Here is a 72,089-nt window from a genome sequence, read left to right on the forward strand (position 1 = left end):
CAGGCTGCAGTGGAGAAACATCTTGACTACTTTAGAAGGGGCCATGTATGTATTATAAGTTCTGAAATTCTCTGCACTTTTCAAGTGGCAAACTCATTTGTAGCCTAGTCAGAAAGGGACACTTGATCAGTTCACCAAAATAACCTCTAAAAAGTTATAGACAGAATCTGGGGACTCAAATAGCAAAAGGACTGTTTTCATTCCTCCAGCTCTTATTTCCAATTTAGTCCTGTATTTGTCAAATGGCCCTTCACATGACAGAAATATGGCTGATTAGAGTTCTTGAGATACAGACTTAATGTTTGCAATCCAAAGGGAAAAAGGAGCCATCCCTCGACCTCCAGTTTGACTCTGATTGGCCCAATCTAGATTAAATGTACAACCTTGTTTTTCAAAAAAGGCCAGGATGGGGGAGTTATAATGGGAAGGAGCTGTTACAGGGTGTGGAGGAATACTGAACGTATACAGCCAGCACATATATTCATGTTTCTTCCCACATATACCATTCTAATATTGCCCTGGCTTATAATTATAACTATCCCCTATAATTTCTTTCTCTAAGCGAGAGATGTTATAAGCCGAGCCCCTGACCCTGCACCTCAAAAACAGTAGAAGACTTGAACGGTTACTATGTTAGAACATTCGTGTCTTAAGATGAACTAGAATACCACTTCCGTTGTTATTCTTTTGTAGTTAAAGTGATAAGATCCATGGTTAGTAGTAATGATGATAGCTACTATTATTTAATGCTTTTTGTGTGCTAAACACTATATACATTATCTCATGTTACCCTGGGACATTTTACAGACCAAGGAAAGTTAAGTGATTTATTGAATCAAGACCACTAGTTTGTGTGGAGCTGGAGGTTAGACCCTTCTTAACGTGTTGAGTGTTTGGTGGCAAAATAGTAGGTACCAAAACCCATCAAAAGAACACTTTACCAGATGGGTACATGACCAGAATCAGTAACTTGGACTGCATTATTTTGTTTACTACAGATTAAAAATCCTGGAGATGGACTGATTGTGTCTTTGCCAACATATTCGTACTGTAAGCAGATCAGTGCACAAGAGTTTGAGGAACAGAAAGTTTCTACCTCTCAAGATGCAATTGCTGAACTTTTAGAGAATATTATTAAAAACAAGAGTTTGCCTCTAAAGGAGAAAAGGAAAAAACTAAAACAGGTAAGAGAAGGAGCAAGTTCTCATTGTGTAAATATTTTCTAATATGTTGTTGCTGAATATTATTTCATAACACTTAGAATTTAATTTCTCATTTTAATATTTTGGATTTTAAATATTGGATATGTAAGCTACCTGTGACTACCTGCCTGATTTTACCCTTTACCCTTAAATTTTAACAATAGTAACAGGTACACTCCTTTACTTCTGGTGTTCTGTATGATTACAGTTTGGATTAGAATGATAAAACAGTCACAAAATTTGAATTATATCACATACCTCTTAGTGACTCATCAGTACCATTTAGAAATTTTAGCTCTACCTCAAAAATCAATAGCCACGTCATTCTAGTGAGTCTAATTTCAGGTCTGAGACACTCAAAGAAATATAAAATATATACACTTGATCTCTTTGACCTCTATAGGCTTTACCAGTGGGAAAGAAGATCTGGGATTTTGGGGGAGATTTAGCAGGAGAGAATCCTAGAAAGTTAGTGCTGAGATCTAAGAAACGTTACAGGATATGTTTTATAGATGAGAAAGCAGAGGGAGTGACAAGGATGGACTGAAAGGGTGCCCATCTCTGTAATGCGTCTTTGAGAAAGGCACTGAGTTCTTTCCAAATATTCTACACTTGCTTCAGCTAGGAGAATAATGTTCAGTACCCTCTAAGTCCTCATCTTACTTTTAAGTTTCAGAAGGAATATCCACTGATATATCAGAAAAGATTTCCAACCACGGAGAGTGAAGCAGCACTTTTTGGTGACAGACCTACAATCAAGCAACCAATGTTAATTTTAAGAAAACCAAAGTAGTATAAGATGCTAACTGAATTACAAATTATATTTACAGTACATTAGTAAATAAAAACATATCTAGGAATTCCACAACTTTTTTAAAAAGAAGTCTATTTATTAATTAGTTTTTTCTAAATAAAACACATTATATAAGGAGGTGCCAAATTAGTTTTTATTGATGTGAGACTGCTAAGAAATTAGTGGATCCCAATGGAGAGAAAATAACAATAGGCGTTACCAGATATTTTCATCAGAAACAATCATGTGTTTGTTATACAACTATCTAGAAAAGTTATCATGTGTGTACTAAAATTGTATTTACTTGAATTTTGAAAACTGACACGTATTCAGCAAGATTAAGCTATAATTCTGTTTTTGAAAGAAAACATCAGCATGTGTACTTATGTATATTAGCTTAAAGAATTAGTTGTTTAGGGTTACTTTTGTTTCTAAGGATAAAAATGTGAAGAATATTTGAAAACAGTGAATTTTCAACAGCTAAATATTGCACTCTTTTGTATATTGTTTGTACTTTTCATCTGTTTATATATGTTTGTGTTTTTTTAAGTATGTATATATACTACTTTGGTTTACTTTAAGAATTTAACCTGCTTCAGTCATTCTTTTTTTTTTTTTCAATGAATATCTAAGTATAAGGCAATCATGTGTTCATTCAAAAGATATTTATTTATTTGGCAACTACCTTTCATTATTTTAGTTATGGAGAGACAGTGATTGATAACACAAAATCTCTTCCCTAAAAGTATTTATTTTCTATCATGGGAGATACACCCAACAGATACAGATACTTAATAACAATACACACACACCCCCATATCAGATGATGGGGAGGCCTTCAGCTGAACACTGACCACTGTGACTATGGAACAATTGTCCAGGCTGTGCTTTTCAAAGTGTTGTTTTATTAGAATCACCTGAAGAGTTTTTACATGCATGCCAAGGCCCTACCTTATACCAATTAAATCCAAATTTTGAGATGGTATATAGCAGTATTTTCAACCTTTTTCATCTCATGGCACACATAACTAATTACTACAGTAAAATTCTGCAGCACACCCAAAAAATATATACGTTGCTGATCTGACAGAAAAAAAAGGTATAATTTTGATTCATTCACACCTGACGGCTATTGTTGTGTTGGCTGTTGTCATTTTTTTATTTGGTAATCTAAAGGAAGAGAGATCAGTTTCCCTAACTAAATAATCAGGTGTTTCATGTTTGGAAAATTCTTGCAGCACACCAGTTGAAAATCACTGGTATGTAGGCATCAATATTTTTCAAACTTTCTCCGTGATTCCAATATTCAGCCAACTTAGAGAAACAGTGCCCAGAACATTTTTTATAAAATAAATGTCAAGCTGGTGGCACACTGGCTTTTTTATTAGAAGAAAATACCAGTATAAATGCCTCTTACCCTAATACAAGGTTCTTCTAATTTAGGTTTGATCAATTTGGCACAAAATTGAAGTCTTTTTTCTTCTCTCTTTACTCCAAGATTGTTTAATATTTATTTCTTAAATATAAAGATACACATGATGCCTAGGAGGTAGTAAACACTTACGTCCAGTGACAGCTCTGATTTTTCAGTGTACTGTCACACTATAAAATGATAATGTTCCATTTGAAATTACTATGTTTATTAAAAATTTGACATAAAACGATAACTATATTTTGCCCAGAAACCTTAGCTATCAAATTATTGAACCATATTAGAATTCTTTCCAAGGTGTTTGTGTGTTAAAACTTCTGTTTAAAGGTGTTTAATAATGTGAATTATGTTGCATGTTGAGAAAAAATTATTATGGGTTTTGTAACAACTTAATTTTGTTTTTATATTTATTGATATTAAATATAAATATTATAAAGACATAGTAAATTTTCATCTGCATTAGTGTTGAGATTATAAATATGGTATAACACTTTAATAATGTGAACTCTGAGGTCAGTTTTAAATCCTACTGTGCAATTTACTATGTAACCTGAGACAAATTATTTTCTTTCTAAGTCCTAGTTTTCTTATCTGTAAAACAGATGATAATAGTATCTCTCCTTTTAGGATTGCTGTGAGAATTAACTAGAATAATGCATGTGAAGTGTTTAGCAGTGTCTAGTATAGATTGAGTACTCTATAAATATTAACAGTTATTAAAATTAGCTAAAATTAAAGTACTATATGAGATCCAGAAAAATACATAGTACTTTCAATTTCTTTGGGTAGACATGAACCAAAATATAATTGTAAGTTGTTGGTTCATTCACAGATATACAACAAACATTTCATAAATTTATATGGAACCATAAATGACCCCAAATAGCTTCAGCAATTTTGAGAAAGAAGAACAAAACAGGAAGGATCACAATACCTGATATCAAACTGTATTACAAGGCAACTGTGATCAAAACAGCCTGGTACTGGCATAAAAACAGACATATAGACCAATGGAACAGAACAGAAAGACCAGAAATAAACCCAAGTCTCTATGGTCAATTAAATTTGACAAAGGGGGAAGAAGCATAAAATGGAGTAAAAATGGCCTCTTCAACAAATGGTGTTGGGAGATCTGGACAAGTACATGCAAGAAAATGAAACTCAACCACTAACTTATATCATACACAAAACTAAATTGTGTATGGTATACACTCTTTATTCAGGGTGGATAGAACACTTAAATACAAATAGTGACACCATTAGAATCCTAGAAGAAAACCTTGGCAGGAAAATCTCAGACATTCCATGCAACAACATCTTCACTTATAAGTCACCTAAAACAAGGGATATAAAGGAAAGAATAAACAAATGGGACTTCATCAAATTAAAAAGATTTTGCATGGTTAAAGAAAACAGCATTAAAATGAAAAGAGAACCAACTATATGGGAAAACATATTTGCCAATGATACCTTGGACAAGGGTTTGATCTCCAAAATATATAAAGAATTCACACAACTCCACTCCAGGCAGACAACCCAGTTAAGAAATGGGCAAAAGTCTTAAACAGACACTTCTCCAAGGAGAGCATAAGGGCCCAGAGACATATGAAAAGATGCTCAGTATCACTGGCCATCAGAGAGATACAAATTAAAACCACAATGAGATACCACTTGACACCAGTCAGAATGAACATTAAAAGCAAAGCAATAAACAAGTGTTGGAGAGGATTCAGAGAAAAGGGAACCCTAGTACACTGTTGGTGGGGATGAAAACTGGTGCAGTCACTGTAGAAAGTATGGAATTTTCTCAGAAAACTAAAAATGGATCTGCCTTTTGACCCACCAATTCCACTGCTAGGATTATACCCTAAGAATCCTGAAACACCAATCCAAAAGAACCTATGCACCCCAATGTCCATAGCAGCACAATTTACAATAGCCACGTGCTGGAAGCAACCTAGGTGTCCATCAGTAATTGAGTGGATCAAAAAACTATGGTACATTTACACAATGGAATTCTACACAGCAGAGAGAAAGAAAGAGCTCCTACCCTTTGCAAGAACATGCATGAAACTGGAAAGCATTATGCTAAGTGAAATGAGCCAGGTAGATAATGAAGGACAAACACCGTATGATCTCACCTTTAATTGGAACATAATCAACAAAAGAAAAAAAGCAAACAAAATATAACGAGAAACATTGAAATTAAGGGCAATCTAACAAAAGCCAGAGGGGAGGAGGGAGGGGGACAATGGAGGGAAGGGTTTTCAGGAACTACTATAAAGAACAAGGGGACAAAACCAAGGGGGAGAGTGGAAGCGAGGGAGGGAGATATGATTGACTGAGGTGGAGTGGGGAGTGTTGAGGGGAAAATGCAGACAATTATAATTGAACAANATAATGAAGGACAAACACCGTATGATCTCACCTTTAATTGGAACATAATCAACAAAAGAAAAAAAGCAAACAAAATATAACGAGAAACATTGAAATTAAGGGCAATCTAACAATAGCCAGAGGGGAGGAGGGAGGGGGACAATGGAGGGAAGGGTTTTCAGGAACTACTATAAAGAACAAGGGGACAAAACCAAGGGGGAGAGTGGAAGCGAGGAAGGGAGGTATGATTGACTGAGGTGGAGTGGGGAGTGGTGAGGGGAAAATGCAGACAATTATAATTGAACAACAATAAGGTAATTAAATAAATTTACATATGTGGCTCACAAAAGTTAGTTCAGAGGTTTCTTATTAAACCATTTTTTTAGTTTAATATGGTCTGATTGTACACTCTGGTTGAAAATTTGGTTGAAAAATTGGTGAGTCAGGAAAGTGTGTCTCTTTGGAATCAATATCCTTGAGTATGTGAAAACATGGGATGCAGCACAGAAATAGAAGTCCTAGCCTTCAACTGGAGATGGCCAGATTCCATTCTGTCAGAAAAAGACGCAGAGCCTTTAAGCTCAATGATAGGGGGGTTGATTGGTGGATTTGATGTTTAGTGTTTATAGAAATTCTCTTCTACTTGTTTTTACTTTCTCAGGATATAAAGTCAAAGTCAACTGCTGAGAGTAAAGTGGGATGAGGAGGATATTGCATGTTTGAAGAAAAAAGGTGTGAAATAGTCTAGCAGACTTCTGGGAATAAGTCTGGTTAGACCAGATCAGATGATATGTTATTGTAACACTTGTGTTTCTGATATCAGAATAAGTTACCATCAAGGATCCCCAATAGCTTCTGCTAATTGTTGTCGTATAATGAGCCACCCTTCCTACATATGCAGCGCCTCTGACATACGCAGTTGTGTGGCGTTTGGTACTGGAGAGTATGTGGAATTTTCTATTGACTATCATTCTGTCCTTGGGAAACTTGAACTCTGAGTTTCCTCATCTATGAAATATGAGTAATAATATCTAATAACCAAGTTGTTGCGGTAATCTACAGGCAATATATTTAAATTTAGAATTTAGCAAGCTCATGCTTAATTTCTACGTTCTTTCCTCTTTTGTTATATTGAGCTTAACAAGATCTCTGCTGATTAAAATCCCTTTCCTACCAAATTTCTGTTCTCATATCTCACAATATATTTTCTATTATATATTGTGAGATATATAGAAGTGAGATATTTTTCACTTCATGTTTGGTAGAATTAGTGATAGTTCTGCATTTTATATCCTGATAATTTGTGTATCTCTCTACCAAATATATCACCCTTTGATTTTGAAGGTAACGTGTGTGTGTAGATGTGTGTGCGTGTGATGTTATTGTTAAAATGAAGCATTCCTAGGGAAGAAATTAAGGATTGCCAGATTTGATATTACACTTAAAATTGACAGAAATAAAATGTCATTTCACCAAAAAAAAATTAACAGTTCTGAATGTGATAAGGTACAGCAACTAAAAATCTTATTAACTGTTAAATTTTATATTAACTGTTAGCTTTTATTTTATTTTTTTAATTTAATTTATTTATCTTTAGAGGGGAAGGGAAGGAGAGAGGGAGAGAAATACCAATGTATGGTTGCCTCTCATGTGTCCCCTGCTGGGAACTGGCCTGCAACCCAGGCATGTGCCCTGACTGGGAATCAAACCACGATCCTTTGGTTTGCAGGCCTGCACTCAGTCCACTGAGCTACACCAGCCAGGGCAATATTAACTGTTAGCTTTTACATTAACTAAGAATTTCATTTTCTTAGAACTGAAAAAAAAATACAAAATAGCTATTTTTCGCCAAAAAACTCTCAGAATGCATACTGAAGAAACACTGAATATGTAAGGGAAGTGTAAGAAGTGTTGACTCTTCCCTGAACAATTTTTGTATCAAAGCCTAGCCTCATATACATCAGTTGATCTCTGAATTTCCCTATCTTCCATAAGAAACTGGAAAACCAAAGTATATGAAACAACTGTTTATAGACATTAGACTAACGATTACAAGGGATTGTGATCCCTGAGAAGAGCAATACAAAGGAAGTGAGTTTCAGATTGCTCCCAGATTATCGCCTGGAGGCAGTTGCCAGGCCGTACTGCAAGGAGGAAAATAAAAATAAAGTCCAGTGTCTCTCTGCATTAAACAGCTAGATAAAGATCAGTGTTCAGAATCATTGAGGGAGCTGCAAAACAAAAAAACCTCCAGAGACCTGCAAGGTAGGCTAGAGTTTTTTGCTGAGTACTAATTGACATAGGGCAGGGTGAGGAGGTTCTTACTAATCAGCAAGGCCAAGGAAAGAATGATGGGGGGAAAAAAAACCAACAAATAATCGCTGGACCTCAGAGAGCTGGAAGTAGTTCATGTTTCCACCAACCATGTTTCCAGCTCCCTCCCAGGTATTAGGGAGCTTCTAATACCTGAGGCATTGGGTAACATCTTTAGAAGAGCTGAGTTGTGCTTTTGAGGTGGGACCAAATTCGCCCTAGAATAAAAACTGCTGTGAATTCACCCTAAGAAATCTTTAAAAATGAGCCCCAAAGTGTTCATATTGTAACTTCCTATGTGCCTGAACAAAATTCCATACTTTAAAGAAATACAACAAAATACAGCATTCAACAAAGTAAAAATCACAATGTTTAGCACCCAGTCAAAAGTTACCAGACATGCAGAGAAACAAAAAATATAACTCATAACCAGGATTTTTAACAGAGTTATAAGTATATCCTAGGATATAAAGAAAATCATGAATATAGTGATAGAAATGGAAGAGATAAAAAAGATGTAAATAGAAATCTAGAAATTAAAAATGCAATACCTAAAATGAAAATGATATGAAATGAAATTTAGAGCAAATTAGATAACAGCAGAAGAAAAGATCTGTGAACTTGAAAACAGCAATAGGAACTATTCAAAATAAAGTATGGAGGAAACAAAACTGGAGGAAAAAAACTGACCTTCAGTTAGCTATGTGAAAATATGAAACTGGGCAATATGGACAATAGGAGCCTAGAAATGAGAGAAGAAACAGAGAGGACATAAAATTTATTGGCCAAAAACGATGGCTGAATTTTTTCTTAAATGTGATAAAGACCATAAATTGATAGAAGCTCAAGTAACCCTTCAACAAAAGAAACATAAAATCTCACCAAGGCAAATATAATTAAGTTGCTGAACACAATTGATAAAGAAAAAACTTAAATGCATCCAGAGAAAAAGCATTTTATACAAAGAAACAAAAATAGGAACTATAGTAGACTTGTAAAAAATCGGTAATCCAGAAAAAAATGAGTGCTATTATTCTACGTGACTCTCTTGATTGCGTGTTGGTGCCAGTTCAGCACCAATAAAAGTTTTGCAGGGACTATTGTCACTCTACCAGCCATCAGCGATCATTCCCTCGTTATGAGCTAGCCATTAATTGATCGAGCTACAAAATTTTAGCTTCCTAGGGCTAACCTTAGTTCTGTCTTACAGCACTTTCCCCACAATATTGAGACAAATATCTGTGTATTTGGGCTTACTGTGAAGTACACTTGGGAACAATACTTATAAATAATGAAGGTAGAGTAGGACTGGAAAGTTGAACAGCACTGTAATGTCACCAGAGGCCACAGCTGGCCTTATAGCGGACTCTGGAGCTGGGATCGTCCTTCAGAATTGTTTCAGATTAAGGGGAGGGGCTGGTTCTTTTATTTCACATAGACCAATGATTTATTATGGGTTGATTCTATGGAGAGGTGTAACCTTGGGTGAGACAATCCCCTTCAGCCAGCCAAGCACAGTGCCTGAAGATGCAGCCACTACTGCCAGTAGCTGGGGCAGTGACTTAATTACTCAGCTCCCTATAGTCACTACAAAGAATCCCTAGTATTAAAATGAATAAACAACAAAACAGGTTTGTGTTTGTATGAGAGAGGGGGGTTATGAGAATGTTTTGGATTATTTTTTACTTTAGTATTTATTGATTTCTGTTCATTAAAAGTAATGTCTATTATAGATGATTTGGAAATGAAAGTTTAAATAACCTATAATCTTATGAATCACCAACAAAGCTTATAAAAATTTTGGAGTATTCTGTGTCCAGAACTATATGCCTCTTAAAGACCCAAGAGAAAGTAGCTGTGATTGTCTATGAATAGAGATTAACAATAATTTTCCTTAAAAATTCATCATAAATCTAAAGTACAGCGAAAGACCTGTATTCTTGTTCATTATGCACAATATCTCAGACTTTTGTATTTGTGGGTTTTCACAAGCTTTCTGATTTACAACTTGGAAATTTTAAACACTGCACCCATGTTTAGATTTTTAGCAGTCTCAATCTTTCCCCAGACTTAAGTGATCTGATTTGTCCGGCAATACCTTCTACCCAAGCAAAGAGCCCACGCGTCTTTCTCTTTCCAGCTTAACTGATATTCATGTGTCCTCTCCACTCAGATTTGTACCCCACCTGCTGCTAGGCTGGAACGCTATTAAACATTACACTCATTGTTCATTCAATTAAAAAGTTAAATTTTAAAACCAAACCACAAGTTGAAAGGAATTACACAATTTAAAAACCACTCAAATGTTGGCTGAAACTTAACTTCTGGAATCAGTGTTGTACCTACAGTGACTGTGCATTTATTTCTTTTAAGTTATTAGTGAGTTAGATTTGGGTTACTCCTGGGCAGCAGCGCCATCTGCAGGCCTTGTCTGCTGCGGCTCTTCAGAGCGTCTGGGGTTCTCTTCCTAAAAGGAATTTGAATCGAAGGAGACTTGACTTGGAGCGATAAACACAAAACACAGATGATATATTACAGAGTTGTACAGCTGAAATCTATATAATTTTATTAACCAATATCACTCCAATAAATTCAGTTTTTACAAAGGGGATTTGAATCTACCGAATATTTATAGCTTTATAATGTCAAGTACAAAATGGTATTAAACACAAATTTAAGGCTGAATTCACAGGTACAGATCCCTATTAGTAATTTTTAAACCATTGGGCTAATGTCAACTGCTATATGCATATTTATAATCAAAATATTTAATGTAATGTGTAGACTGTAGAGTATATACGGAATGAGCATGGATATTGGAACCATCCAGAACTGGGTTCTGATTGTGTCTTTCTTACTCATCAGTTGTGTGACATTAAAAAATTTACTTAAACTCTCTGAGATACAGTTTTATAAAACAGGGATAATACTTTGTTGGTGATGTCTTTGAGAGCTCAAATTAGTTGATGTGTATAAAATGCCTCGCACAGAATGTACACACAATATGCTCCCTATTAATAGTTCCCTTTCCCCTAATACTTTTTTAAAAAAAGACTTCAAGATGTATTATTGCCTTTGTACCCAGTGAGCACAAAGTTATAAAATCTATTATTACCTTTTTGGAGAAAATGGAGTTTGAAGGAACTGTCTTCCAAGGATTCTTAACCATCCTTTTCTATATTTCTTCATTTTGCTTGGAAGGGTGTAGTAAAGGGTGTATCAATTTAAATTAAATTGAATTAAATTAAATTAAATTCTTTCAAAATTTAATTATAGTTATATGTGTTGGTAACTGCATAGAATATGTCTGCAAAATAATTACCAAAAAATGATAAACAGTTATTGCTGAATTTTGAGGATATGAAGGAATCTTGTTTTTTTAGTATATATGTCCTTGGAACTTTTCATTTCTATCATGAACATTACTGCTTTTTTCAAATAAAATCACTAATAAATAAATACAAACATCTAGAAGAAAAATATACAGTTATTCTTATCTTAAAAATGAATGATAAGCCTCTACTCCCCTCCCAGCCCCCTTTCCCTCCTCTGCTTAAAAAAAAATAAACAAAAAAAAACACCTTTGCTTCTAAATGAAGCAAGACAGAATGAAGAAAGTTTGACTAAGCAATTCAGCTTTGGGATAAACTCTTTGAAATCACTATATATGTGCTGGCAAGGGAAACTGTGTACAATTTGTATAGAAATTGATGACAATAGAATAAACTGCCTAAGCTCTGTCCTCTCAGGAAGCAGAGGCTGAGCTGGACAGATTTTCCAACTGTGACTATGTAGTAGACAGTGATTTCTATTTGTGGACTTTCATACAAGGAACTCAGAAAATTTTGTCCTGAGGGGAATTTATCATCTCTGTGGAAAGCTGACATAGATGCAGTTACCTTGACAAGTACTACACCAAGACAACGTCCTTTACCTTTCTAAAAAAGCATCTATTAATTGTATTATGATGATCCATAAAGTCCGGATTAAGCTGGAGGAGACACAGTAAAATCTGCGCTATTTGGGTTACACAAGCTAGGTAATTGGTAGTCCATCACCATCTTGTTTCCAAAGACCTCTAAATCAAATTAATTAGCCTTTGTTAACATCTCTGTTGCATATTATTCACAATCCCTCCCACCCTTCGCCTGATTAAATCTGACTATTTCCTTAGTACCTAGCTGAGTGAGGCACCCTCTCCTGAGTGGTTCTTCTCCTTGTGTGTTCCCAAAGACTCTGTACCCGTGTCTATTACTGAATTTACCACATTTTGTTAAAATAATTTGTTTATATGTCCGTCTCATTTCATTAAATCATGAGCCTTGGAGGCTAGCGGTGGTCTTGTTCATTTTTGTTACCTCCAATACCTATCACGGTGCCTAGCAAACAAGGGGAATAAATGGCTGGCTGGCTGGATCTGTCTCAGGCCTGGGATACCCGAGAATAAGCTTTGCAGACACCTCTGAAAAGCCCTTTTCTGTGGTGTCGATGATTTTCACAAACCAGTCAGTATTTTGATCCCCAGCAGGAAATGCAGTTGATGCTCATTATTCACAATTCCATGTTTGTGAGCTCATCTACTCACAAAAATTTATTTGCAACCCTCAACTCAGTGCTCACAGCACCGCCAGGGCCATTTGTGGCCATGCCCAGGGTGGCGTAGTGGTTGAATCACCTGCACTGTGTTGAGGTTGAACAAGGTAACACTCTGCCTTCTTGTTTCAGCTCTTATACTCCAAACGAATGGCTTTTCATAGACTATGTAGTGCCATGTTTTTCTCATGTGCATGCTTTTCGGGGGGTGATTTTGCCGGTTGAAACGAACCCCAACCATAGTGCTGAAGCACTACCTCTTGTTCCTAGTCATAACCAGACTGCAATGGGCCTCACAGAGCAAATGCATGTGTTAGGTTAGCTGCTCTCAGACACAACCTATGATGCTGTTGACTAAGTCAGGTGTTAATGAGTCAAAAATATATATTAAACAGTGTCTTTAGAGACACACATAAATGAAGGTTATAGACTGATCAGTTAATGAAAATATTATAACCAAAGACTGGGAGGAACTGAATCTGTAATTCCTGAAGGAACAAGGGTTCAGTATTTGCTGTCGTGGCATTGTGCTGCCTTTTTAGAACAACACTGCGAATGATGACAATCAATTGACTGCCACATGTTTACACAACAGTGCAGACACCATGACCGACTTTTTCCCTACACATTTCTGTTTCCAAAGTTTATTTTCATGAGCATGCACTAATACTATCACAACTGTTCAAAATATATACATTATTGGAGACACCGTGGTATGGGTATAACACAATGACACAGCATTCAGATCTGGGTTTCAGGTACTGCACTGCTGTTTACTAGCAATTGAACTTTGGAAACGCCGTTTAACTTTTCACAGCCTATTTCTCCGTCTGTAAAACAGGGATAACGCTACCTACCTTCGGGAATTATTCTGAGGACTAGAAACAGCGTATCTACCATAGTTTGCCATGTATAATGTGCGCTTTTTTGCCCAAATTTTTGAGAGAAAAGTAAGGATGCACATTATACATGGGTAGTACTAATTCTGAATCCATGTAGATGTTTTTAATTCTTTCACTTATGCTTATGTGTTTAGAGTGTAACTCTAGAAAATGATATCCACAAAATAACACCCTGGAATATAACAATCAGTTTTGCTTCTTAATATAAATAAGTAAAAAACTGAATTAAAAAATTAAGACAGGCGAGTTTTTCCTGAAAGTTTGGGCCAAAAGCCTGGATGTGCATTATACACAGTGAAATACGGTAAGTTGTCTGGCTCAATATCTGGTACAAAATGGTACCCAATTAAAATGTAACTATTAATATTAATTATCTCCTAGGACTAATTCACAGAAACCCAAGCCTCAGGGGCTTAGAGGTCTTTGGAAAATCGTGATTTCCATCTCGCTGTTATCCCCATTCATAGGCACAAATTTTATAAATTTCATGCCTCAGCTTATCTCTACTTACATTCATTCTGTCAACTACTTTCTGAGAATTCACAAGGTATAAGGACGATTGCACTGGCAAACAAAACAAACTCACCTTCTGGAATGTTAAATCATGAGATTGAGGGCTTTGTAGGAGAACTGCAGTGACTTTGAATGCCACATAATATATCCTATCCAATACCAGGATACAGGTGCTGGGACAGTTCCCTCTCAAACACAGCATATTCTAGAAATTGCTTTCTTTGGGAATCAAGTGCATCAGACATTTGCTGAGGTACAGCCCCAGCAATTTCCCCTTTACCCTGTTTAGTACGTGGGGCCTCATGGTGCCTGATTTTCCTTTTAATGGTCACTCTCCCAAGCTTGTTCCACCTGCTCCCTTCTTCATAGTATCTCCTCTCCGTCTCTCAGCCTGGTTAAGATTAAAGTAGAAGTGCATTTACACTAAATTAGTCTAAGATTGTTCATTGGATCTGACTATTGTACAAACTTAGAAAATTCCTAAAATGAAAGCCCTATTTCAAAAAGCGTTTTTTAAGAAGAGCAGAATCCACGTTTCAGATAAATTTAGCAAGGATGACTTAACTTGCACATATTCATGACAGAATTTATGCTTCTAAAAATAAACCATACAAATGGGAGTTCCACTGGGCCTTCCATACAGGGAGGGGTGGCCGTGTATTTCTGTGCATTTTTCCCCCAGTCACGATCTGTCAACAGTGTTGTCCGTTACCTGAGTGTAAGGGTGCTTGAAATGTCACTGTCTATGTTCCCATGTGTTGTCCAAGAGGCTGACAACATCCCTCCACATGTGGCCACTGTCTCACTTGCTGACCTCACCCATGTGCTGCTGCCTTTGTGCATTTTTTCTGTTTATCTTGTCTCTGCTTTTATGTTGCATTCTGCCTTTCTCTCCTGCACACTGCTGTCTGTGCATCCTCTGTTTTTCTGCTTCAGCTCTCAGCCATGTTGGAGACACTTTTTTCCTTTGGGAAATGATCTTATTTTGCTGCAGTGAAAACCAACCCCTCCCCAAGTTCTTCTCTAACACACCCTGAATCTTGGAAACAGGAAAGAGTAATTTTTCTGCATTCCAGAACATCCTGGACCATAGCTATGCAGCAGGGATCAAAGCAGGCACACATCAAAGGCACCCCCACGGAGAGGAGCAGCCTTGCAGCTCCAGTGCCTCCGGCGCTTGTTATCATCTCTGCCTCTGAGACACGGGCATCTCAGCTCATCTCTGCCCTGTCGGCTGTTCCTTCTCCAGGCTCAGCAAAGAAATCTGCTCTCTACCAAACTTCCTTAACAACTCGAGATAAAACTCCTTCCACTGCACTTTCCTCCTTTCTCCCTCTTATAATTACCTGATAGATAAATAATTTCAGTGATACTCCCGTATATATTTGACATTTCTAAGTCCTTGATGTGTGCTTGGTACTATGTAGAAAAAATGAATGGCATACTCTCTACTCTCAAGGAGCCTGCAAGACAGACAAAACATAAACATTCTCAGAAAAGGTGATGACCCCCCTGAGTATTTTGCTAGATAGAGTGCAGGGAGGTAAGGAAGAATGGGAGAGTAAGGCCTTATAGATGGGCAAATCACAGGGGTAAGAAACAGCAGAAGTGTACCTGAGAGGTGGATAATAGAAGTAGATCAAGATTGCAGAACTATGTACTTGAGTCAGGAAGTTACTGAAGATAGAGCTGGGAAAAAAGAACGCAAAAACTTGCCTGAGTCATGCATGCCCTGGCCAGTGTGGCTCTGTTGGTTGGAGCATCATCTCACGCACTGAAAGTTCGCCAGTTTGATTCCAGGTCAGGGCACATACCTAGGTTGCAAGTTTAGTCCCTGGGAGGCAACCAATTGATGTTTATCTCTCTCAAATTGATGTTTCTTTATCTTTCCCTTCCTCTCTCTTTAAAACCAATAAATGCATCCTAAGCAAGAAGTATAGTCAATAATATTGTAATAACTATCATGGTGTCAGATGGGTACTAGATTTATCAGGGTGATCACTTAGTAGGTTATATAACATCTAATCAGTGGGCTATACACCTGAAACTAATATATTTTAATGTCAACTGTAATTGAAAAAATATTTAAAGTAAAAAAATAAAAGATGAATGTTAGAGGTTAAAGTCATTTTTAAGAGCAAGATTCTTTGGATAATTGTTTCAAGTGTACACAGGCAGGGCAGATATGCTTTACAAGCTAAAGAAAGATTGTGAGAGATTCCCGGTGGGGGTAAAATTGCTTGCAAATCTGACTGAATGTGAATTTCTATATTTATGACTGATGCCAAGAAAAGACACTGTAGCAGGTTCAAGGAATACCTCACATTTCTAATGCACATTTTGTGCCATTATCAGCAGTTGCAAACTAAATGACAAAGCTTGCAAGGAAAGCTATTAAAATCTAATCATCTGCTTTTTTACCCCCTCCGCTTTTTTCCCCCCATATGCTAGATAAGCAGAGGCTGGAAATAACTAATTCACCAAGTCTGATTTAGACATCTCTAATGGGTTTTTTCCTGATATTTCACCTTTTCATAATTATATTTGATGTCATCAAATGTCTGGCCAAATGTCTCATTACGAGGAAGATAGAACTTGTGCACAACCCCACCACCTTTTCTTTCGTGGGCAGAGTTTCTCCTTTTCCTCCCCTTCGTGTCCTTGTCCTATTCAGCTGATTGCACAGAAGGACCTTCTGAGAAGCAATTTAACTCTGATAGGGTTTTGCAATCTGACATCTCATTTTATAAACTTGATTGGAATTCGGGGTATGGAATCAGAGCTTGGTAGCTGAGCCTGAGCAAAGCATTATCATCTACAGATATTCTAAAAAGCCACTGCTTGCCCATTTGTGCAGTTGCCTAAGTCCATTTGGTTATAAACTATCTATTGAATAGATAGCTTTAGGTAAAACCCTTTGGAAAACAAGAATTCTCTTCTTAAACCATGGTAATAGCATCCTAATCAGATATAGATATTATTTTGAGAAATAGGTTTACCTATTGCTATTTTCTCAGCTATTCTCTCAGAGTCATTTTGCTGATAGTGAATTAACCTTGAGAAGGATGAGTTGTTTATTCAGCAATTTATTCCTTTCTAGGTGTTGTTCTATGTGCTAGAGACACACACAAGGATTCTGTGTCCATGGACATGGTCCACACAGATCACTTCTGCTTTTTTTCTTTACATCGGAAGATCACAGGACTCCCTTGCCATCTTTCCCATGTTGTGAAGTGAGATAAAATGAGATAAAAGTTAAAACTTCTGCCATCCAATAAAACATTACCACGTATGCAAAGTAGTAGAAAAACATAAGCTATAATTAAGAGCAATCACCTGACACTGACCCAGAACTAATACATATGATCTAATTAGCAGACAGGTACATTAAAACATTCAGAAAGTTAAGCGGAGATGTGAGAGGTTCTAAAAAGACCCAAGTAGAAATTCTAGAGATAAAAACTACAAAGTCTGACTTGAAAAATATATTAGATAGGATTAACAACAAAAAAATACAAGTAATCCAAAGAAAGCAGAAAAGAGAGAAAAGGGGAACAAAGAAAAGAAGAAATGAACAGTAAACAAATAAGATAATAAACTCAAAGTTAATCACATCAATAATCATATTAAATGTAAATAGTTTGCATATCCCAATTAAAAAGCATATATTGTTAGATTCTATTTTTAAAAATAAGACTATATTCTCCCTACAAGAAATGTGGTTTAAAAATAAAGTCACGAACCCTGGTTGGTTGTGGCTCAGTGGATTGAGCGCTCGCCTGCAAACCGAAAGGTCACAAGTTCAATTCCCAGTCAGGGCACATGCCTGGGTTGTGGGCCAACATTTCTTTCCCTTTCTTTCTCCCTCACTTCTCCCCTCTCTCTAAAAATAAATAACTAAAACCCTTTAAAAATAAAGACACAAGTATGTTGAAAATAAAAAGATGGTTCTTTGAGAAAATCAATAGAATGGACAAACTTCTAACCAGAGTTATCAGGAAAATATACAATTACCAATACCAGGAATGTGAAATACAACATAACTACAGACTCTATAGATATTTTTAAAATATTATGGAATTATCATGAGCAGATTTATACCAGTATATTTACTAATTTAAGTGAAATAGATACAGCAAAAACTAACAAATCTCAAAGATAAAAGAGATAACCTAGAGTCATATATTTATTTTAAAAAATTAAATTTGTAGTTAAAATGCCTTCAAAAGAGGAAAGCTCCAGGCTCAAATGGCTTCACAGTGACTTCTAACAAGCTTTTAAGAAAGAAAGAATACTTAATTCTATATAAAATTATCCAGAAAAGTTAAGAGTTGATTACAATTTCCAACTCATTCTTTGAAGCCATCATTACAACCAGACAAAACATCCAAGGAAAAAAAATCCTATAGACCAGTATCCTACGTGAATATAGATGCAAACATTCTTAAAATTTTAACAAATGGAATCTAAAATTTGATGAAGTGATAATATATGTTTCTAGTTTATGCCATAAATGCAAAGTTGGTTTAATAGTATTAATATAATTTGCTATGTTAACGAACTATAAACAATATCCATATGATCATCTTAACTGATACTGAAAAAGCATTTGACATGATCTAGCATTTATTCTCAATTAAAAATCCTCAAAAAGTACAAAATTTCCTTTATTATGGTAAAAGAAATTTATTGAAAACCTCAGCTAACATCAAACTTCATGATGGAAAACTCAATACTTTCTACTTAGATTAGAAACAAGAATGTCCTTTCTTTTATTCAACATTGCATTGAAGGTTCTAGTGCAGTAGGCAAGAAAACAAAACAGAAAAGGCATGTAGATTGGAGAGGAAGAAGTAAAGTCTTTATTCATAGACAATATGATCTTCTATGTAAAAAATATTATGAAATCTATAAAAAAGCTACTAGAACTAATAAATGGGTTTAGAAAAATTACAGGATAAAAGATTAATATACAAATCTCGAATTCATTTACATACACTAGCGTCCAGCAAGCAAAAGTACAAATTTAAAAAGCAATACAACTTAAAGTAGCTCAAAATATTAATAATTACATAACAGGTGCTGGCCTGTACATTATAGGAACAAACAGGGACACTGTCTTCAAGAAAAAAAACATAAAAACAGATAAAACCCTCTGACAAGTAGAGGAAGAAAAACAAGTGTGGATATTCAGTCAATTATTATTAACTTTCTCCTGTTAGGAAACCCGTTTTCTCATTGTCTGAGAATGACCCATAATAATTCTGTAAACTGGATCAGCACCAGCAGGATTCCTAATGCTATTAGAATAGCACTTTTCCTGGCGTTCATGTGCCTGAGGTTAAGAGGATAAGTCATCCCTAATTCGCATTTCAAGTTCCTTTGCCCAGTAAGCCCAGAGAGGGGGCCCAGAGAGGGGGGTAAAGAGTCTGCTCTAAAAGACTTCAGCTGCTCATTCCTCTTTGCATTGTACCAACTGGCAGAACCTAAGAACTTAAAAGTGTACTGAGACCCTCAATTACTGAGGCACCATTAATCAAGCAGGCGGGGAACAGATTCCTCCTTTGTGCTGTTTTTGTTTGTTTGGTTTTTGCTTTTGAATCAAGAGCTGATTCATTAAAATAAGAACACAACCAAGAATTTAAGTAAAATATTTCAAATTCTTCAGAAAAAAAACAAACCCAAATCCTTAAGCACTCATTTATAAGCACAATCTTAGAATTATTCTTGTGCAAAGTTAAGGCAGTTTTTCTAATGGCATCTACTAATTTGGTTGAATAAACAAGTTTTATTGGGTTATTGTACTGAAACCCTGAGCATAATGATGCATACCTGTTACAGTAAGGCTGCTACCAGGCTCTACCTTTTTTTTAAATTAATTAATTTACTTTTAGAGAAAGGGGAAGGGAAGGAGAAAAAGAGGGAGAGAAACATCAATGTGTGGCTGCCTCTCACACACCCTCTACTAGGGACCTGGCCCACAACCCAGGCATGTGCCCTGACTGGGAATTGAACCAGCAATCCCTTGGTTCACAGGCTGGCACTCAATCCACTGAGCCACACCAACCAGGGCAGGATCTACCTTTTTAAGATATCAGATCTCAAAATACATACACCCAAACCAGAGACCACAGATAATTTAAATGTTTGTTACTCACACTGGTGTATGTAAAGCAAGGGGGATTTCCTGAGTGAGAGGTGGGACCCACCAGCAAGATGGCACTGATGTCCCCTGGAGGAAAAGAGAGAAGAAACAAAGCATGCACTCTCGGGGGATATAGACTGGGTCTGTCCAGAAGGTATCCAGCCATGTGCTATGAAAAATAGAGACGTTTATTGAAGAAGATACCAGATACAAGAAACATTGTACATAGGACAATGAACCTCAGTCCCCTTCAAAGTAGGCACCTTGTGACCACACACAGTTCTCCCAATCATGATCAGCTGCCTGGTCATATTTTCCTGCATATCACTGATGTTCTGAAATCTCTTCCAAACCTGGGCAATGCTGAGTCACCTGGGTGATGTGATGTTTTGCCAAAAAACTGTATGAGACATGATGCATGAATGGGTGCGTTGTGATGAAGCTGCCAATTACCAGATCTCCATAGCTGCAGCTTTCTCAGTCATTGAATAGTTTCCACGAAGGGATTTTCAAACTTAACACAAAATCTGAGGCAGATTTGTTGGTCTACTAGCTCAGTCATTTTGAATGTGATGGTCACATAGGACACATGCTCATTTGATGGCATCTACCACCTCCACTGAATAGTACAGTAACATCATCATTGTTGATGCATGTGTATTCCAATCCACTCTCCTTAGCAACCAGTGCCAGGTTATATCTATATCGTGCAAACCATTCTCATTATATTAACCATGGCTGGAGTAATTATATATACACACACACATACATATATTCTTTGCCACAATATTTTTGTTGACTTTTAAAAAGATTTTATTTATTATTAGAGGGGAAGGGAAGGGAAAGGTGAGGAAGAGAAACATCATTGTGTGGCTTCCTCTCATGTGATCTCCACTGGGGTCCTGGCCTGCAACCCTGTCATGTACCCTGCCTGGGAATCGAACCGGCCACCCTTTGGTTCACAGGCCAGCACTCAATCCACAGACCCACACCAGCCAGGGAAGCTCCCATGATATTCTTGAATGATGCCCGGGCAAACTACGTTTTGGTGGTAGTGGGGAGACAGAAAAGCTGGAGGTATTACCTCATGTGTAATTTATGGGGATGCAGCAAAAGTGAGTGCAGAGCTTTGCTAGTCTGTAAGTTTCCACCTCGGGTCGGGAGGGGTGGGGCTGGCGCTGGTAGGGTGGCTGCCAGTTTTCATCTTCACAGGTGTCGAATGATTTAGCCAAATGTCACTGTGCTAGGATGAGTTAATTCTATCTTTCTACAATAACTCATAAGTAAAGATGGCCATGCTAACGAATCAAGCAATATAATGTGATATGGACAAAGCAAACAAATGTGTTTCCAAAAAAGTACAAATGAGAGCACCCTGTCTGAAGCAACACAGGAAGGTGATGCTCTATCAGGGTTGTGATGGAAAGTAGACATTCACCAGATGGGCAAGGGAAGGAAAGGAGTTCCAAGCAAAGGATCTAGACTGCAAAGAAAGGGAAGCATGAAATGGTATGGAATCAATGGGAAGCAATGAACAGCTTGGTATTGCTGGAGTTCAAATGAAATGGGAGAGGGGCAGATGATGACCCTGAGAAGTGGGCATCTTACAGCTGTGCCAAGTGCTTAGACTTTATCCAGTAAGTAATTCAGACTCCCTCAAGGTCCTAAGTATAGAAGGGACATGGTCTGATTTTCTTTGAAAAGGATAGATTGACATTATGTTTGGGGAATGTTGGAAAGCTTCCAGTAGCATATACAATATACACAAGGAACATGGAGTGAAGTAAAGAAAATACTATTTACCAGAACTTCCATATCTGGATGAAAGTAATACTTTTAAAAACACGGACCCAGAAATCAGACTACATCGGTTTGAATCGACCTCCACTGAGTGTACTCCTTCAAGACAAGGAGGATCAGAGGCATTACACAGGAGGGAAGAAGAAGAATGCACAAGTAACCCTCATGGAGGAGAACATCTTAAAGCATCTTAAATTTAATTGGGAACTCTTGATATACCCATTTTCACTCAACCATGTCCCCTTAGTTGTAAAGAATAGTGTGGCACTTATTCAGTTGCTCAAGCAAAAACCTTAAAATTCTATTTGATCGTCCTATGTACCATGCTGCAAAAATGGCTGCAATTTCTCATCCTTCTCTGTACCCATGCATTGCCATGTACACTGCAGGTCTCACTACAAAGGCAGAGACTACTTTCACATCCCTTGGAATACAGACTGGCCTTATGACTTGTGTTGCTAATAGAAGGTTGTAGAGTTGGCAATGTATCAGCTGTGAGCCTGGGCATTAAGCTGCTTTTGAGTTTCAACTTGCTCTCTTTCATCTCTACCACTGCCAGGAGAATTTGCCCGTCACCCTACTGGACAGGAGATGTGTGATGAAGCCTAGTTACCCCTTAACCCACCAGAGACCTAGATCAGCCGACAGCCAGGCAAAGTCGGGTTATGAGAGAAAGTCTACCAGCCGACCACCCAGGCTCATCATCTTGTACCACACTAGACTTGGTGATATTTATCACCAAGTTTCCAATCTCCATGCTACGATATTAGTGAGAGATAAGTTAAACACCCCACTTCCTTACATCCCAGACATATTAATTATGTCACACAGGTCCTATACTTTTATCTACAAGCAGATCTTCCATCCATTCGCTTTTTTCCCCGTCTGCATTGCTCCCCTCTGGTTTAAAAGCCCTCATCACTTCACCTGAGCTACTGCTTTCCCTGTTTCCACTCCAGACACTTAGAGTCCATTCTTCAAATGTCAGGGAGAGTGATTTTCCTCCCAGAGAGAAATCTGACAACCTCAGTCATTCCCCAGTTTAAAACTCTTTCGTATCTTCTCATTGCTCTCAGGACACAATCCAAACTCCTTACACTCTCAGAAATGGTTTATTCAAAAAAATGAGAGATCAGTTCCTATTTAGAAATCCCTGCTTGAAGAAAGGTGTTTTACTGTGTTGATTCACAGAGTATTATTTTGGTAAATATACCAAAATGTATCCAAATGAAAGTTTCTTTGGAGATCTGATTTTACTAAATAACCAAAAATTAGGTGGGGAACTCGAGGGGAGGCGGGAAGGAGAAGTAAAACCATACCGGAGGTCCAGGGTGTGTGTCACAGTGACACAATGGAGCATTACAGATATCCTGAGGAGGAAGTCTACTTTTGGGGGCCTTTGCATCCAAGAGGTTAAAATGATGCTTTAGAAAGGATATAGCCCAGCTTTGTTCTGGTTTTCTGGAAACAAAAGAATGGGGGAAATGGGTTTCCCCTGAGGCAAGAGGTATTAGCTGAAAGGTTAGACAGGAGATCAAACTCTCTGAGAATGAGCGCATTGGTAAGTACTACTTTATATTTTTGTAGAGTATTTCCAGCTAAAAAACCACTCTTTTGCCTATTTTCTCTGTTTTATACCTGAGGAACTCGGAGTTCAGTGCCCAGTGATTACTTTCCATCCTGACTGTAATCCAGCAGGCTAACTTGACAGCCAATAGGACCTATGAGTCTGTACATCTTTCAGGAGTGAATTGCTTTGTTTTGTGTTTTTAAAACAAAGAGCCCTCAAACAGCTGACCTCTAGGTTTGAAATAGGGTGACAAATAAAGGCTCCCTAAGGTGCCAAAGTCACTAAAATCAGTTCCTGGTTTTAAATGTGGCCACAGCTCCAGGATCCCAAAGGCAGCACGGGCACACCTAAGAAAGGTGCTCAGTACAGTGGTGGCACCAGGAAGATGCTTTTTCATCTCCTGGGAAACAGTCTTTAGCATAAAATGCAGTCTGTCTGTGCCCCACCACTCCGCTAGGGTGGATTTTCTGACACCTGGCTGCCACGCGCTTTCTCCGTTGGCCCCTTGCAATGCGTGGTGCAAGTGAAGAAAAGCTGCTGGGCCCTGGTATTCCTGGAATTTCTCCTCCGTGGGCTGCCAGAGGACCAGTACCACAACATGGCTTACAAGCTTACTCAAGGAGAAGAGGCTCCTCTGAGAAAATAAAATGCAACAGAATCACACGAGAGATAGAAAGTCCTTCAGACACATGCCTCCCAAGTTGCCTAGTCCATCTCCTCGCTTTGCACCCTTCACCAGAAATTTTCTCTCCATCTTCTCTGTGCACACCTTGCCAATCCTTCAGATTCCAACGCATTGCATTTCCCTTTGAAACCTTCAAACTATTACAGCCCCCAGTGGTGTCTTTCTGTAATAAAAAATCACACAATCAGAATTCATTATCTCTGAATCGTTGAAATATTGTGCTCACACACACAAAAACATAAACACACACTGAAACAGTGTGAGCTACCTCAATGAACCACGCCAGATTTCAAGCCAGAAACCTAGTGGTCATCCTTTCCTGCCTTTTAGTTCCCCAGTGCCTTCACCAGTCACAAAGCTTAATCAGTCTACCTCTGAAATAGCTCTTGAATCTGACCATCATATCCATCCATCCCCAGTACAACTCCTTATAACAGCTACCTGCACTTGTTCAATCTCCATCTACTTGAACTTCCCCAAATCTCCCATTCCAACATATTATCCAAAATTTAATCAAAGTGATCTTAATAAATTGTAAATCAGATTGTATCACTCTTCTGAATAAAACATTTCAGTGAATTTATTTATTCTCATGATATGTGTCTCAGTTTCTTCACCTGGCTTACAAGGCTCCGCAAAATCTCCGGTTAGCTTCGTCTCCTGCCATTTTGCCAGACTTTTGTTAATTCTACAAGCTGGGCCTAAATACTCTTCTCCTTGCCCATTGACTGGCTAACTTTTACATACATTTTCTAACACAGCTTAGATACCACTGCCTCAGAAATGCTTCTGGAACCTCCATATACCAATATAGATGTTCTTCCTGTATGGCAGTCCTCTATAACCATTATTTTATAGAGACAGAGCTCTTAGTTGCAAACAACTAAAACAAATTTTAGTTCATCAAACTAGCACACAGATATTTTAGATATTAGAATCTGGAGTGGCTAAAGAATGGGGTTTGGAGATTACCAGGCCAGTGATGCTGCTGCCGGGGCTTCCATTGTAGAACGACTCCAGTGCAGGAACAAGTGCCCTGGATGTGCAGAAACACCAGTGATGCTGGGCTCTGAGGCTGCCATTGAGACCCCTGGCCTTGCCTCTGATTGGTGGAGCTCAGGTCACATGCCTGCACCCTCACTTCAAGTCAGGCTGGGAAAGATCCATCTTTCATTTCGAGGAGTGCTCAGATTAATTGTTATACAGTTTTGTTAAAGAGTCCTAGAGTAGGTAGCCATAACCATTTATTAATTTTTAAATGCTTAATGAGTTTCTCAAAAACTTAAAGTTGTTAGCTGGTATAGTACATACCAGCTTATTTGTTTCTGGGGACTCCTTTGAGCAGTACCAAGTCTGTGCTGGCAAACAATTCAGGTCTAATAAAGAAGTGTGGAAATATAGATGAAATTGTGCTATGTACTTTCTGAGTACAGGACCCATACAAATGGACAGGAAGGTAAGATGGAGCATTAGGGACAAGCAAGGATATGAAAAGGATTTTATCTTCAGCAAATTTAAAGGGTATGGCTATAGTCCTCAGCCTGGTTGGAACTGGGGCACAGAATGGGCTCAATACGGTGACCGGAGGGGGTTACAGGTGCTACAGTGGACTTCTATAACAGCCCACATTTCTCCAGTCACAGCACTTACACAATTTTAGTGAATAGTTTATCCGTTTCCTACCACTCAAAGAGTTACAACATCTGTGAAAATAGGGACTGTGCCCATCTCTGGTCCATAGACAACGGGTAATAGATATTTTCAAAATAAGTGAGTGAATAAATGAATGAGGGTGGAGGTGAGCGCACAGAGAGCATAGAGGGCACCGGAAGCAAGAAAACAGTTTAGGGGGCCCCTGGGGTGACCTGGATCAGCTCAGGCCTCACCCTAGCCACGCCCACACAGCTCCTTTCTTTCTAATCCACTTCTCCTTCTCTTTGGGGAGGATTGAGGTCTCTGGAAGATAGCCCAAAAAACTGTTGTGGGAACGGCGAGCCCAAACAATGCCCGAGCATCAGAAGGATCTGAATGCTGAAAGCCGCTTCTGTTCCCCTTTCCTCAGCTAAGGGGGGTGTGGAAGGGTTCTCAAAGCCGTAACTCCTTTTGGGGGGACTTAGAAGGCATATAAAGGGCCCTGGCTGAGGTCTTGCTTCCTCATTCTGCAGCTGGTGCCAGAACGTTCCATTCTCCACTGAGAGAAAATGTCCATCCAGTAAGTATCACTGGGAGATTTCTTTTAAACACCTCAGTAGGTTGGTGGTAAATAGGCCATTTCAAGAGCTTCTGAAGAGGACTGACAGCTTGTTTAGGGAAGGCCTTGGTCTTGGTGAGGGAGTTTCTTCCTATTTATATATTGAAGTAAATATCTAGAATTCATGTATAAATTATAGTGGGATCTCTGTGACTTAGAATGGACTGTGGAAGCAGCCATGAGCATGAGGATTTTAATAAGGCAGACCTGAGTTCCACTTCTCACCCAACCACTTCCTAGCTATGTGATTTGGGAAAAATTAGTTAACGCTTTAAAGTTGAGGGTGTTCCATTCATAAAAGGAGAATAACTACAGTAGTTAGTCCATTGTGTTGTTGTGAGATTTAAATGAGCTCATAACATGCAAAATTATTTTTATGATGTGTGGCATGTAGTAAGCACTTCATAAAAGATAACTATCATAATTAAGGAGTCTGGTCAGAACTCCCATTCTAAGAAGTTATAAAATGGAGCCAAAGTGAGGAGAAAGAAAATAAGCAAAAATGTACAACTGACTACTTTTAAAAAGCACTGTAGCTCTTACAGATTGGTGAAGACCTGAGATGAGAGCGGGAGATGTTGGTAAAATATGGGTGAAGAGCAAAGAATGAGGTCCTGACCCATAAAGCTGTCTTCTCCAGCCTCCTGGGAGAAAGAGATGAGATTGCCTGTGCGGCAAGGGAACCCAGGTGCAGCAAGCTGGGCGTGTCAATGGGGCTGTGCAATTCCATGGGAAGGACTCTGTCAGGAAGAGAAGTGATAGCAGCAGGTTTAGTTGATCTATCTTCAGAAATATGGGAAAACTGCAGAGGGCAAGACCAAGTCCACGGTGACATTAAAAAGGGAGGTGATTTCCTGAACATTAAAGAGAGAGCCCTGACCTGGGCCCTCTCGCAGACTTGAGTATGTTTCTATTCCCCCAAGCACCGTGCACGTTCTCAGCAGAGGCTGGACTGGTAACATGTACTGGCCTTGAGCCAGAGAGCACCTTTTGCCCTAGAACCCTGCCTCTGCCTTCGTGGACTTCTTTGAGTATAACATGGGCTTCTTCCTCATTATTCCGCATTTCAGAGTGGAGCATCCCGCTGGTGGTTACAAGAAACTGTTTGAAACTGTAGAGGAACTCTCCTCGCCACTCGCAGCTCATGTTACAGGTTGGTCTCTCTTTTTCTTCAAGATGGCTCTTCTTTCTTTCAATTCGTTGGCATCTCTCTTTGCTGGCTCCCCTATTGGCTACAGAAGTAATCAGGAGGCTCGAGATTTCTACGCCCAGAACTCACTTTCCTTCATTTACCTTTTCTTTATTTCTCTAATGGAGAAAAGTGCTACCTACCTGGAATTCCTTGAGGATGAGGACTACACTTTTGTCACATTTAAACTGTCCATGCCATGCCTAACTCAGTACCTGGCACATAGTAAAGGCCCCACAAATATCTGTTCTGTCTCTGTAAATGAATGAGGGCCTGGTGACAAACGTCTGGAAATATCACATTCAAGAGTGGCAGGTTTTCTGTCCATTGTATCGAAGAGCCTTGGTTTGGAGCTGGGCAGATGCAGCTGCTAGCAACAGCTCAGTTGTTTTAGTAGCTGTGAATCCTACAAGTCACTTAAACTCTCTGAGCCTGAATTCCTTCACGTACGACAAAACAAGTTTTACCTCCTGGGGATACTGTAAAGAGGAAATGAGATAATGTAAATAGAAAGATCCATCCTGTGTCTGAGACAGAGTGATCAATGGGTGGTAACTATACTGTTATCACCATCCAAAGACATCGTATGATCCATACCTAGCCTTGCCTGGACACGGTGTCATGGGAAGGACCAGAGCCTGGGCAAGTCTCTCTCCTCCCAGTTTCCTCTTCTGTAAAATAGAAGGGATGAGCCAAATGCTTACTAGATTCTGATGCAAACAATCCAGGTTCTAACAGTTAAATTAATGCTGTACTTTTTAGTTGTTACACCTTCTTAAAAATTTTATCAGACATATAAAATCTTTATCAAGTAGGTTGCTGAAACTGAGCTGCAAAAAATAATCCACTTGTTTTAAAAAAAGGTAAAAACATTGGCAAAGATTAAGTAAACACTGCCAAACACTGCACTTTTCAAATGATAAAAGGGCACAAATGTAATTTCTTGACCTGAAAGGCTTTAAGTCTTTCTTGTGTACCCCCCATTGTGAAGACTGAGGCCTGGAGCATGTACGCGGCAAATCCGAACCAGAATCCAGGTCCCTAACATCCTGCCCTGTGCACCTGCTGCTATAGCAGGTTGACTTCACCTGGACAGCAGCACATGCCCTCAAAGGAATACAGTTCCAGATCTTAAAAGGCCAATATTCTTGTTGCAGTATAAATGATTTTTTCTATAGACCCATCCTTGTTTAGTGTCTTAATCCCTGCTCTTAACCCATCCTTCCTACCCCTATTCAATCGAATTACATCAAGAAATTTGAAATTCTTCTTAAAAATGAAATGTTAGAAAAAGCTAAATGTACTGGTATCTGGGGAAGTCTGTTAGTTAGAGAATCCCATTCCCCTCAAGATGCTTTCCCTGTTTCCTTCCAGCTCTGCATCCAAACTCTGAGTCATTGCCATGTTTTCTCCCCCTCGGTCTCCTAGAGAAAGGAACGTCACTCAGCAGGCATCGCCTAAGTGCTGCCCAGCCTGAGAGCTGGGAATAAAAACCACGGCCAGGCTTACAAAGAAGAGGCTGCCCATTCAGGCTGCTGATATCATCACTGTGCCTGAGCAGGGGCAGCCCAGCCAAGAGTGGGAGAAAGAAACAACGTTGTGTGTCTCCCATTCATCGCAGGCAGGATCCCCCTCTGGCTCACCGGCAGTCTCCTTCGATGCGGCCCAGGGCTCTTTGAAGTTGGGTCTGAGCCATTTTACCACCTGTTTGATGGGCAAGCCCTCCTGCACAAGTTTGACTTTAAAGAAGGACATGTCACATACCATAGAAGGTAAAGGAACACTAGGCCCCAATCCCCCTACCAGGGGTGGGGCCTAGCTCAGCTCTGCCTCCCATTCGCTTTTCAACCTCCTGAACCCAAGAGGGGACTTATGGTCCCTTTTCAGAATCCACTTGGGCAAGTGCATCTCACAGACACCTGGGAACTGTGCTATGGGATAAAGAAGAACTAAGAACTAGGTCTTCAGGGTCCAACATGCCTGGTTTCAAATCCTGTATCTACCAGATATCTTTGACAACCTTTGGCAAGATATTAATATCAATATCTAATTCTTGCTTTTGTCATCTCTTAAATGAGAAATAATAGAATCTAATTACCAGTTCATTACATAGGCCTAGGACATGGAAAGTATTCCATAATAAAATTATTATTGTTATTGTTACCGGACCATTGACTCTCTTGACTACTTACTTTTTTAATAAACAAAAAGGCCACAAGGAAAGAGGAGGGTGCCAAAATGGAGTTAAGGACCAAATATGCAATAATGATACAAGAAAGAGAACTTTTCAAAAAATAGGACATTGTTGGTGAAAGGCTTAAAGGCCTAAGCCAGCGATTTCCCACCAGTGTGCTGGCACACCGTTGTGCGCAAGAATGGTTAAAACATGCAGTACCTGGCTGTGTAGTCAGACGCACTGACCTCTTTTCCCTTCGACTGTCAAATTAAAAGATGACAACAGCCAACACGATTTTGAATAAAGCAAAACTATACTTATTTTTTGTTACATTGGCAGAAAATATCACATATTTTTGGTGTCCTACAGAATATTAGTAATCAGTTTATGTGTTCCGTGAGATGAAAAAGGTTGAAATCACTGACCTAAGCCATAACTCTAGAAAGCACGTATTAATGCCACAATAAAAATTTGTCTCATGTTTTAATATTCTGGCCTGGGAGTGGCTTTGTTGATCACCGCCGACATCAGGCATTTGAAAAAGACATTGAAAGGAAGAGTGAATGGAGGCTTAAAGTAGTCAGGATAACTTGGATGATAATAAAAGAGAAGCATCATATGAAGTAAAAATTTAGCTACCAAAAAGCATGTTTTGGAGGTCAGACACAGCATTCATATGCCTTCTAAAGATGTTGGTATTTTTTTCATCTTCATGACTTTATCTTCTTATCTGCGAAATTTTATATCTATGAAATTATTGTGTGGACTGGAGAAAGTGGAAAAATCAGGTTTTCATTGGCCCTCTGTATGAGAAACACTGGCCCACGTATGCCATCTAGTCTGGGATATGTTTCAGGGGGTCTGCCGGTGCAGGAGACTGGATTGAAGAACATCTACTTCAAAGTAGCAAAATACATTTTAAAATTGAAGAAAACACAAGAGGGACATGAGGGAGATCAAATGGAATACAACTCAGCATGCCATGTCCGATATGTCCCTCTAAGTGCAGGCTGGTGTGTTGCAGGCGACCGGGAGTCCTGTGTCCTACATTAGCTACCATGGGGGCTGCACAGTGCAATACGGAAAGCGCGTGTTTGCCAGCTCTGGCCAACTTGAGTTGTAACCCATCTTGGCCACAAATGCCAATCACTTAGTTTCTCTGGGCTTTGAGTTCCTCACCTGTCACTGTGAGATTTATAAGACATAAATTTATGCTCACGGCACATTGTCTCTCCCTTGGTCACCAGAAGACAGTGACCTGACAGTACTCTTCATTCTTTATGTTGTGAACATATATTCTGACTCAGTGAGGGCACCCAGAATGACCATTCTAAGCTCCTCGTGGACTACTCCGATTGCCTCTGTCTATGACCCTTTCCTATGTCTTTCCTGTCCTCCAGGTTCATCCGCACTGATGCTTACGTACGGGCAATGACCGAGAAAAGGATCGTCATAACAGAATTCGGTACCTGTGCTTTCCCAGATCCCTGCAAGAACATATTTTCCAGGTCACTGAAACCCAGCTGCATGTTATGAAAGACATTTTATATTATCCCCCTTTTATCTTATGGTTTGTATGTTACTGGACTAAAAACTCCATTTGCTTCTGCAGGTTTTTTTCTTACTTTAGAGGAGTAGAGGTTACTGACAATGCCCTTGTTAATATCTACCCAGTGGGGGAGGATTACTATGCCTGCACAGAGACCAACTTCATCACGAAGATTAATCCCGAGACCCTGGAGACGATTAAGCAGGTAGGATACAGTGCTCAGGCGACATCACTCAAGAATTTAGAATTGCAACTTAGAAGTAAACCAACTGTGCAATTTAGCAGACAGAACATGAAAGCCAGGCAGATTTTCAAATCCTTGCTTCATCATCAACTACTAGAAATGTGACATAGTTCAAATTTTGTTTCTTCATTAATGAAATTTTAAATACTTATTATATGGATTGAGAGAAAACCTGATAAAATGCTGAACATATTAATTTACTCATTTGTGACACAAGTATTTTTTGAGTCCCCGACATGTACCAGAACTTATGCTGGGTGCAAAGGATACATCAATATGTAAGACAACACGTTCCTGCCCTTACTGGCTTTTATATGATAGCATGAACCTGGCACACACTGGGTGTTCAAAAAAATTACTGCTATTAGTATTGAAAACCCTGCTATTCATGATTAGAAATAAAGTTATACTTTAAATAAAATAGCATAGAGAAAAATATGAGCAATATTAGAAAGTGATCAATTTTGCTGAGAACTTCAATGCAGCAGTCGATAACATAGATCCACATTTTTGATCAATATTTATTAAAGTGCGACTATTTGAAGGCATTGTTCTAGTCTCCAGAACGCTGAAGCTCTCAATGGAGAAACCAAACAAATCCACGAGTTAGCTCTAAGAGGACACATATGCCATGAGTCCTTTAGGAAAAGGAGAACCTTCCATGAAAGCACAGAGAACAAAGAGATTACTTCTGGCAGAAGCTGGGGGACGCAAAGTGTCCTGATCAAGGAGGATTAAAAAGACTTGCATTTGAGTTAGAAGTTAAAGAAAGAAACAACTTCAGTGAATTTGGAAAAAAGATATTTCAGGTAAAGGGAGTGGCATAATCAAAGGGTTAGAGGAAGGAAAATAGAGGACATGTTCATGGGCATTAAAGAATAGTTTCTTTAATTGCCGATGCTAGATTGGCAGCATTTCTCAATGGAGGAGCAAGTGGCATTGGGTGGGACTGTCCCACACAGTACACAGGCACCCCTAGTCCCATCCACTAAAGGCCAGTCATGTCCTCAAACCTTGCGGAAACCCACAATGTTCCCAGCATTTCCAATCTTCCCCCCAGGGGGCGATATCACTCCCAGTTGAGAACTGGTGATCAAACAAGGTCAAGGAGAACAGTGGGACACGGGGTAGGATAAAACTAATGTTTGAATAACGGACAAAAATTTGGAGTAAGTTGCTTAGCTAAGGGGAAGGTACTGAAAGTATTTACTCAGCTCTTTGGTCTCAGCGGTGGAAGCAAGGTGACGAAAGGGGCATCATGATTCGGCAAGTGCCACAAGACACACACGCTGTGCCGCTGCTGTGGCTCAGAGGCCTACCACCTGCCAAACTCCACCTGCCAAACTCCACCTGCGGCAAATGTGGCTAGCCCGCCAAGCGGAAGAGGAAGTGTAACTGGAGTGCCAAGGCTAAACGACCAAACACTATCGGGACTGATCACAGGAGGCACCTAAAAATCGTGAACCACACGTTCAGGCATGGATTCCATGAAAGAACACCACCTAAACCCAAGAGGGCAGCGGTTGCAGCGTGCAGTTCATCTTAAGGATTTCACTGATGAGTCCCACACTAAATGTTCTGGTGTCTAAAAGTAAAAAAAAAAAAAAAGTGCTTACTCAGAAAAGTGATATAAGCAGAGCTGTGCTTTGGGATATTGAATCTGCCGTGGTTAAGCTGTATGGGAGGGCAAAATAGTTAAGGAAGCTAAGAGACAGTTAGATGGAACTCAAGAACAGAAATTTAGTGTGGTAGAAATAGAAAGGAAAAATAGTTCCAACACTGGGTCTCAATGTCGCAAGCTGATTTATAACTCTCAGCAGACTTTACTAAGGCTTAACATATTCTCAATAGCTCTTCCTTCATTTCTGATTTATGCTTGGAACCACATATGAGCATGTGTGTAGCCCACCTGGAGAAGGACTGAAGGAGACTCTGATAGTGAATTTGTATTCCAACTGCTGTGTGATTTCATTGGAAATATAAACTTCATGATATGGCTCCATGACAGACTTTGTTAGGGATCAGGTTCCATTGTGAACAGCACTGTATCCTGACTTCATATGAAAAATATATTTTTAAAACTTTTTTTTGTTTACTATTACTGAGATAGCCTCCTAATCAGTGCCTTTGCTTCCTGTCTGTTTTCTTAAACATAACTTTCTTACTTCAGCAGGAGCATTTCTTTTCTAAAATGCAAGTATAGATGTGTCACTCCATTTAGAGTACCCATAGTTTCCAAAGTAAAGTCCAAACAAGGGCCTTTGTGCCTGGCCCGTTCTTACTCTCTTATTCCTTTCCCTATGCACACCTTTCATGGCCGCCATGTTGCACGACTGGTAGTCCCCCAACAGTATACTAGGTTACAACCCTGCGCCTGCGCAATAGGGTTTCCTGGAACACACTCCGTGTCATCCTTCTTCACCTGAATAACTGGGATTTATCTTTCAAGCATTAGTCGGAGTCATTGCCCTTGGGAAGCCCTGCCTCATCTCCCAGTCTGGGTTAGACTTTTCTCTCTGAAAGGTCTGTATAACCTTTCTCTACAGTTGCCATCTTATGCTGACCCCACTATCTAGACATCTATATCTATATCTATATCTATATCTATACCTATACCTATATCTATCAGCTTGTTGGTCTAGCATAGTGCTATCAAATAGAATTTCCTGCAATGGAGGGAGTGCTCTATGTATGCATTGTCCAAGTGCTACTGTGCATTTGAAATGTGGCTAATGTGCCCAAGGAACTGAATTTAAAGTTTTATCCACTTTTAAGTAATCGATATTTAAGTTGCTACTTGTGGCTACATTGGTCAGCACAAGTTTAGACTGAACTTCTTGAAAGCAGGGACTGTCTCTTTTACTAGACCCTGGTGCACTGTATAGCATATAATAGATGTTCAATAAGTACTTGATGAATGACTGGCTGAATGAATGAATGAATGTCTCAGCTACTACCAAAGTAAAGATATTAAAAACTCCCTATGCTTTAAAAGATATTCTCCTAAACAAAGAGAAAAAATTTTGTTAGACAAATATACACTCCATCAATTATTCATTCAATATAAGATAGAAAACTGTACTTGAACAAGAAATAAAAAAATAAAATTAAAAAAAATTGACATTAAAAAAATTTAAAAATAAAAGGTTCAAAATAAATAAATAAATAAATGTTTACTAAGCAGGCCCCAGGCAGAAATTCTAGTGTTGATTTGCCAACATACAGCTCTGTGTCCTTGCACAAGTAACCTGATCTCTCTGGGACCTCAATCTCTCCTTCTGTAAACTGAGAGTTTTATGCCAGATTTGTGGCTCTGAATTTTTTGTAAGACTACTAATTGAAATAAACTGCTAAGTCCTTTCTCAAAAATATTTACACTTAATTTCAGGAGGTTCATGGTTCCCCTGAAAGATTTCAGGGGAAATCTTTCAAACCTATTTAGGTTGAAACTTTCTATACTAGATGAATCCTAGGGTTCCTTACAATTCCAGTTCGCTACTTCTGTAAGACCCTGGATTTGATATTTAGGTTATACCATACATAATTTAATAATTTTATATAACTAAAATTATTAAATACTAGCAACTTCATACAATTTATCTAATACAATGAAGAGGAATATAAAGAAGTCCCAGGTTCAAATTAATGATTGTTTGAGGACAACCTGCACATACAAAGGAAAATTAACTAACCTGAGCAGTGTACACCATACATCGGTTAAACTGCGCAGTCAGGGAAAACTCCCAGATTTCAGAGGCATGTGGGGTCAGCATGGAGGTGAGAGGAGAGCCCTGCACTGAAGGTGGGAATTCAAGCAGACTTCAAAGAGGGTAGGACCCAGAAGGATAGAAAGAAAGAGAAAGTGCACTTAGGGTGAGGGTGCAAGCAATCACGGTGAGGTCAAAACTAGGGACCGAAGATGTCACATGATGCCTCTCTTACCATGGATGACCTTTGCTCTCCTGCCGTAGGTTGATCTTTGCAACTATGTCTCTGTCAACGGGGCCACAGCTCACCCCCACATTGAAAGTGATGGGACTGTTTATAACATTGGTAATTGCTTTGGGAAAAATTTTTCAATTGCCTACAATATTGTAAAGATCCCTCCACTACAAGCAGGTTAGTTTACCAATTTGACTTTTCTTAAAACAAGTGTCTATATTGTATGAACGTTGCTAGAAATACAGGGTGCCAGATCAGAACATCAGGGCAGCGCAATACGCACAGTTCGATTACGCTCAGGTTTCAGGACAACTGCCCTACCCCTACCCTACCAACGACCAAGGGCATGATAGCAGGAAAGGACAATACAGAAAGCAAGCAGCCAAGTTCTATTGCTACATGTTTCAAACATGTGTATATATGTGGACTTGGTCATACAAGATGTAGAATCAAGTGTAGCAAACATATTGAGTGCTTATTCATGATCCAGATGAAATTAAATTTTTACTCAAACATATATACATGTGCATAATAGCATATACACATATATGATAGTGTACTAAGTATTTTGTGTTTATTCAATTCACGAAAGAACAGATAAATCTATTAATTCTTATTAATGCTATAGCTAAAGAATTGTAAAACAGAAGAGAGAGTACTCTTTAGAAGTCTACATTCATTCTCCATTCATTGCCAGAAATTTGATAACCATCTTGATGACAGAATTATTTGACTGTATATGGGTTTTTGTTTAGTATTGCTTAGTATCGTTCTCAAAGTGTGGTCCCACTGGCAGCATATCCTGGGAACCTGTTAGAAATATGAATCTGAGCTCCACTCAAAGCCAACTGAATCAATAATTCTGGGAGTGGGCCCACTATGAGTATTTCAAGAAGCTCTTTATGTGATTTTGATACACGCTAAGGTTTTGAAGATGAGCGACTTAGTAGTAAATAAACTTTAATGGGCATTAGAATTACCATGCGAGGCTATCAACACAAGCCCACCTATACTATACTCTGCTGGCAGTTTAAGAAATTGTAAAAGGTATTTTGACCATATTAAAGCTTTGCCTTAAGAAGCCACCTCCCATGGTAAGACGGGCCTCCACTGCACTCTGCCCGCCACAGGGCTGTTCGAGTGCGCTTTCCCAAAGCTGCAGGCTGCATTGTCCTGGGTGATTGCAGCTTTTCACAAAACTTCACTGAGAAATGCCAATGCCTAAGAAAATTAACATAAGCTCTGAAAAATCAAGATCTGAAAATGTATTTCTTCTCTTGCATAAGCTGTTCTAAGTGTTTTGTATTAAAAAATAATAATGATGATTTTTAAAAGGCTGTTCCAAGGCCTTTTAAAACCACTTTATTTCAGACAAGGAAGATCCAATAACCAAGTCAGAGATCGTTGTACAATTCCCCTGCAGTGACCGATTCAAGCCATCTTACGTCCATAGGTAATCTGGAAGGCCTGCTATGAATGTTCAGGAAAATTTTATATTAAAGATCTGTCTACCTTTGATATCAATACTGATCAGCCTCTTGCACAAACCTAAATGTAAACACAATTAATTTCACATAGGCATTGTTGATTCACGTAAACAAACATACTTCATGTTATACACATTTCTTTGCAGTTTGAGAACATGTCCGTTCCATTTACAAGTCCATTTGTGTTTCTGAACAGTTTTGGTCTGACTCCCAACTACATTGTTTTTGTGGAGACACCAGTCAAAATTAACCTGTTCAAGTTCCTTTCTTCATGGACTCTTTGGGGCACCAACTACATGGATTGCTTTGAGTCCAGTGAAACCATGGGGGTAAGTCTTACATTTATTGGTCAGGTTTGTGATCTTGAGAAAGTGAGTTTCATTGTGCACGGTTTTTCCTTTTAAATGCATCAAAATAGTTTTCTCATTTTCAAGGTTTGGCTTCATATTGCTGACAAAAAAAGAAGAAAGTATCTCAATAACAAATACAGGACGTCTTCTTTTAACCTTTTCCATCACATCAACACCTACGAAGATGATGAGTTTCTAATTGTCGATCTCTGTTGCTGGAAAGGGTAAGAAAAGACAGTGGATAAATGTTACATCTCTACTTGCTCCTGGAAATTAGGGACCCTTTTCAGAAATGATATTTTCAATATTTAACCTGAATTACATTCTAAAATGCAAGAAGTATGCTTCTGTTGCAGGATATCACTGAAAAAGCTGTAGAGAGTTTAAGCAATCAGGAACATAAACTGAACTTCAAAACCATGGTTAATAATTTAAAACTCATCATGTACATAAACCAGACCTAAAAAGATAAGGTTCTATGACCTGATAAGTGAACTTAAACGCAACTTACTTAACTTGACAAGATCCCTTGGGGGTCCTTGAACTCCACCCACTCTGGGTTCAGGAAAAAGAGACCTGCTTTCTTCCAATTAGCCAGATTACTAAAGACAGATTACTTCTTCCCTGAAGACACAGACAAAATAGTCATTGAGTAGCAGAAGCTGCCATTATTTAAATATATCCATGAGGCAGTTTGTTTTTATTTGTTTTTTTTAAGATTTTATTTATTTATCTTTAGAGGGGAAGGGAAGGAGAGAGGGAGAGAAATATCAATGTATGGTTGCCTCTCATGTGTCCCCTGCCGGGAACTGGGAACTGGCCTGCAACCCAGGCATGTGCCCTTGACTGGGAATCGAACCGCGATCGTGTGGTTTGCAGGCCCGCGCTCAATCCACTGGGCTATACCAGCCAGGGCTGTTTGTTTGTTTTTTATCCAGTGTGGGCAAGAAGAAATGGGTTTAGTATGCCTGGGTCATTAGCAGTTTCTTGGTTAAGGAACAAAGAAGAGGCAGGCATCTGTGCTCTTAAATATCTTGTATCATCTCTCTAAAATTATTTGTAATTCTGTGTGCTGTGTTTGACCTCTCATTTTTGCAGGTTTGAATTTGTTTATAACTATTTATATTTGGCCAATTTACGTGAGAACTGGGAAGAGGTGAAGAAAAACGCCAGAAAGGCTCCCCAGCCTGAAGTTAGGAGATACGTACTTCCCTTGAATATCGACAAGGTAGCCATTCTCTACACGTGTTTCAGATATAACTGGAATATCTCATCTCCCCTAGGATTTGTTCTCCTGCTTTATGTTCACACATACAGTCCTGACACTTCAGAGCTGGAAGGAGCTTTCAAACCAAATTCATTCAACTCCCTGCATTTTACAATTGAGAAAACTGAAGCTCAGAAGAGTGATAGAACATAGCAAAAGCCCGCTGCAGCAGAGCAAGAACGAAAGCCAGATTTATGATCTGTTTAAATCTTTCATTTAGAAATTATTTTTAAAATATACTTTCTCAGTGAATAGTGCAGACCACTTATTCCCAGAAAATTTTGTCAATAATATAAATAATTTAATTTAAATGATTTGAAATTCTAGAGAGGTGTAGCATCAAAAAGTAGAGAAATCAGTCCATTATTTTGATTTTCTACAAATCTTCTAAAAATATTACTGGAGGATAAAAATTAATAATAGCCTTAAACTGTCATCTTTTTGTTTTTACTTTCTCTTCTCTTTAATCAGACACGATCTTTTTAGACTACCAGAATAATGTCAAGAATTTTTAGAGTGATGGAAATGCCAGCCAAAATTAAAAATATATACATATATATAATTTTCACAATCAATACATGAATATATACTCTCAGTTGTGTACATATGAGATATATACATACAAGTAGTAGAAGCAGCGACAAGGAATGTAAAACATTGTATCCAAAGCTTAGATCAGATGTAGCAGCAATAAACCCAATTTAGAATCAGACATTGCTGCTCTTAGGCAAGCTTGTGAGCTCCATGAAGAATGAGAGAGAGGGAGGGGATTAGTGTGGGACACTGCAGTTAGGTGGAAAAGTTTCTACAGAGGCAGGAAGGAGTTTTTTTTTTTTTAAGCAAAACTTCATATGGAAATGTAGTTGATGAATTCATTCAGAGCATAGGGGAGATGTACATTGGGCAGGGGGACTGGAAAGATATGTTGGAGTGCTGTTGTATGGGGCTTTATAGCCTTTGAGTATTATATAAATGATAAGAAGCCACTGAAGCATTTGAAGTGTGTGTGGGGGGAGGGGTGACATAATCAAACCTACGTTTTAGAAAGGTTACCCCATGCATCATAGAGAATAGTTTGGAAGGTGGAGAGTCTGCAAGCTAAAAACTCCATTAGATGACTAATACAGTAGGGCAAAGAAAAGAGGATAAATGTCTAAATGAAGAAAATGGGGACTGAGAGATAAAGGAAGCTACGATGTTGAGAAATATTTAGGAGGTAAAGTCATCAGGAGTCTGAATGCGGGTCAGGGCTTAAGGAACGACAAAGGAGCTGCAGACAACTTCCTGATTTCTGCCTTGAGCAGTTGAGTGGATGGTGGTACAATTAGCTAATTGGGCACACAGGTCTAAGAGGAGTTTGTTTACAGGAAAAAGAGTGATTTATTTTATACTTGTTGAGTTTAAGGTACCCAGTGGCCATCCCAGCATAAATGCTCACTGGGCAGCTGGTGTACATGAATCTGGAGCACAGAAGAGAAGTCATGGTGAGATATTGGTCTCGGTACCTTAAGCACTCTGATTTTCCCCTTATGTCTTCCTCCCTCTCAACATACCATTCTCCACATATCAGTCTCTCCACATTTCAAAAAGAAGAAAAGGATTTTTTAAAATGCATAGTCATCATTGCCTGAAGAAAACCCACTCAACTATAGAATGGGTAACTTCAGTGATAATGAAAAATGTCTAATACCACCCTGAATGCTGCCTTCTCTTTCTTCCAGTAGTTATTATCTCTATAACACCATATTGTACCAATCGTTTCCAGTGGTACATCAATAGAATATACTTTTTGTTCTCATGGAACTCATTACCTAGTGTAGCAGGGAGAAGAAGGGTGATTCAGTAATGATAATGCATACCTGCACAAGGTGAGTATGGTGAGGTATGGGTTTCTTGCTGTTGTTATTTGGAGAATGAAGCAGCCACAGGTGTTTGGGGAGATTCACACATCTCAGTCATTGGCGGTATTTTGGCAGAAGAGATGGGATCAAAGCAGAGCAGTTGAAGCGAGGAAGAATTGGTTGAGGAAAGACAGAAGTGGGAGAGGGTAGAAAAGCTGAGGGAACTCATGGCTATCTAACTGGTTAGAACACAAGCAAAAGTAACGGAGTAAGTGGGTGATAAAGCCTATAGAAGTAGATAGGTAATCTTCAAAGGCTTTAAGGACGAGCTAAATAGTTTGTACTTTATTTGGCAGGTGATGGGAAGCCAGTGAAAGTTTCTAAACAGAAGAAAACCATATTCAGAGCTGGTAGACTGAGTATCAACCATACTAACTTTACAAATGTCCATACTACTAAGTGTTTGCCTTCTCTGAGCAAGTTACCCAATCACTCTGAAGTTCATTTGCTTACTCTGAAACCTAAGTAAATTGGACAAAATAACTAAAGTCATGTGCAGCTTTAATACTTTGATTTTCTAAAATGAAGTTGTGTTGTGTGTAAGTTGTGGCAGAGTGCAGAAAGAATAGAAATAGAAACGTGGGTTAGGAGACAATTAAAATCACTCAGGTGAGAGAAAAATGAAATGGTAGTGGAGACAAACACACAAAAATGAGAAGGTAGAGTGAAAAGGAGCTTGCATTTGACTGAATGGCAGAATGAATTAAGTCTTAGACACGCAAAAGACCATAAAGATCCTTTAAGCCTACCTTCTGGAGGAGTGGTACCTTCAGAAACAGGGAATGTAACAGGCAGAGCAGGTTGAGAGGTAGATATAAACTGTAGAGCCATGAGGAAGGGGGAACAGTGGGTGAGAAGACTGACCTCAAGTCAAACCCTGGCTTGACCAGGGCTTTCTGCTCTGCCTCTCACTAGCTGTGTACTTGGGGCCAAAACTTTTAATCCTCTTTTCTTTATCTATAATAACTTTATAGGGTTACTGTGATCAGTAAATATGGGGATATATGTCCATCACTAAATATAGCCCCTGGAACAAAGTAAGTATTAAATAAATATTCATTATCATCAGCAGCAAGAACAATCAAATCAACATCAAGATCTTCATAAAGATGTCTTGTAGGCTTTCATGTGTAAATGTAGGTCCTTGTGACACAAATCAGGACTGGAAGAAAAGAACTGATAGTTATTGGCATTGAAATGATGATCAAATATTAGAACAACTAGATGAGAATGTGAGCAGTAAAAAAACATATACTTTAAGTTTTCTAAAAGAAACACAAATTTCTTTATCTAAAAAGTGAGAAATTTGATAGCCAGAATATGCTGACAGAAAAGAAAATGTGGCCAAGAACAGAAGTTTGGGAAACATCCAGGTACAGAAAGTGGTACAAAAAGAGGAGCCAGAAGAAGAAAGAGCAAAAGTCACCAAAAAGTCCTAGTTACATCTAAGAGAGGGCGATGCCAAAGGACAGGGCAGTTTGATGGGTACCCACAGCTACCGACAAGGAGAAAAGGAGAAACACTGAGAACAAAATACCAGGTTTGGTGATCTCCAGGGGAGAAAGTGAGAGAGACAGAAATCAGGTTTTATGGCACTAAAGGGGAGCAATTGGTGAGAATGAGGGAGTAGGTACCAGAGTCTATACTTTTAACAGTTTGGCAATGAGAAAACATAGGCCACAAATTAGGGGAAGGAAAGATAATAAACAGACTGAGGGAAGAACTAAAAAGAGAAGAGAGTCTAAGATGACTGAAGCTTCTAATTTGATTAAGAAAATGGTAATAGCTTTAAAATATATCTTTATTATTTTTGAATGGCACATTCAAATGGCCAAAAATCAAAACAATATGAAAAGGCATACACTGAGAAGTTTCACTCTGATCTCTATCTGCCCCTATTTCACTCCATTTTCCTCCACTTCTATGCATAATTTTTAATGTCTTTACTTTTCCTTTGTTTATTTATGCAAATATAAAAATACATATTTATAATTATTATTTCACATTCTCTTATGCAAAAAGTAACTTTCTATATCCACTGTTTTGTTCCTTACTTTTTTATTTCACAATGTACACTGAAGATCTTGCTGTTCTCAACTGCACAGTGTTCTGTTTGTGAGCATCCCTCACTGCTAAGCAGCAGAATTGTTTCTATAGATAACATCACAAGGAACATCTCTGTGTGTGTGCTATTTCATATATGTACAGCTCTACTCTCAGAAGTGAGATTGCTGGGTCAAAGGTTGAATGCATCTCTAAAAAAAATAGGGGAAGAGTCAATAGCAAGAGACAGCTTTTTGAGGAGTTATGAATTTCTTACATTAAAAACCTAATTTAATAGTAGAAATAATAAGATAGAACAGGATAAAATAATTAAACTTATAATCACACATGTAGTAAGTTAGACATGGACTTTTGAACTTGTTGTGTGCAGACATAAATATGCTTACATGCACACACCACTCTCTTCTTCCTGACACGACCAACAGGTGCATTTCACAAAATCTCACAAAATCCCTTCCTCTATTTGCTCCTCACCTCAAATCCACTTCCCTGTCCTGAAAATCCTCCACCATTTCCTTTTAATTCACAATATATCACCATCCTCTTCTCAAAATGTCCCCTCCACCCTCTTTCTTTTGTAAAAATCTGACTTCCAAGGACACTGTTCTCTTCAGCACCAGGGGAGGCTGTTTCTCCTCCGGTGGCCCTTGTACCGCTGGGCCCAGGATTGGGGTAGGTGTCCTCTTTGTTCCACTTTGCTGCTTTCTGACCATTGTCCCTTCCATTCATGCTTAAAACCTCCCAATTTTTAATTTCATTTTAGCTCAATGTGTAGCCAAGTAGTATGTACACATATGCATATATACACTTCTCATTATTGTTATCTATTAACCACTATTCCCCTTCTTCTGGGTCAAGGCAACACTTCCCAGATAGACTCCTGGATCTCTGTGATTTCAAGATACACATCAGGGGTGATTCTTCCAACATCCTGGCCTTTCATTTCCTTGACCTTTTCCACTGATGCTAGGTTCCATTCTTTCTCAGCTACTCCTTTGCCATAAGCATGCCTTTGACATTGGTATTACCTATGACTTCTATGTGCTTCATCCATAATCTTACAGTCATGCTTGAAACATTCTGACAACCACTTCTTACCTTTCAAGATCACTTGCTTTACTGCAGTTCCCACCAGGAACCTTCAATCTCCTACCTTCTTACAATCTCTCACTCCCTTGAGGACTTATCCTTCCTTCCCTACTCAACCAAAATTCCATGGTCAATAATTATAATGATACTCTTGTATATAGATCCCTATTTCTTGGGCCTCTTTCTTATTTTATCAAACTCATTTGTCAAAAACACAAGTCTAGCCTGGCTGGTGTAGCTCAGTGGATTGAGCGTGGGCCTGTGAACCAAAGGATCTCGGTTCAATTCAAGTCAGGGCACATGCCTGGGTTGCAGGCCAGTTCCCAGCAGGGGACACATGAGAGGCAACCATACATGGGTATTTCTCTCTCTCTCTCCTTCTCTTCCCCTCTAAATATAAATTTTAAAAAAATACAAGTCTAGTTAAATCAAACTCTGAACCCACTTCATGTACCCCTGAGGCTGAAATTAAGTGTTAAAAACACACGATCCTGCTAATTGGTCTCTTTTTAAATACTTGACCACAAATTTTACCACTACATTTCCCAGCTCCATTTACTCTTCCATGTTCCTAGTTAAATATTTCACACCCTCCTCTCTTCAAACTTCTAACACCTCCCACCTCCACACTCAGCTGACAGCTCTGCTTCCTATTTCACTGATACAAATGAGAGAAATTAGAAAAGAATGTAGATTGCTGCCACCACATCTACCCACCCACCAGCATCTGTACTCATGTTGAATTATCCATCGTCTTACCCAGAACTACTTGTTCCTATCCTCACTCACCCACTCAAGGGCATCCCTCTAGCAGCTCTCCCCCTCTCTGCTGTATTATCCCTCTTCTCCCCCTTTCACTGGGTCACTTCTATCATGCTGTTACGTTGCCCTCTTACAAAATCTTTCTCTTGACTCCTCTTTGCCCCCACCAGCTACTCCCTCATTTCTCTTTTTGTAGACCTCTTAATGTTGGAGGGCACCAGAACTAAGCCTTTTGTTTTACCTTTTATTCATAAATTCCCTCTCTTTCTAAAGACTCATGCTGTAAAGCACCCCACACATACGTTTTCAACTTTCCTTTTAACTCAGGGTTCATATATGCTACTGCCAACTCCGTGTTTCCACTAGACATCACAGTTTACTAAGACAAAACCACAATTTCCCCTCTTCCCCACCCAAAACTTCACCCACCTTCAGTAGTTCCCATCTGTGTTGTGGCAATCTTTAATTGCCCAGGCCAGACACCCTGGAGTCATCCTTAACTCTTCTGTTAATTTCATTCCTCTTCTCACCCCACATCCTATGTATCAGGAAGTCGTCTGGGCTCCGCCTTCCACTTTTCACTGACTCCATCCAGTGTTATTAGCCTAGTTTGAACCAGTGTTTTCTTCTGACCAGATGGTTGCAAAACAAACTGGTTTCCCTGAGTCTACTCTTGCATCTCCACTCCTCCCAAATCTCAGCAGAGCAGTCAGAACACTAACTTCCTCATCTCCTACAAGTTTTTCTCAAATGCCACCTTTTCAAAGAGGCCCACCCTGACCACCTATTAAACTTACAACTCACCCACCCTTCCCACTTCTGATGCCCCTTACTCTGCTCTATTTGTTCTCCCCATATTTATGACATTTTACACACTTTTTATATTGATTATATTTATTGCTTATATCCCCAAAGGAGAATGTAAGCTTCATGAGGACAGGGGACAGTGTTCTTTGAAATATCGCAAATACCTAGAATTGATTCTATCACAATACATGTATTGAAGTATTCGATACAGGTATTACTAAATGAACATGGTCTTAGAGAGGGGGTTCATGGTGCCTATTTCCTTTCCATACGTCATCTGAAAAATCACGTGGGTGCGGGGGCAGGGAACAGATCTTAGAAACATCTGGTTTTTCCATTTTCTACTTTTTAACAAAAGAACTAAAATACTTTTCAAATAAAATCAAGACATCCCCTAAGTATAATAAAGATGAACGCTGTAAATGGATCCCTAGGGGGTTGAAGCCTTTGTCGTTCTGTAGGACAAAATGCTTTCTTATTGTTTTCCAGAGACCCTTGCTCAAAGGCCTTTTTCTTTAAGGACACTCTCATTTCACAGAAGAGAAGATTAAAGGCCTGACGGGTTTTGTGACTTTCCCAGCAACACAGGCCCAGACAGCTTTCCCTGTGGTGCACCTGGGCTCCCCTTTCCAGAGTTTCTGGCACTGCTCCCTCCGCATGTTAACTTAAGGAATAAAAAACGCAGGAGACAAAGCAAGGGAAGGCTGCAATTACAGTTACTAATGTTTCTTCCCTGCTCGCTGAGGTTTCTGTTATCCTCTTTCTCAGGCTGACACAGGCAAGAATTTAGTCACACTCCCCAACACAACTGCCACCGCAATTCTGTGCAGCGACGAGACCATCTGGCTGGAACCTGAGGTTCTCTTTTCAGGGCCTCGCCAAGGTGAGACGATAGAGAGAAAAACCTGGCATGAGAGGGGACAAAATGTTCCATTCGAAGAAATGAACTGGGTTTTCCTAAGCATGTGCTTTGTTTTGTAGCATTTGAGTTTCCTCAAATCAATTACCAGAAGTATGGTGGGAAACCTTACACTTACGCATATGGACTTGGCTTGAATCACTTTGTTCCAGACAGGGTAATTAACCCATCCTACTGGCATTAGAACAGTACTTTAAGTCATATGCTAGTCAAGTAAAGCACAATGACAGATTGATGGATTGATTGATTTTTCTTTCTTAACAAACAGCTCTGTAAGTTGAATGTCAAAACTAAAGAAAATTGGGTATGGCAAGAACCTGATTCATATCCATCAGAACCCATCTTTGTTGCTCACCCAGATGCCTTGGAGGAAGACGATGGTAATGAGAGCATTACATGTGTCCGAATGTTCTCTTTGTACTGGAGTTCATGTAGTTAGTTCACTAAGAGGGGAGTCACATAATTATTCCCTAATGTTCAGAAACAACCCTTAGTATTACTGAATGTAAACTTAGTTTGAAAATAAGTTTCACCCTGGCTGGTGTAGCTCAGTGGATTGAGTGTGGACCTGCGAACTAAGGGATCACGGTTGGATTCCCAGTCAGGGCACATGCCTGGGTCCCAGTGAGGGACACACAAGACGCAACCATACATTGATATTTCTCTCCCTCCCTTCCCCTCTAAAGATAAATGAATAAAATCTTTAAAAAAAGAACTTTCATCTTGTGGTTGGGTCTCCTGGATTACTAGTGTAGTGAAAAAAAATGCCAAAACACCATCTTGTGTCATGATACAACACCAATGTCTGCTCTAGATGAAGGAGAGAAGGAGGGAAGGAGGAGGATAAAACAGCATGAAGTCTTAAGTGTTCGCCTTTCTTGACTTAGATACATTTACAAAAAAGAATACAATTCTAAGGGAATTACACTCAGAGTATTACAGATAGAGTATCTATCTGTATAGAGTAATTACACAATAGAGTATTCAGATAGATCAAAGAGAATGAGACTGTGGCTTTGTGGCTCTAGTTTTGTTTCTTTTAGTAAGCTGGGGCTAGAAAGAGGTCCAGAGATACTGCCTGTACAACAGCAGCTCAATCATAAAACATCAGTCTTAGTGAACTACTGATTAGCTGGGATTAACCTATGGAAAACCACAGAGAAATGAATAAAATAAAGAATGGTGGAGGCATTTCATGTGAGATGATTTTCCACGTACAGCCCATCCAGTCAAAACTTCAAAAGCTTTGTAGGAAGTAAACTCCCAGCTAAGTTTTAGAAATTATATAAATAATATACATTACTGTTGCCACAATCTTTTAGTATACACATTTTTCATTTGTCTGTCAAGACTTTTTCTGCTATGGGTAGAGCAAATGGTATATCTTATGTTACTAATAAGAACACAGATCAATTCATTCAGTGTGGATTTAATGAACACCTCCTATGTTCTATCACTGTAATAGGCTACCAGGATGTACAGTGGGCAACACAGATGGTCACGCCCTTCCTAGAACTTACAGCCTAGTGGACATGAAGAGTTTAAAAGGCCCCTTTAGGATGATCTCACAGTGGGGTGGTTGAAGAGTCAAACCAAAATATCAAGTCATATGTTCTTTTTTACTTGTCGGTGTAATACCACCTGTATGATTTCAGTGTCATCTAATCTATGTCCCTGGACACTTTTAAAAAAATCAACATTGCCTTATCTACTTCTGTTTAACAGGTGTGGTTCTGAGTGTGGTAGTGAGTCCCGGAGCCGGACAAAAGCCCGCTTACCTCCTGATTCTGAATGCCAAGGACCTGAGTGAAATGGCCAGGGCTGAAGTGGAGATTAACATCCCTGTCACCTTTCATGGGCTGTTCAAAAAATCCTGAGCACATTCTAGCAAGACATGTTTCTGATGATAAAGCCAAGAAAAACACAGCCAGGTCTGCAATCTAAGTCTGTTCAGTTTTCGCCTGCTATCTTACGGTTTTAACTTGCGTATGCACACTATTTAGCAATGTTTTACAGAAAGCACAGAACTAAGCAAGCAATTCCTTCTAAAATAAAGTATATGTTTAGAAAATCTTCTCTGTGAGACAGACCATAACCAAAAAAACTCTTTATATTGTTAGCAATCAAATAGAATATGAATGAACATTTATTAAACTTTTTTAATTCCTATTATAGAAGTATATTTTAGGTACTTATCTGCCACAATAATTTCTTAACATTTAAAAGCCAGAGCCATCTACACCTGAATGCAGCTTTTCTGACTCAAGGCAGTATCATGCAAAAGGCTTAATTATTAAATGTCAAACCAAACCAGGGATAATCATTTAAGAGTAATCATTGTAATTATGTGTGTGTGTATATGTATATATGCATATATATATATTACTGCTCAAAGATTCTCAAGCTTTATGAACTTTAACATCTCCATTTAATGTGGGCAATTACTACTATTTCTGAATTTACAATGAGGAAAACAGCTGAGGGCACTCCACCAAATAATATACCAGAGATCGTTGTCTATTAAAAGCTCATATAACCTCAAAGCAATCACATGTAGTAGTGATTTTAATGTTTTGAAAAACAAAGCATAAAATACTTAAAACTTAATTTCTACTTAAAATCAGAGTACGGGATAATGTTAGGGGGTTATGTACTTTGTGGTCTCTTCTGCTTAATTATATGTAAGCACTTTGAAATCACCTGACTGAAGAAAGAGAAAATATTAAATCATCAGTATTTAGCATTCGGTTATGCATTCATTTAAGTACTTTTGTTTTTAAAATTTTTCTCTTCCATGCCAGATGTTAAAAAAATGGAGGTTGACAAAAATTTTTGTTCTATATCTTAATCTAAGTATCTATTTTATGCTCAAAATTATTACATGTGGCTGTACTTAAGATGATCGGCATTGTTTTTGACTATATAAAAACAGCTTGAAGGAGCAAATGACCAGGGCACTTGATGTATTCACTTGCTTTTTTATTTAATAAAATGCAAAAATTCATTTTTTTAATTATAAATACTCATTTACTTTTCAAAGGAAATCTAAAATTACAGAAAAGCGGGAATTAGAAATTAAAATCATACAGAGCTCATCTAAGCTCAACTACTATTAAAATTTGGGTATTTGTCTTTTCCACCATTATCCTCCTTGTGGATTTTTAATGTGATCATTATTTCTTTGTGGGTAATGCCCAAATACAACTAGAAATCTCAAGGAAGAAAAGAAAAAATGCCAGAGAATAACACAGAATATGTAACTGTACATAAACATTAGTCCATATCTCTAGACACGGAGCATGAACATAATTGCACAAAGAAAGCCGTTTATCCATTTCTTTTTAAAAGGCAGAAAATAAATTACCCAACATTCACTAAGTTTTATCTTATTAAAGAGTATAAATTTAAGAGAGCTCCTAAAACCTGTACTTTCTACACTTCCCAATCTTTCTTTATGAATGGGAAGTGTAGAAAGTACTTTCCATTCATTTTCTATAAGCAAGTCTTATGACTTGGCGTGCCCAGCTCACCTCCTGCTTGTTGTAGGGTCCATTCTGAGCACTGTGCTCTGTGGAGATCACGAAGAAGAGAGAGGGGCAGACCTGACCAAAATAGCGTTCTACCAACACCATTACACCAAGATGGACACTCTCTATATAATCATTGCTCAGACTATACAAGAAGCTTAGGAGCTGCTTTTCAAGTCCAACAATGGAGTGTATGTTTTTTAAAAAAACGTAAAGTAAGAGGGATTTGAGTCAAGCAAGAGGAAGAAACTTGGAAAGTCATACTGAAAAAAATTGAGGAACCTGTTTTCTAAAATCCAGAGCTACCCATTTAGGGAAATCTAAAGAACAATGTGCCATTTATAAACAAATCGGTTTCAAGGGAAAAATTTAATTGAATTAAAACAAATAAACTGCTAATAAGTATTTATTTTTTTAAATAAGTTGTTTAGAGTTCATTTTTTTAATCTTGGGCACCTTATATTTATCACAGCCAAGAGAAAAGGATAATAAATCCCTTAACAATATCAAAAGGTGATTAGTGACTGATAATTACTTCATGGCAAACAATCTGGACAGACTCTCTATATTATATTATAAACCAGGAAAGACTAACAGACAACAAAGGCAACCTACCCTTCACTCAAATAATTCTGTGGCACTGTTGTACCACCATCCCACAGTCTGGCTGAAGAATAAAATGCCATGCTTTCTTCTATAAACCAGGTACAAATGATCAATGGTTAGGATTATAGAGAAAATATCCCCTAAGGGGTCCCCTAAGGTGTCCCCTAAAAAAAAACAAATCTCACAAAATTCAGTCTCAAGGGGAAAACAATCTCAGAAACACGGGAAGAAAGCAAACTTGTATTTATTGAATGCCTTCTAGTTTCACAGAAAATTGGAAATTACACCTAATCCTACACCTATCATGATGGTATTTTCACCATTTTGAAGAAGAGGAAAAGGAGGCCAAGTTACTTTTCTAACAAGTAGAAAAACTTACTAGGTATAGTTCCCCCACTAAAATTTTGGTTTCTGATAAATTTTGAAATATTCTGACTAATTTAAAATTTCATTTCAAATCCAACCACTGTCATACACTACTTAGTCATAAAGTCTGAATACAAACAAAATCTTCAACTATTCACTAACTCTTACTATTGATTAGTAAGCCACTTTATTTCTTGAAGGATACTGACTATGTACCAAGCATTTATTATGCACATAGATCATTAAATCTATACACATAGATTTGATTTGATACACAATGATCTGATTTTGCAGGTGAGGAAAACAAAGCTCAAAAAAGTTAAATAACTTGGCCAAGTTTACATATGAATGAGGATCAGATTGCATATACCATCTGTATCTGTTGGACACTGTGATCTACTACTTTGAGGTAGTTCGCAATTTCAGCATTAGATCACTACATTCCTTTTGATGACACCTTAAAGGGCTAGGTTTTTAGCAGTTGCTGTTAAAATGCAAGTACCATGTAAAAACTAACGTGGAAGACAAAATGATAATGGCTTTGTCCAATGATAATTCCAAAGTTTGAGAAGTTCTTCAATGTCCAAAGGCACCAGACAGTTAGAACAAAGACATGTATTATGCCATTTGGATTTAACTATGCAACAAACAAGTGTCAGGCATTTCTTTTGTAATGACATAAAAAAGTCACTGAGATGCTAAGGGCTTTGTGAACCAAGAAATTTGAGAATCTCTGTTTAAAACTCTGGTTTTTAGCTTAATAGGTAAAACTCTAACTTCATAGGACCTAGTTTGAGGGACTGTGATTTAAGTAACTTCACATCTTGACTTTAGAGAAAAGAATTTTATATCAACTATTATATTAAAGTTACATGAAAGAGTTTTATTTAACCTTTTAAAATGAAAAAAGATAAAGGAATCATATTTAATGTTTCTATGACTAGTCTGTTTATGGATATTTCTTATTCTAATATGTTCATATTATACTACATGAACAATAAAATATGTTTAAGAGGCTACCAACAAAATTCTCAGAACTCACTGTTTTCAACTTCCTTTAACATGGATTCATCCAGACATATCTTCATCTCCTTTCAGAAAGTAAGCAAAGAAGTATCTCTCAACTACAAAAGAAACCTTAGCATTGGCCTATAGGAATAAGAATTCAGAATCAAAGTATCTCCCCCACTAAAAAAAAAAAAAGAAAGAAAGAAACAGGGATTTCCAGCCAAGATGGAGACAAAGGTAGACACACTTTGCCTCCTTGTACTACCAAAGGACAACAACAAACTTAAAAATAAAAAACAACCAGGCCCTGGCTGGTGTAGCTCAGTGGATTGAGTGCGGGCCTGCGAACCAGAGGATCGCGGTTCGATTCCCAGTCAGGGCACATGCCTGGGTTGCAGGCCGGTTCCCTGCAGGCCAACTCCCAGCAGGGGATGCACCAGAAGCAACCATACATTGATGTTTCTCTCCCTCTCTCCTTTCCCCTCTAAAGATAAATAAATAAATAAAATCTTTAAAAAAAAAAAAAACAGAACTGCAGAAAATCAAACTGTTTGCAAGTCCAACAACCATAGAGCTAAAGAACAAACATTCATCCAGACTGGCAGGAGGTGCAGAGACGAGCAGCTGGGATGAAGAGGACTCATGGCAATGCATCACTGGAGGACCAGGCAGTCTCACATTTGCACGTGAATAACCAGGAGGAACAACTGGGGAGCAAAACAGATGGCATAACCCAGGGTTCCAGCATGGGGAAATAAAGCCCCAAAACCTCTAACTGAAAAAACCTGTGGGAGTTTAAGCAGACTGAAAAACTCTCAGCCTCACAGGAGAGTTTGTTGAGGAGACCCATAGGGTCCTAAAAGGTACACAAACTGACCCACCTGGGAATCAGCACCAGAAGGGCCCAATTTGATTGTGGGTAGAAGGGGAAGTGACTGAAAGCTGGCTGAAAGCTGAGTAAGCAGTGTTGCTCCCTCTCTGAACCATCCTCCACATATAATGCAACAACACAGCAGCATGGGTTGCCCTGCCCTGGCTTGCCCCACCCTGGAGAATACCTAAGGCTCTGCCCCTTACTATGTAACAGGCACACCAAGATGAAAAAAAATATAGCCCAAATGAAAGAACAGATCAAAACTCCAGAGAAAATACAACTAAGTGATGAAGAGATAGTCAACATATCAGATGTACAGTTCAAAACACTAGTAATCAGGATCTCACAGAAATGGTTGAGCATTATCACAAAATAGAAGAAAAAGTGAAGGCTATAAAAAGTAAAATAAAGGAAAATGTACAAAGAACTAAACAGTGAAGAGAAAGAAACTGGGATTCAAGTCAATAACTTGGACCAGAAAGAAGAAATAAATATTCAACTGGAACAGAATGAAGAAACATGGATTTAAAAAAATGAGGAGATGCTTAGGAACCTCAGGGACAACTTTAAATGTTCCAACATTCAAATCATAGGGGTGCCAGAAGAAGAGGAAGAACAAAAATTTGAAAACTTATTTTAAAAAATAATGGAGAATTTCCCCAATCTGGCAAAGGAAATAGACTTCCAGGAAGTCCAGGAAGCTCAGAGAGTCTCAAAGAAGTTGGACCAAAGGAAGTACACACCAAGACACATCATAACTACATTACCCAAAATTGAAGATAAGGGGAAAATCTTAAAAGCAGCAGGAGAAAGGGGGATAGTCACCTACAAAGGAATTCCCATCAGACTGTCAGCTGATTTCTAAAAAGACACCTTTTAGGCAAGAAGAGGCTGGAAAGAAGTATTCCAAGTCATGAAATCCAAAGACATACATCCAAGATTGCTCTATCCAACCAAGCTATCATTTAAAATGGAAGGGCAGATAAAGTGCTTCTCAGATAAAGTCAGGTTAAAAGACTTCATCATCACCAAGCCCTTATTATATGAAATGTTGCCGCCGCCCGCGGCAGCAAGGTGGTCGCGAAGTGAGGCGATGGACTTAACTTAATTAAAATAATGGAGAGGTCCATGTGCTCCTGGCGGTAAATGGCAAGTTTATTCAAGAAACTGCTTGCTTATATGCAGAGCTACAGTGGCCCGAGAACAATGCTGTTTTACAAAAGTTTGTACATTACCAAAGGCTATCAAGAGGGCAAGATGTTCTCACATCCTGAGAACATTAGCCCACAGATAGCAGTGTCCTCAAGATTATCTCTTTCCTGGAACATGACGCACATGCCAAGACCTTGTTCCTGCCTTCAAGGCTGAGAAGGAGAAGGTCCGGAAGATGTCAAGATACCCGCCGGCTCCAGGGACCAGAAACCAAGTCCCGCCACCGTTTTCACAGTGGGGGCTCTGTCCGTGATCCCCTGCGGCCTGGCGGGCCCCGACATCTCCCCCTTCTTTATTTTATATATCGAACCGGCTCCACATTCCTCGTCATGTCCAGCTTATGTCTTTTGAGGTCTACGTACAAGCCACTGATTTGTTTGATAAAAAACCGAATGATGCAAGGTATACATAACAAAAGCATAATAACGAAGATACCAAAGCCTATCCAATTATAAAGAACATGTCCAAAAGAGGGAAACTGCTTAGATAAAGCGGACAAGAAATTCTGAGCATCTCGAGCAATATCTATGTTTAAAGGAGGAGCATTTATCAAATCTTGAATCTCTTTATGTAACGTAATAAGGTCTAAGGATGAATTGCAATTATGCCAAATTCCTAACAAATGGTTGCGAACCTTTTCCCATGGAAACTTAGTTGAATTATAGGGAAAAGGGGTAACACATATATGGGAAAACATGAAATGACATCTTAAAGAAGATCGAACCTCAAGTGATTTTAACTCTTCTCCAACAATTCTAACAGTATCATACAAGGCGTTCAATTTCTGTTCTACTTTTCGGTCCCAGTCTTCCTGGGTCTGGAAGGCAACAGAGACATTATGTGCTAGTTCGTTAACAAAGTCTGCTGTTTGTACACTTTCAGTTAGGGCAACAGCAGCTGTAGTTGCCGTCGCAATGAGGGCAATTAAGGTGGTAATTCCTGCAATAAGCGTCCCTATAAATCTTTTTGATCGGGCTAAAATCAAATCGTTAGTAGCCTTAATAATAGCATACCCTGGATCATTAAACCAGGGGATGGTTAGGTTAACAGGTAGAAAGGTGAAGGCAGGTTGCTTAATAACAGCAAATGATGTAACATTCATTGATGCACTTAAACAGTTGGTTAGGAAGCAGTTATGACAGCTTAAGTTATACTTTTGATCATATATAAGTTGAACATTTCCGGCTACAAAAGCATATGGATCTGGAACGCAAGCAATAATTGAAACATTTTTCTGAGTCCCCGAAACATTCATAGCGTCCTGGTCTCCAAGGTGAACCCATTGAACATCTCTTTTAGCTACAGTGACATATTGAAGGGCAGCAACCGCTTTCCATAACATATTTTGAAATGTACGGTTATTTCTAGTCCATATACCATACAGCAAGTTCATTGGTCTGAATGTTGTGGGGCGGTAATCACTCCAGTCACAAAGCCCTTGATCACAGATGGTATAGTTGAGATGGCACATTCTCCAAGCAGGTCCCAATTGACTTGGGGATGGTGTTTTCTGCTTGCACAATGGGATATCAGGTGGGGGATCTCCTGGTCCTACAATGGTAGTTGAGACATTTCGTCGTAGGTATAGTAAGTCCACTCCCCAGTGAGTCCCGTTAGTGAAATTCCCATCCCAATCAGCATATCTAGAGATAAGAGTGCAGTTATTATTGTCTAATGAAAAACAGATGGGTAAAGTAGTAGATAATCCTGTGTAGTTATAAAGTGTAGATATTGGGATAACATGTCCTATAGAAGGAGGTCCTAAAACTTTAGTATTGTTAACATAAACAGGAACAAAGTCATTATCGTTCCAGGTCACAGGATGCATCATTGGAGGATTAGGGACAAAAGCCCAATATTCCTCAGTCTTCACTTGAATCCTCAGCATCCACAAAAGGCTCAGCAAAATCGCCAGACGTTGGCGTCTTCTCCGAGCTCGCTCCGGGTGGCTGAGGCGAGGCTGCATCGTCAAGCGTGCTAGCCGTCCCCGCAGCCGGTTCGTTTTGCTTCTGGGCATGTCGGACACAACGTTCAGGAAGCCAACGAGGGGCTTCTGCGTCTGTTGGAAAAACACAAACATGCCCCCTGCCCCAAACTAAAACTGGGTCAGGTCCATGACGAGAGCCATCTATGGGGTCTCTCCAATAAACCAACGGGTAATGTCGCATACGCGGCCCCCAATGCCGATCAGCCGCGGAGCGTCCTTCTGCATCCAAAGTTAAAAAGTTAAGAACAAATAAGGAATGTGACACTAACAGTTTAGGAGAATGAGGATCATACCATCTCCCCCCTTTTAATTTAGAGAACTGATGTTTGAGGGAAAGATGAGTACGTTCAATGATACCTTGTCCTTGTGGGTTGTGAGGTATACCTGTTTTATGTAAAATCTGAAATGAAGCACAAAAAGAAGCGAAACTTTTACTAGTATACGCTGGGGCATTATCTGTCTTCAAGACCTTAGGAACTCCAAGGATTGAAAAACAAAAGAGAAGGTGAGTAATAACATTGCGTACATTTTCACCTGTGAGAGGAGAAGCGCAGATAAAATGAGAACAGGTATCAACGGTGACATGTAAGTAACGTAATCGTCCAAACGCTGGGCAATGGGTAACGTCCATCTGCCAAAGATCATTGGGTTTAAGACCACGAGGGTTGATACCATAATGAGGCACGGGGAGAAGCTGAGCGCACGTAGAACATGATTTAACAATTTGACGGGCAGCTTCTCGGGTGAGACGGAATTGATAACGAAGAGAGCGAGCAGATTGATGATGCAGGGCATGAGAAGATGTAGCCTTTTGCTCCTGTGAAAGGAAAATTTGCGTAAAAGTATCTGCAGTTTGATTACCATGGGCAAGGGGTCCAGGAAGGGAGGAATGTCCTCGAATGTGACCAATGAAACAGGGAAACTGTCGTTTCTGTAAAAGTTGTTGAATATCTGAGAAAAGCTGAGAAATCGTATGATTAGAGGTATGAATTAAAGGAACAGTTTCTAAAACAGCCATAGCTCGAACAACATATTGGCTATCTGTGTAAAGATTAAATGGTTGATTATATAGGGCAAGAGCTTGGCTGACAGCAAACAGTTCCACTTCTTGAGCTGAAACATAAGGGGTGGTCCAGATGAGAGGCTTGGTAGGAGTAAGTAGAACAGCACGTCCATTAGAAGATCCATCTGTGAATAGGGTAAAGGAGGTTGATAAAGGTTCAGAAGTGACAATGTTAGGAAAAATAAATCGTGCAGTATGGGCAAATTGTAAAATTTTATCAGCGGGCAGATGATGAGAGATGGTTCCAGCAAAACCTTCAAAGGCAAGAGCAAAAATGTCGTTAAAGTTAAGAAGCCAGTTAAGTTGTTCAGCGGTATAAGGTATAACAATAACAGTGGGATCATGTCCTAAAACTTGGAGAGAGATTTTGCGCCCTTGCTGGATGCGTTCTGCTACCAGAGAGGGATAGGGACTCAAAACTTTCTTTGGAGTAGACGATCCATGGATCCATTGCAATACACCTTCTTGATATAAAACTCCTGTTGGGGTTAAGGTAGTAGGAAGAATAATCAAGGACCACGGTCGTGAAATATCACAATATGTGAGTTGAGCTGTTAATAAAGCATTTTCTACAGACTGTAAAGCCTTCTTTGCTTCTGGAGTCATGGATCTAGGAGACGAGGGATTAGGGTCTCCTAAAAGAAGATTAAACAAGGGTTTTAAGTCACCAGTAGATAATTTAAGTGAAGGGCGGATCCAATTGAGTTCCCCTAGAAAGGTTTGAAAATCATGTAAAGTTTTTAATTGAGAAGTATCAATGGTTAGTTTCTGCGGAGAGAAGGAAGAGGGTTTTAATGAATACCCTAGGTAAGAAAATGGATAGGTATTTTGTACCTTATCAGTAGCGATCTGCAATCCTGATTGGGATAAGGCTTGTTGTATATGCTGGAAAGTTGAATACAAATAAGACTCGCTTTCATGAGCTAATAGAATGTCATCCATGTAATGGATGATTAATGCAAGAGGAAACTGATCTCGAGTTTGTTGAATAGCTTGTTGCACAAACTTTTGACATAGGGACTTGAACCCTGAACCCTCAGATTAAAAGTCTGATGCTCTACCAACTGAGCTATCCGGGCTCCGCTTGACCTGCTAGATCTCCCCAATCTGCTTCATCAGGGTTTGGCGGCCCCGATTGAACAGTCGCCACCTTAAAATCAGTCGCCACCTTAAGATCAGTCGCCACCTTAAGATTAGGTTCTTCATACCGCGCCTCCCAAGTCGGAGGAGGCAGAGCAGTTGGCACTGGAGGCAGAGGGCGAGAAAGATCCTCTGCCGAATGAATGGCTGGCAAACTGCCACGAGTCCCTCGTTCCCATTTTTCAAGCTCAGAATCTCCCCTAAGACAATCTCTAACTAATGTCCATAAAGAAAACGCATCAACAGGGGTTTTCTCTGGACCGTGAGCACGGTAGTGTTCACGAATACGTTCTCCTACCTTTTTCCAAGTTTCCATATTAATAGTACCTTCTTCCGGGAACCAAGGGCAAACTTGTTGAATAAAATCTACAAAACAATGTATTTGACTCTTAGAGGTAGTAATGCCTCGCCCCTTCAATAAGGAGCAGAGGACTTTTTCAAAAAGTCCCTGATCTGATGAATGGGAACTTCCCATGATTAAAAACTCTCCAATACTGCTTCCTGCTACTTTTATTTTTTACTTACCGGGCCCCTGTAGCAGCGGTCCTCTCGGGCTCCCCTATCCTCGCGATTAGGACTCTGCTGGTCCCCCCTGACCCCCTTTTTCCGGGTCCCTGTTTTTCGGGCGCCACTCTGCCGCCGCCCGCGGCAGCAAGGGTGGTCGCGAGGTGAGGCGATGGACTTAACTTAATTAAAAGAATGGAGAGGTCCAAGTGCTCTTGCTGGCAAATGGCGAATTTATTCAAGGAACTGCTGGCTTATATGCAGAACTGCAGTGGCCTGAGAACAATGCTGTTTTACAAAAGTTTGTACATTCCCGAAGGCTATCAAGAGGGCAAGATGTTCTCACATCCTGAGAACATTAGCCCACAGATAACAGTGTCCTCAAGACTATCACTTTCCTGGAACATGACGCACATGCCAAGACCTTGTTCTTTCCTTCAAGGCTGAGAAGGAGAAGGTCCGGAAGATGTCAAGATACCCGCCGGCTCCAGGGACCAGAAACCAAGTCCCGCCACCGTTTTCACAGTGGGGGCTCTGTCCGTGATCCCCTGCGGCCTGGTGGGCCCCGACAAAATGTTATCTAAGAAACAAAAGATCAAAAATACAAACAGTAAAATGACAACAAACTCACAACTATCAACAACTGAACTGAAAAAAAAACAAACTAATCAAACAAATAGAACAGAAACAGAAATGGAGGTTATCAGTGCGGAGCGGGGAGAATGGGGGAAAAGGTACAGGGGATAAGAAGCATAAACGGTAGGTACAAAATAGACAGAAGGAGGTTAAGAATAGTATAGGAAATGGAGAAGCCAAACAACTTATATGTGTGACCCATGGACATGAACTAAGGTGAGGGAATGATGGTGGGATGGTGGGTACAGGGAAGAGGGGAATAAAGGGGAGAAATAAATGAGACAACTGTAATGGCATAATCAATAAAATACATTTTTAAAAAAGCAAGTTTTATAAAATAGCTCAGAATAATATTTTTAAAAATTCCAGCACCTATCTAATCTAAAGTCAACTCTAGAATTTTATGGAAGGTATAAAATAAGAACTCAGTAAAGAAGTATACTACATACTAAAAGGAAGAGTCAACTTGAAAAAACTGATTCAAAAGTTCATCTGGGGGAAAAGATATTGAAGAACAGCCTAAATATTACAGAGAAGAGTAAAAAGAAGCGGAGGAGACAGAAGGGGGAGGCAGAAATAGATGAGGAAGAAGAGAAAAAAAAAGAAAAAAGAAGAGAAGGATGAAGGAGGGAAACAAGGGAAGGTAGAGGAAGACAAGAAGGGGAAGGAGAGAAGAAAAGGGAAAGAGGAAAAGAAAGCGATGTGGAGAGGAGAGAGGGGAGTGAGGAGAAAACTTGACCTTTTAGATATCAAAATATACCAAACAAGTCAATAATAATTAAAACAGTGTGGTATTCAGTTATTAATAGAGAAATGGATCAAAGGAGTCGAACAGATAGGTCAGAAGTTCCTATTTAAAAGTAGATAAAAGTAGTACTTCAAATCAGTGGAAAATTTTCCTATCTTTTGAGAAAAAGACAATATCAATTTCTACATCCTATAATACAAAAAAATTCTGGATGGAGTAAATATCACAACGAAAAAAATTATTTCTATAATACCAGAATTAGGGCTTTTCTACATATGATAAACTCCAGAAGTCAAACAGTGAGTGAGTGAGAGAGAGAGAGAGAGAAAGAAAGAAAGAAAGAAAGAAAGAAAGAAAGAAAGAAAGAAAGAAAGAAAAGGAAGAAAGAAAGAAATGAATTTGAGTGCATAAAAAAAGAATACTTCCCTAGGCGAAAAATACTATAAATGAGCTTTTTTTAATGAAAACGTGGTAGAAAATATTTGTAGACTATAACAAACCAGCAGTTAGTATTCCAAGTATACAAAAAACTCCTATGAATCAATGAATAACAATCAAAATGAACTAATAGATGAGTGGACAAAAATATAAATATATACTTTATGGGATAAAAATGGAGGTATCTAATAAACATATGAAATCTTATTTCAATATAAAAAATAATTTAAAAACCATAAGATACCAGTGGGGCTTTCATTGCACTTAAAAGTTCAGAAAATAAAAGGACTAATCACATCCAGTGTGAGTCAAGAAGAGAAAAAGTCGGCACTCTTCTTTAAATAGGGGTGCGTATTTATTTGTACAATGTGTTAGGGGACGATTTTGTACTACCTGCTAGTCAAATTTGTTATTTTCCTTCTTTATTTATATTAATTTTATTTTTCATGGAGATATGGCATATATACTCTAAAGCATGTAAAGTGTACTAATATAAATGATGCAATTTCTTGATTTTTATACACATAAAATGTCACGTAACCAGCCTACCAAGATGAAGGTAGGTAATTCTTGTTGTTACAGATTAGTTTTGTCTATTGTTGAATTTCATGTAAAAGAAACCATACGGTTCATGTTTTTTCAGTCTGATTACTTTCAATACTATGTCTAAGATTCTCCACAGAGGTGAGTGTATCAGCAGTACAAATTCTTTGTCAATTTCCGGTTGATAAACATCTATTGATACAACATTTCTAGTTTAGGGCTGTTGGGAATAAAGCTATTGTGAACACTCTTCTACATGTTTTAGTGAACATATATATTCATTGCTCGGGATTTCTGGGGCATAGAATATATTTAGCTTTAATAAATATTTCCAAACCGTTTTCCAAAGTGTCGTAGCAATTTACACTCCCATGAGCAATGTAAGAGAGTTCTGGTGGAACATACCCTTCCCAACATTTGTTATTACCAGTCTTTTTAATTTTAGCCCATTCTCAAGGGGGTGCAATGATATCTCTCTGTGGCTTTCATTTGCATGTTAATGACATGAATAACATTAAGCATCTTTTCATATGTATACTGGTCATTTGAATACCCTGTTTTGTGAAGCACTGGTTTCTAATAAAATTCGAAATGCGTATATATACCTTAACTCAGCACTTCCACTTCCTGGAATTTATTGTACAAAAAAAATTCCGCAAGAAAAATATATATTGCAGCATTGTTTCTAATACTGAAACATTGGAAACAATCCACATGTTTTTTTAGGAAACAATGATAACCTTGGCAGCTACCTGTATAATGACTCAAATCCATGAAAAAAGAGTTTGAACACTTTTCTTGCCATAGAGAAGATACAAAGCACAACCAGAGACTCTTCATTCATTTATATATATAAATGACAATATATATTATATATGACAATTCCCAAAAAGAAAAATGCCTTTTCCATCAATCTCACTGATGTTTTTAAACAATCATGCATTCCAGCCTCATCGTCCATCATCTCCCCTGGAGTTCTCTCATCTGGCTATGTTGTTCTGCTCTCAGTTTGTCCAACATATATGTTCTCTGCTCTCTTGCAAATACTTCACATATTTATAATTAGTTACTTAATCTGTGTCTTCTCTACCAAAATATGGGCTCCAAACATGCCTACCTTATTCACCGTTATATCTCCAACCCCCAGCACAGGCCTACCCTAAATCAGATACTCAAAATATTTGTTGAACTGGGTTAAATGGATTGCAGATTTTCAAACCAGCCAAAAATTATTATATTGTCATTAGTTACCACTCATAAGATCAGTGATATTCTTGAAAAAACAAAAACAAAATAGATCCCAGAGGTAGAGAAATTAATCTCTTTATTAATTCGTTTCATAGCTAAGATAATTAGCATATGACAGGGAATATCATCAATGTTCCAGAGATCAAAGATTAAAAACTTCCTGCTATGAGTGAAGATCATTTGTGTTGTCCAATGATAATCATTTATATGAATCCATAAAGAAATCAAATGACTATTAATTCATTTTTATTATTACCTATAGGGGCAAGACTGGTCCTCTGCCATCAACAAGGTACACAATTGCAAGGCAGTTCTTGATGGCAGTATCTTTTGCTGGACATTGTTTCTTCCCTGTAATCAGGTATAGTGACCCGCCTCTCACCACTGCATAAGGTGCCGCTAACGTACTCCAGACTCCACAGAGCTATCCAGTTCCCGAATGAGAACATGGAATTAATTGGATCTTAAAACAAGAAAAATGTGTGTGTCTATCCACAAATTCTGACATCTATTCTCCCCCTCTCTCCCTGTCTGTGTTTAGCTTTTCTCTCTCAAAACAGTGGGATGTTGGCTCAGGAATGAACCCCTGTTGCATAAAAAACTTCTGGGCTAACAGTGATTTTTCAAGCAGCCTGAATCTGTTCCCTGTAGTCAACTCTTAGGATTTAAGTCCAGCATACTTTTACATTAGTCACTTAAGGAAAAGAGAGTATTTTCTTTTCATTAAAACTGGCAAGCAATTCTCCTTATCCCCATATCTATACCCTTTTGTGATGACCCAGCATTGCCCCTCCCATGGAGGTGGAGTCCATTTCTCCACCCTCTAAATCTGGGTTATGTCATGTCACTTAGTGTGGCCAGTGGGATTTTAGCAAACGTGATGTCACTAGAGGCCTGAAAAGTGCTTGTGTATTAGGGTTTTCTCCCTCTTGCTGCTTTTAGGAACACTGTCACCCCATGTGAACAAGCCTGGGCTAGCCAATGCCCCATTAACACCCAAAACCCCTGATGACAGTCAACGGCCAGCAAGTGAGGCTCTGTGAGATTGTAGCTCCCAGCAAATGTGTGAGTGAAACTACTCAGACCAAATTGCCAACACACAGAAGGGTAAGCAAATACTGCTTTAAGCCATCAAGTTTGGGGATGGTTTACTGTACTACAACAACAGCTAACTGATATAGCATGGGTGAAATAAAATGAAATAAACAGACTCAACTGTATGTGATCCTACATTCCCAGCCCTGGCCCTGGGTGGAATGGTCTATGGGTCTGGGTACTAGTCCCCTGAGAGCAATACAATGTTCACAGAAGCAAAAATCACAATGGCCCTGTTGTTTCTGTGTCTTTCCAAGCCCAGCAGGAGCAGGAGAAGGTTTGGTTCACAGAGCAGCATTTTAGCCAAGTATGACTGTAACACTGAAGATAAAGACACTGCTTTGGTAATACTGATCCCTCTGAGAATATAATCTCAGAAATGGGAGGGATTATTTTTCATTATCCAGTAAAGAGTTCCAGAATATGCACCCCAAAACACGTCACTTTGGCTTAAAGATTCTTTTTGGGCTGTCAGTACTTGAAAAAGAGTAAATACAGAGAGGCTTTCTTTGGACTCTCCTTATCTGCCCAAAGGCAGATCCTTCAAAGGGAACTCAGTCACCCTAGAGCCCCCTATCACAGAAGAGGAAACTAGAAGTCCATGTCACACCCAGCAGCAAACTTTATCCCAAATTATTATACCTCCTAGCTATTCTTCTAAGGGTTCATTCATCTCTCCTAAAAATTATTTACTCTCCCCTAAGAGGCCTATATCCACCCTCCTCTTTCCCTGTGAAAATGGAATTTAAGTCTGAACTCTAAGCCACCTCAGAAAAGTTATTTCTCTTTTTCTTAGTGTCTCTCGTATACACATAAGTGTGGATAAGAAAACAGGGCAGGGGTTGTTCTATGGGAAGTAACCTCACAGGGCTATCTGATCGGACCTTTCTAACTGGGCAGGTCTTGGTGGGTGCTCCCATCCCAGGCCTATAACTTCTTAGTGAAAGGTTTTAAGCCACCCCTGCCCATTGTTTTTGTGTATCTAGGTTAGCACACCTTGATAGAAAGACCTTTTCCATGTATTCTAAGCCTAAAAAACTCCTGGTTTGTCAAAATTCAGCTCAGCATCATTCTCTCCAGAAATGCTTAGGAATTCCTCTTCTACACACTCATAAACATTGTCACATTGTATTAAAATGGTCTGTGTTTCATCTACAAGATTGCATGTGTTTATTCACTCATTTTTAAATATTTATATCTATTACGAGTCAGGCATTCATTCAACAAATACTTATTGAGTCTCTACTAGGAACCAGACAGTTGTTCTCAGTGTTCAAGATACAACAGTGAATAAGACAACAAACTGCCTGTCGTCATGAAGGTGGCATTATTGTGTAAAATTTCAAATGATGATTTAAGTGCAACGCAGTGGGGTAAGGGCGAGTCAGGGACTGGGAATGGGTGAGCTGTAATACAATACTTAGGGCGGTCAGAAAGGCCCCTTTGAGATGATGACTGAGAAGAGGTGTCAGTGAAGAACAAGATATGCCATGGAAGGCATCTCACTGGTAGAAAGAAGAGCAATTTTCAAGGTCCTGGGACAGGAAGGAATTTCTATATTCCAGGGGCAATGAGAAGAATGATGTAAGTGGAGGGGCCTGAACAAGGCAGGAAATGATAACAATGAGGTTGCTATATAGGCAATAACCAGATTATTTAGGACTCAGAGGAGTGTGGATTTTATTCTAAGTGAGATGGGAGTCCCTGGTGATTTTGGTAACTTGATCTAATGGTTTTAAAACATTACTGCGGTAGCTGTATCAAAAATAGACCAAAGGGAGACAAACTGGAAAACTGATGGGTCAGATATGACACCCCAAACCAGAAATGCAACAATGGGCAAGAAAGAGACTTAGAGCGAGGCACATGGGAGGGGGATGAACCCGGTCTCAGGCAGTTCTACCTGGCCTTAGACCCCGGGTCACCCATCTTACGCTCTGTGACCTTGGGCAATATATAATGTCTCTGTGTTTTGGTTTCTTTCTATATAAAAATAGACTTTCTATAAATATTAAATGACTTGAAACATTTTTAGTGCTTAGATTCAGTGCCTGGCCCAAAAATAAATTCAATCAAATGTTAGCTTTAAGCATTATAGACCATGGAGGAGGTCACAGATAGATCTGTGACACTGGAATTGATTGTTTATAAGAACTACAGTGAATATTAGTACAAGGAGCCACAGTGAGCATCAGTACAAGGGAAGAGTTCCTACTCAGTCCTGGGGAGGCAGCACAGTGACTGGGCACAAAGTAGGTGCACAAGTAAATACTATGGGCAAATCACATGGTCTTTCCTTTTCAGATGGATCTTTGGGGTATCAATTTTAACTCTGAACAAGGCTATTACTGGCACACAAGAGTCACCAATCTCTGGATTTGTTTGTTATAGTAGAAGTCATTTTCACGTTTTGGTATTTTTTATTGGCATTTGCTCTTAGGATCTTATAAATTAATTTAAGCCTAGTCATTCTTCTAAGAAAAAAGTCATTTCTTGATAATAATAGATACTGAGAAAGATGCAATGATCTCTACAGATCACAGAGTCGTGAATCTGCAGCCGAGATCTGATAAATATACCCCTACCTTTGGCCTGAAAGCATCATTGCCTCCTCTGATTTATTTGCAATGAGTCATTACAGCACAAGAGCACCACGCAGATTGTAGGTGGGAATAAAATGGACTAAAGAAAAATGGCTTTGTGAGAAAATGTAGTGAATGACTGTAATTACTAAAATACCACCACAGGGGGGCCCATTGTCTTTCCTTGAGTGCAGTGTGTTCAAAAAAAGACCTTTAAGCCTCATGGCTCCCAAGGACAAGCATATAAAGATGAATCACTTTCCAGTTTTCATCAGTGAATCACTGTTGAGATCACCACTACTTAATTTGAGCTTTTCAAATGTGTGAGTCACCACACAAGTCTCTGCATTCTAAATGAGAATGAGAACAGATTTCGAGATCTTCAGTCGAGTAGCTGTAAGGGGTCTTTCTTCCTGGAACCAGGGAAGCCTGTCTGAACTGGAAGACAGTAAGGGTACACAGTATGTCAGATGGATTCCAAACAGCCACTTCAGGCCTAAATATGCTATCCTAGCAGGTGTCTCATAACGGGCCTAATAGAGTCACGTCCTGAGGTCAGAGGATGGGAAGACTCTGCCAAGGGTATGAGCAGTGTGCATAATGGCTCTGCTGAAACCATGGGATCCAGAGACACTCTCGGGCATGGGAATCCTACCAACAAAATTCGGGCATTTCCTTCTCTTACTGGAGATGTTAGCACTTATTCATTCACAGCCGTCTCTTCTAATCCAAGCCATGCTGTCATCCCAGGAGAACTCCATAGGCACATGGGTAACTCACCCACTCTCCGAGCCAATGACTTATTGACCTCCTTAGTGCTAATGACCCTCATCCCACATCTTCCTTTTCTATCCCTCATGTCACACGCATCCTAGATTGCTATGGTCCTGGCATTACATAGAACTATTCCCTCTCTTAAAGTTTAAATCCAAACACTTCGCTCACTGCCACCTTCCTCCCAAGTCTCTCATTCAGGTACTGCTACTCTATTACTTCTTCACCCTCACCATGACTTCCACATATCCTCTTTCTTCCCAGTATCAGACCCTCTTGTCTTTACTTTTTTTGCAATAATAACTGCTACAGCAGTAGTAAAGGCAATAAATGAACAGCAATCGCAACTAACACTTATTCAATCCTTAGTTTATGTCAGGCACTGGAATTAGGCACTTTTATGACTTATATCATTTAGCTCTTAGGACTACTATGTGGACTAGGTGTTGAGGGTCTCAGTCAGGCCTTCCAGGCTGTCCTCTCTAGGTAACTGCATACTCCAGATGCCCAGCCATCGTTCTAAAACCTAGGACAATGCAGCAAGAAGGCTCCTAAGGAAGGAGCCCGGGGGAAAATTCTCCTGGGGGAAAATCTGGCATCACGAAAACTTCCTGACAAACCTGTGAAATCTTCTCTGCTAAGAGTGCTTTCATTCATATGTTAAGGGTTTGAGCAGGAAACCCTAAAACTCTGCTCCTGACAGACTGACTCAGACTAAGCCCTCGGGTTTCTTTGAAATGTTATCTACTGTTTGATCCTTGCCGCCCTGTATTCCTGTGTATTACAACCCAATAAAAGGCTATGAGGAAGGCGCTCCGGGCCTTTTTCTCCTCGGAAAAACTGGCTGCTGCTGACCTTTGTCTCCCCTGAGATATTGGCCACAGCTCACTCCTCCGCCCCAAACAGATCCATCATGTCTTGGCCACATTCACTTTTGCCCATGGCACCCGGGGGGACTCTCGAGAGAAGTCACCCCCGCAGAATTGTACCTGCAAATTATGCTGATTAGAAACAGGTAATGGGACCTGGCTGGTGTGGCTCAGTGGATTGAGTGCTGGCCTGTGAACTGGAGGATCGCTAGTTCGGTTCCCGGTGGAGGCACGTGTCTGGGTTGTGGGCCAGATCTCCAGTAGGGGGTGTGTGAGATGCAACCACACATTGCTGTTTCTCTCCCTCCCTTTCCCTACAAATAAATAAAATGTTTAAAGAAAAAAAAGAAACAGGTAATGGGGCTTGCTGGGGGAAGTTTTCTCAGACTTATAAAGTAATTTTACTGGAGTTTGGCTGTGGCATATTTGGGGATATAAGAGACTTGGTCAGCTCCTCCTCAGGGCTTCCCTCAACCTGGCAGGACCTCATCCCACACAGGTGAAACACCTTCTCCACCCATATAGGCTGTTGTTCTGTTAACACCTAGGGAAACCTGAGAAGCCACACTCACCTATCTTAGGTGAGTTATCTGGGTATCCTTTGCTTATAATATATCCTTTGCTCTCATAATGTTTACACACTTTGGTGTCAGAGTTTGCCAAGCTTCTGGCCATGTTGTCTACAAGATCATCACAGGTAAATTATCCCCATGTTACAGATAAATAGCACAGATTTTATCACTTGTTATTCTCTTGCCAGCAATTTCAACTCCCTTCCTCAATAGTAATTTCACAGCACCCATATATCCAAACCTCTATCTAACCCAGATTTTTCCCCTGACTCCTACAACAACTTTCTACCTGACATTTCCCCTTGGCTATCCCACACACACCTCAAACCACCACGTTCAAAACCGAGCTCATCTCTATCCCCAAACTGCCTTTCTTCTAGGTTTCTATCTTGTTAGCTGATGCATTTACCCAGCCTCACAAGCCTGAAACCTGGATATTAACCTTTGTTCTTTCCCTTCCTCACAGCCCAGGTCCAAACAAACACGTGTTGGTCTCATCCCTGTTATCTCTCAGGTCCATACACACTTGTTCCTCTCCATTCCCACCCCATTCCCACTATCACTCAGTTCAGGTATCTCTAACTTGGAAGAGTTTGGTCTGATCTCCTTGCAATCTGATCTTATTCCCTACAGTTCATCACACACACACACAAAAAAAACCCCAGATTCTTCTGAAGGAAAATCTTGATAATGTTAATCCCTTCTATGCTTAATACTTTTAATGATTTTTCCTATAGTCCTCTGAATAAAGTTCAAATTAGCATGTAAGACCCTTGATAACTGGTCCGCTGTCTTCATTTCCTTCTGGCCACTAGCCTTTTGCATTCTAGTTCCAAATACGCTGAAATACTTGTAGATCTATCAAATCCTCCTGCACCTTCAGACAAGTTTTATACATATTTCCTGTGCTCTAAACATGCCACACACACACACACACACACACACACACCTCACTCCTGCACACCTGCACATTCATGGATAACATACCCCTACTTGGTTGTTACCTCCTTGCTCCTCACCCCTCCCAAGTTTGGACCAGGTAATTTCCATTTGTGCTCCTGTATTATTTAATTATAGTAGTTAACATACTATATTGACATTATATATTTACTTGACTATTTCCTGCATGTAACATGAAGCCCCTAGAGAACAAGAAATATTTATTATTCAATTGCCAGGGCTCAGTCCAGTGTCTAGTAGTGCATACAAGGCATTCAACAACGAGATCTCAACTCTCTATGTGTACACACTACACAGGTATGTGCACTTCTCGCAGAATCTCACAGAAGAGTGAAGAAATAAGACATTTAAACATAGAACTAACACTCTTGACTAAGGGCTTTTTAAAAATTACTAGAATCTCATGTGTACTATAAAATTCATTTTATCACTGCCCTATCAGATTTTTTTTATCAACCTCTAGCTAGACTGCTTTTATGTGGTTTAGTAAAAATAGGATCCCTTTTGCTTAAAAGAAAATATATACATGGAAATACTAACACACACACTAGCTTCTGTTGATACACAACAAAATACCTCAAACTTATTGTACAATGCAAACAACACAGATTTATTATCTCACAGTTTTCAAGGCTCAGTGGTCCGATACACTCGAGCTAGGCTCTCCGTTGAGAGTCTCTAAGTTTGAAAGAAATCAAGATGTCAACTGAGTTATGGTCTCATCAGGAGGTTCTGGGGAAGAATCTGCTTTCAAGCTCATTTACGTTGTTGGCAGAATACAGTTCCTGTGAGGCTGTAGGACTAAGTTCCCCATTCTACCACTGTGGGTAACTGGCCAGGGGTCATTCTCAGCTCAAGGGTCACTCATATGTCTCAACTTGAGGCTCCCTCTATCTTCAAGCCAGCAATAGAATGTTGGATTCCAGTTGTGGCTCGAATCTCTAACTTCTACTTCTCCAACCAGTTGGAGAAAACTCTCTTGTTTTAGGGGTTTTATCTGATTAGGACAGGCCCACCTGGATAGTCTCTTTTTCTTATGGCCAACTGATTAGTAACATTCATTACATCGGAAAAATCCCCTTTCCTATGTAACATAATACAGTAAAAGAGTGATGTCAGAGGACAGAGTTCAAGGGGCCATCTCAGAATACTTAGAACACTGTCAAGTTTTCCTTCTTTTTAAATAAGGGCATGTTACTAGATTAGTGCCCACCCTAATCCAGCACGCTCTCAACTTAACCTGATTACATGTACAAATACCCTAAATCCAGATAAGGTTACATTCATAGGTTCCAGGTAGACATGAATTTTGAGGAAAAACTATTTTTATATTTTCCTGGCCTGAATTTTGTGGTACACATGAAATGTGTGTGTTTCATTTATTAAATAGAAGTCATACCCACAAATCTTTCTGAGACAATCTCCTCTCCATCTTTGGTTTCTGCTGAGATCACTGATAAACATCAGCCCTAAGCTTCTGAGAGGCCCTCTGGTTTGACTAATGGGACCTGTGGGTCACACCCATGACCTCTAAGAAGAGCTTTTTTTTATGACTGAATACTTTGACGTTTTGCTCTTTCTGTTGTTTTTGTAAAGAGCTGGATAGTCACCCAGTCCTTCTTTCCTCTATGCCATGATTTCAGAAGCTATCACTGAACACAGGTCTGGCTGTCTGCCTCTTTGAAAGCCAATATTCTAGAGACAGGTGCTGATGGGAAGGAAAGAAAGGGAAGTGGTTTAATTTCAGGTGCTGACAACCTGAAAGATGGGGGACTCACTTCTCAAAGCCCATCCCAACATCCCAGTGGAGGCAGAGGTTTCCATCAGAAGGGAGGGGGAAACAGAACAAAGAGATGGAGGGAGGGGTTTGAAAAGTTCTCTATGTGCAGATGAACACAGTCCATTCCATTAAGGCAAGTGATGGTCTCATGTACATCATCCTGGTTTAGTCTTTCTGGCCTCACATTATCCCAGCTGCACAGTTGAAGGTCAACATGTCTCCTGGAGCTATGTTGCCTAAAGGTGGGAATCTATACCTTTTGAAGAGAGTTCCTGGGACTCCTATACAAATATGCTGTTTGTCTACAAGCTACATGTTAGTCAGAGCCAGCATTTATAGAAACCATGTCAAAAGAATGGTGGGGTGAGTTATAATTCCCCACTGTTACAAAGCCATTTCTGATAGTAGCGTCTTTTACCACCTGGATAGGCTGGGGATTTTTTAAATGATCCAGAACTGATCTCTTTATGTTTACTAGTTTCCCTCTCCAATTATTTCTCTTTTTTTAAGATTTTATTTATTTTTAGAGAGAGGAAAAGGGAAGGAGAAAAGGATAGAAACATCAATGTGTGGTTGTCTCTCATGTGCCCCCCACTGGGGACCTGGCCTGCAACCCAGGCATGTGCCCTGACTGGGAATCAAATCAGCAACCCTCTGATTTGCAGGCCCGTGCTCAATCCACCTAGTTATGCCAGCCAGGGCTCCAATTATTTCTTTTGTTCTTACATTTTGGTATAAGCAGCAAGAATAAACATACCAGTACCTACAGCACTTGGCTTGGACATCTTCTTAGCTATACCCATAAATTCTGTTTTTGATATAATGACAGGTCATAATCTTTCTAACTTCTCTGCCACCACACAACAAGGATTCTTTTCCTTTAGTTCCCATAACACGTTTTACACTTCCTGTTGGGTCCTCCTCAAGGGTATTCTCAAAGCCCAAATTTCTAATAACAGTCTATTCATGGTGATTTAGACTTTTCTCTAAGACACCTAAAGTTTTCTCTGTAACTGTCCTCATTTCTTTCTGAGCTTCCACCAACTGCGTCTTTAATGCCCATATTTTTGTCCACTGTGTGTTAAAACCAACCAGGTTTCTTCTGTCATGTTGCCCAAAATTCTTCCAGCCTCAGCCACTGCCTGATTCCAAAGCCATTTCCATACTTTAGGCATTTGTTTCCGTGGGGCACTACCCCACTTCTAGGTCTCAAAATCTGAATTAGTTTTTTACTGC

The 72,089-nt window shown here is 39.2% G+C and overlaps 2 protein-coding genes and 1 pseudogene across 5 annotated transcripts in view; all 3 read left to right on the top strand.

Moving 5' to 3' along the window:
• DEPDC1 (DEP domain containing 1) overlaps positions 1-2,074 on the top strand; it is a 20,230-nt gene extending 18,156 nt beyond the window's left edge. For both annotated transcript variants that reach the window (XM_037042697.1, XM_037042706.1), the window contains 3 exons: positions 1-45; positions 999-1,184; positions 1,873-2,074. The exon at positions 1-45 is cut by the window's left edge and continues 132 nt beyond it. In XM_037042697.1, coding sequence (XP_036898592.1) covers positions 1-45; positions 999-1,184; positions 1,873-1,995 — 354 coding nt within the window. In that variant the 3' untranslated portion in view covers positions 1,996-2,074. The remainder of the gene's footprint in view (positions 46-998; positions 1,185-1,872) is intronic.
• A 24,298-nt stretch (positions 2,075-26,372) lies between these two features.
• RPE65 (retinoid isomerohydrolase RPE65) lies at positions 26,373-49,325 on the top strand. Of its 3 annotated transcripts, XM_037042718.1 has the most exons (14): positions 26,381-26,536; positions 27,646-27,728; positions 29,386-29,536; positions 31,341-31,448; positions 31,553-31,694; positions 35,705-35,852; positions 37,047-37,128; positions 37,359-37,491; positions 37,597-37,736; positions 38,611-38,740; positions 46,171-46,285; positions 46,384-46,478; positions 46,590-46,701; positions 48,047-49,325. In XM_037042718.1, the coding sequence occupies exons 1-14, from the start codon at positions 26,526-26,528 to the stop codon at positions 48,196-48,198; spliced, it is 1,602 nt and encodes a 533-aa protein (XP_036898613.1). In that variant the 5' UTR covers positions 26,381-26,525; the 3' UTR covers positions 48,199-49,325. The 3 variants fall into 3 exon arrangements, with proteins under 3 accessions (XP_036898621.1, XP_036898613.1, XP_036898626.1); XM_037042726.1 differs by lacking the exons at positions 46,384-46,478; positions 46,590-46,701 and having other exon boundaries at positions 26,373-26,536; XM_037042731.1 differs by lacking the exons at positions 26,381-26,536; positions 29,386-29,536 and having other exon boundaries at positions 27,666-27,728.
• On the top strand, positions 31,782-34,218 carry LOC118985332 (60S ribosomal protein L37-like; annotated as a pseudogene).
• Positions 49,326-72,089: the final 22,764 nt, after the last annotated feature.

Source organism: Sturnira hondurensis, unplaced genomic scaffold, assembly GCF_014824575.4.
Source record: "Sturnira hondurensis isolate 20B ecotype Veracruz unplaced genomic scaffold, ASM1482457v3 Scaffold0000648, whole genome shotgun sequence".
Classification (NCBI taxonomy): Eukaryota; Metazoa; Chordata; class Mammalia; order Chiroptera; family Phyllostomidae; genus Sturnira; species Sturnira hondurensis.

Bases quoted from the DNA above. Each gene is read 5' to 3' on its own strand.
- RPE65 (XM_037042718.1), top strand. The intron at 37,129-37,358 runs GTAATCTGGAAG...GTTTCTGAACAG, and splicing joins AAGCCATCTTACGTCCATAG to TTTTGGTCTGACTCCCAACT. The intron at 46,702-48,046 runs GTAATGAGAGCA...TCTGTTTAACAG, and splicing joins TGCCTTGGAGGAAGACGATG to GTGTGGTTCTGAGTGTGGTA.